General features: G+C 42.9%; 6 protein-coding genes across 6 annotated transcripts; 2 read left to right on the forward strand and 4 right to left on the reverse strand.

Moving 5' to 3' along the window:
* Positions 1–1107: 1107 nt before the first annotated feature.
* Positions 1108–2088, reverse strand: LOC136751711 (olfactory receptor 6N2-like). The gene has a single exon (XM_066707504.1). The coding sequence runs from the start codon at positions 2086–2088 to the stop codon at positions 1108–1110; it is 981 nt and encodes a 326-aa protein (XP_066563601.1).
* A 4774-nt stretch (positions 2089–6862) lies between these two features.
* Positions 6863–13797, reverse strand: LOC136751712 (olfactory receptor 2AT4-like). Its single transcript, XM_066707505.1, has 2 exons — positions 12881–13797; positions 6863–7052 (listed from the first exon to the last, which is right to left on the reverse strand). The coding sequence occupies exons 1-2, from the start codon at positions 13795–13797 to the stop codon at positions 6863–6865; spliced, it is 1107 nt and encodes a 368-aa protein (XP_066563602.1).
* Positions 13798–19449: 5652 nt separating this feature from the next.
* Positions 19450–23983, forward strand: LOC136751713 (olfactory receptor 2AT4-like). Its single transcript, XM_066707506.1, is given in 3 exon segments — positions 19450–20253; positions 20255–20373; positions 23914–23983. Coding segments are annotated over 3 exon segments (993 nt in total).
* A 5514-nt stretch (positions 23984–29497) lies between these two features.
* LOC136751714 (olfactory receptor 2A14-like) lies at positions 29498–40783 on the reverse strand. The gene is made up of 2 exons (XM_066707507.1): positions 40256–40783; positions 29498–29782 (listed from the first exon to the last, which is right to left on the reverse strand). Exons 1-2 carry the CDS (start codon positions 40781–40783, stop codon positions 29498–29500), a joined length of 813 nt encoding a protein of 270 aa, XP_066563604.1.
* Positions 40784–59043: 18260 nt separating this feature from the next.
* Positions 59044–59571, reverse strand: LOC136751715 (olfactory receptor 2A14-like). The gene has a single exon (XM_066707508.1). The coding sequence runs from the start codon at positions 59569–59571 to the stop codon at positions 59044–59046; it is 528 nt and encodes a 175-aa protein (XP_066563605.1).
* Positions 59572–68217: 8646 nt separating this feature from the next.
* Positions 68218–69180, forward strand: LOC136751716 (olfactory receptor 6N1-like). The gene has a single exon (XM_066707509.1). The coding sequence runs from the start codon at positions 68218–68220 to the stop codon at positions 69178–69180; it is 963 nt and encodes a 320-aa protein (XP_066563606.1).
* The last annotated feature ends 2909 nt before the right edge of the window (positions 69181–72089 follow it).

Here is a 72089-nt window from a genome sequence, read left to right on the forward strand (position 1 = left end):
TTTTATGTTTATTTGTATTATTAATTTTTATTAGATTGTTACAACAGAATATAGCGTAATTATTTGCATGCCACGGTAGGTTTAGCTGTGGATATTACATATGATAGGCAAGAGCACAAGTGATGTATGGCCCGCTGTGCACGTGTAGAGATTGTTTTCTGGAACTCGGATAACAATTCTTGAGGTATAGCCCAGTCGTAATGCAAGTGCATTGCGGGGTGTGTGTGAAGTGTGAAAGTATGGGTGAGACGTGGAATATCTGTATGTTGTTGCAGACACATTGCCAAAAGGCACAGTACGCCACTGGTGATACTTATGGAGAGGTCCAGTGTGAAATGTTTTGGGATCACACTGGGACTACTGCTGCTGTACGTAAAATGTAATCATTGTTTTTACTGCAATATACATTACATACATTTCTAATACGTTGATTGTAAAATCATACTTTTATTGTATAATGGAGTGTGAATTTCAAAGTTGATTATTTTCATCACTCTTTAAAGTTGTTTATGCAGCAATGAAAACACAGAAAACTAGTACAGGCAGTAAACAGCAAAGTAAAGGTATTGTCACATTTCCCACCAGCCACTGAAGCAGTGTGTGACAGGTGGGCATTGTGAGTGTGTTCTTCAGTCAGCTGTCAGAGGGATGTCAGGTAGAGCCTGACAGTAAGTCTCTCTCCCACGGGCTCAGGCACAGGCAGAGCAGACAGGCACACAACTGCACATCATCTGCACCCCCTGGTTTGATCATAGCGTCCTGGATGACATTGATAAAAGGCTTTTGAGAATATAATGTTACAATTAGTATTTGTATCCTGTCATTACTTTACATTTGTGTGAGTGTGTGTCACTTAATACAATGTGATACTTGTGCTTTGTTTCATATGTGGGGAACCTTTTGCGTAACTTGAAGAATTCAGTGAACTGCTCAACCAACACGGCTGTATCTTTCTCTGAGATTATACAGGCAAACCAGCAGACATCATCTGGTTCTGTCTTAACAAAAGTTCTGTGTTTCAGTTCCCCTCCTGTTTTGTTGAGGGATTTACAGAGGCATTGGTTTGGTCCAAGTTCTGGAATGGACATAGAATCCAGGGGATGAGTTTTATTTGGCAGCCCTGACAGTGTTCTTGGCACCGTGTGAAAAGACAGACTTGAGTCCAAAGGACCTCTGAACTGCTGCCTTCATCTTCTCATTCCTTAAGCTGTAGATGATTGGGTTGACCAGTGGGGTGAGGAAGTAGTTTAACCCACCAATGAAAACGCGCCCAATGGGGGAAATGCTGTCCACTCTCAGCCCTATATACACCACAGCCAAAGAGACATAGTACAACACAACCACCAGCATGTGGGAGGAGCACATGTAGAAGGCCTTCTTCCGGCTCTCCACAGTTTTCATTTTCACCACTGACATTATGATCCTGCAGTAGGTAAACAGCACAAATACAAAGGGCACCCAGACAACCATCATGGCGAGCAGCAGGGCAAAATTCACCTGGGCCGTCACATCAGCACAGGCTAGAGACATTACAGTGGGGTAGTCACAGAAACAATGTAAGACATAGTTGGAGGTACAGAATGGCACTGAACTGGCCAGGGCCACAGATACCAGGGGGGCGAGGAAGCCCAGCACCCAGACTATGGCTGTCATTGTGAAGCACAACTTGGTGTTGATAATGGTGTTATAATGCAGTGGCTTCACTACGGCCACATATCGGTCGTAAGCCATGGCCGCCACAAGGAACATTTCTACAGCCGCAACTGCCATAATGAAGTACATCTGCAGGAAGCAGCCTGCGATAGAGATGGTCCTGTTGTGGCCCCACAGCACTGCCAGCAGCTTGGGTATGATGGCGGTTGTCAGCAGCACATCCACAACAGCCAGGTTCCAGAGGAAAAAGTACATTGGTGTGTGGAGCTGGGGGTCCAGGGACACTAGCACCACGATCAGCAGGTTCACCAGAATGGTAGCCAGGAAGAGGAACAGGAAGATGAGGAAGAGTGTTGTATAGTACTCCTGCAGGCCTGGCATTCCCACGATGATGAAATAGGATGCTGAGGGCAGGGAGATGTTGGGGTCACTCATGGCTCAGTGCTGCACAGGGTCTGTGAAGAGAAGAGGGGCAGCTGGGAGGGCAGGGGGACACTGGCTCAGTTGTGCATTTCTTTTTTAGAGGTAAGCACAAATAAGGAAAATAACCAGATGATGTATTTATTTAATTTCAATCTCTCTTTACAAATGTATAATATAAAGCAACAAGTGGTCATTGAATATATATCATTTTGAAAAGCACATAACTCACACATTCTTCAACCATTTCAAGGTTCCAATGTCCCAATGTAATATATACAGATGTTTGCAAATGTTTCTTGTTTACAAGAATATATTACAATTAAAATTATTACATTTATTTTTGATTTGTATTGCAGACATCTATCAAATGGGTAGTTTGAAAACTGCATATACTTTTTATTATATGCAAATATATTTACTATATATGTATATATGTATATATATATATATATATATATACAATGTATCTTGCATATAGAAAAAATACAATTCATGAATGTGATCAAAGTGATTTACAACACATTTAATGTAAATATATTTAGAAATCATATTGTTGAGAATCTACATTTCTAAAATAATTGGGATCAAACTAAATCTGAGTCATTCTGTAGTATAATCTGGATTTTAATATTTCATGAGGAAAAAAATATCAAACCTTCAGAAGTCAGTTCGTGGATGTGGTCTGTGGCTCTCAGTGTGCAGTGAAGTTCAGTGCCAGGTACCTGGGCTGTGTGTCTGTTCACTTCACTCTTCAGCTCCAGTCACAGCTCTTCTGGATCAGACTCTTCAACTGTCGATTTTTATGGACGGCCTCTCACGCTGACCCCAGAGGCTGCTGTCTGCAGTGCTGCAGTCTTTATTAACCCTCAGAGGGATACAGAGAAGGTGAGCACCAAAGGGATCAGAGTCACAGGACTTACAGCGATAAGAAAACACTTTTTCAGTTCCTGAAGCATCTTGGTGGGAGTCTGATGTTCAAAGATAGCAGCATTAAGTCAACAAGTACAATAACACCAAACAAACAAATCACAGTATATAAAATCATAAGCTTAAAAATACGAACTGTAATAATTTTTTCTGGAGTGCATGTCACAGAAAGGTGCAAACTCAGTTTAATTGCACTTTATTTTGTATATAATGTATTGCTTAGTATGTGCATGGTTATGTTTCCTTTGACTATCTGTGTTGTGGATATGTTTCTTATCGTTGTTTTTACATTATTATGTGTTATTTTGCTTTTTTTGGGTTTATGAATCACTTATTGTTTGATTGTATTTGCACGTGTTCTTTTATTTGATTTGTTCTGAGTTTACCCCGCCCACGAATCACGAATTACGCACTGGAATGGCCGCTTTACAATGCAGTCTGATTACCAACACCTGCCCTGCCACTATGTAAGGGATATAAGCCTGGGAGGAAGGCTGCCACAATAGAGAGCTGACTGCCATGAAAGCACATTTTAACCGGCAGAACCAGGAGTGCAGCAACACCAGCCAGGGAAAGGATAATTGAGCTAAAGGAGAATCATCCTTGGCACAGCACGGAACGCTGTATGAGCCGTGCCAAGAAGAGATCAGCACAGCATGGCTTCCGGACCTGTGAGGGTGGACAAGTGCGGCGGTATAGGACGGGTGAGCTCAGGATAACCAAAAGGCCTGGATGACCATGGGAAAACAACTGTGGTGTATGACAGAAGAATTCTTTCCCCGGTGAAGAAACACCCCTTCACAACAGTTGGCCAGATCAAGAACACTCTCCAGGAGGTAGGCGTATCTGTGTCAAAGTCAACAATCAAGAGAAGAGTTCACCAGAGTAAATACAGAGGGTTTACCACAAGATGTAAACAGGAAACAGGAAGACCAGATTAGAGTTTGCCAAAAAACATCTGAAGAACCCTGTACAGTTCTGGAACAACATCCTATGGATAGATGAGACAAAGATCAACTTGAATGATGGGGAGAGAAGAGTATGGAAAAGGGAAGGAACTGCTCATGATCCGAAGCATACCACCTCATCTGTGATGCATGTTATGGCATGGGCATGTATGGCTGCCAAAGGAACTGGTGATGAGGATCATTTATCGATGATGTGACTGCTGACAAAAGCAGCAGGATGAATTCTGAAGTGTTTAGGGCTTTATTATCTGCTCAGAATTAGCCAAATGCTTCAAAACTCATTGGACAGCGCTTCATAGTGCAGATGGATAATGACCCGAAGCATACTGCGAAAGCAACCCAAGACATTTTAAGGTGAAGGAGTGGAATGTTCTGCAATGGCCAAGTCAATCACCTCACCTGAATCCAAGTGAGCAGTATTTCACTTGCTGAAGGAAAAACTGAAGGCAAAACGCCCCAAGAACAAGCAGGAACTAGAGACAGCTGCAGTACAGGCCTGGCAGAGCATCACCAGGGAAGAAACCCAGCATCTGGTAATGTCTATGGGTTCCATAGAGTATTAAAATTCACAATTTAATTCATGATTATGTTAGTTTGTCCAATTACTTTTGAGCCCCTAAAATTGGGGGGACCACATATGAACATGGGTGTAATTCCTACACTATTCGCCCACTTTGGATGTAACTAACCTCAAATTACAGCTGAAAGTCTCATGATTGTTTCCTTTCAAATCCATTGTGGTGGCATACATAGCCGAAATGATGAAAGTTCTGTCACTGTCCAAATATTTATGGACCTAACTGAATATATATCAACTTTATAAACTATGGGCTAGATCAGAGGTTCCCAAACTGGGGTCTGTAACCCCCAAGGGGTCCTCGAGTGCTAGGGGGTCCACGCCAGAATCTATCCCACCACATCCCCCCCTCCACCCCCCCAAGAAAAAATGTAGTTGATCAACTATGAAAGAACATACAGGTCCATCCTTCTCATTAGGAGTGAGTTGAACTCTTCTTTGAATCTGAACTTGTCAGCTAAGAATAATGTTCTATGTTCTCAATTTGTACTTTTATTAATGTAGTATAATGAGGCAGTTGTGATATTTTTTGTAGGTGTGGGTCCCCAGCCAGAATCTGGTTGGCAAAAGGGTCCTTGGGCAGAACAAATTTGGGGACCCCAGGGCTAGATATTCTTAGGGTTTGTGCACCGTGCATAGGGGTTTGCACAGTGCAAATGGCTATAGCTCAAACATTTGCATTATTTACCATATTGAAAAACCTGTTTTGCTCCATTTACCCTGTAATTCGATGAAAGACACAAAATGGGCGGAAGGGATGAGTTTATGCGTGATTCCAGCTATATGCATAGCTTAATTTAATTTCCAATCTCCTGCGCGGTGCAGGAAGCGGGTCATGCACCCTCCGCGCAACATGGGAGTGGTGGCCACTTGTAACACCAGCTCTACCAACAAAACGTATACATATATACCGTGGGGCGCAGGAAAACATTTCATGCACCCTCAGTGCAATCACAGAAGCACTGGCCTCTTGAGGAGCCAGCTCATGCACCTGCCATGCATCACATGAGCATTTGGCACATGGGGATCAGTACAGCGAATGCAGGACAACGGCAGCTCTTATCGTGCTGGAATGAATTAACTATGTATACAGCGGGGCATGAGAGTCAGCTGTCCCCTGCTCCATGGTGCACAGCCAGAGCAGGCCACAAACCTGCTGAGCATATGCATATATGCATAGCAAGACAGCGAGAACAGCTCACCAGGTGGGAAACAAGTCTGCTTGCACTGTCAGCTGCCAAGACTCTCCGTTCGGGAGGGAGATCAGGTCTGTAAACCAGAATCTGTGGTGCCACCAGGTCGCTAACCGTAGAACTGAAGCTCATTCTCGCCTTATCTTCCCCAGGACCACCGGGAGAAGGGGGAACGTATAGAGGAGACACGGCTATGCGTGAGCTAGCGTGTCGATCCCTAGGCAGTGGGCAGTGAGTGGACTCTGCAGAGGCGAAGAGATCCACTTCCGCTCTGCCATATTGGCTCCACATTTGTTGTTTCACATGCGGGTGGAGGTGCCATTCCAAAACTGAGGAGCCTTCCCGAGAGAGAAGGCGCACCACCGTGTTGGATAGGCCGGGGAGGTGAACTGCTCTGATGGAGCAGAGCCGGAGCTGCGTCCATACAAGCAAGCAGCGTGCTAGACAGTAGAGTATGTGCGATCGGAGACCTCCTTGCCACCACTGTGTTGTCCGTCTGAACCAGAACAAGTCTGTCCTGTAGCACTGACAGGAAATGACACAATCTGAGGAGCACTGCTTGTAACTTCAGGATGTTGATGTGTAGGGCCCGTTTGGCCTATGTCCATCTGCCTTCTCCCCAACCTTGCTTGCATCTGTTGTCATCACCACTCAATGGCAGATTGGCCCCAGGGGCACACCGAGGGTTACATTTTGAGGGCTCTGTCACTAACAGAATGCCTTCCTGCACACCGGAGTGACTGACTTGTCATGCACGATCTCAGCGAGGACGTATCCGTAGAGACCTGAACCACCACTGCAGCGGAGGCCTAGGGGGAGGGTCTATGATGTAGCCACTAGGCCCAGCTGCCTCTGGCAAAGGAATACCCTGATGCAGGCTCTCAACTGGAAGAGGGAGAGACACACTGCATGGCAAGCACAGCAATGGAATCAAGGCAAAGTCCGAGGTACTGTGCCTGCTGATTTGGCATCAGGCGGCTCTTCTCTCAATTGACCTCAAGGCTCAAGAACAACATACTTGAATACTCTGCCCTCGAAGGCGAAATGGAGAATCTTCCTGTGTGCCTGTGCAATGGAGATGTGAAAGTAAGCATCTTTCAGTTCAGATCCACCGTGATGAACTAATTGCCGGGCTTGATGGCCTGGGACATGGTGCGCAGGTTGAGCATCTGGATGCGCAACACCTTGAGGTGGTGGTTCACACGCCTCAGGTGCAAGATGGGGCAGAAACCGACATCTTTCTTGGGCACTGGGATGTATGGGGAATAGAATCCCTTGTGGTGCTCCAGGAGAGAAGCAAAGCGTCTCACACTGCAATGGGTCCCTCACTCGTGTCCACACCACGGCTCGGGCATGCTTGAAACTATAGGGAGTAGCCAACTGATATCATTTGGAGCACCCAGGAGTCGTGGGTGTTGAGTTGCCAATTGGAGAGATGCTGGTGGCCTCAGGGCTGCAGTGCAGGAGGGGGTTGGGGGGTGGAGGTCCGCCAACCGTCCTCCTGGCGCATGACGTGCTGGGCTCCAGGCTGCCAGGGGGGGTTCCTGCATTCCGGAAATACAATGATGGAGGTCGGCAGGGTGGGGCCTCCCCGGCGTCAAGCTCCTGTAGTTTTCAGGGTAAACCCAGGCCATCTGCAGGGATTACTCTCTCTCCTGGAGGGTGCGCGTCAGCATCTCCTCCATGGAGGAGCCAAAAGTGAACCCTGGCGAAATGGGGGCATCCATAAGGCGGGTCCTGTCCATCTCAGGGACCTGCCTCACCTGCGACAACCAGAGCTGGCTGTGTGCTGCTACAATGGCTGCCAAGGAGCTCCCAGTCACCTTGTCCCATGACGCATCACGGTGACCAGCAGGTTAGTCACTGTAGCTATCTTCGCCATAGGGGGCGGGGCTGGTGATTCATTGGCTGCTTCTGCCATCAATATCCCTATCATCCAGCAGGTGTCGCTCCCGCAGCAGCTACAATCCCAGTTACACATGGAACTCCATTCAGACCTGTCCAGCTGGCCACGCCGGAAAAGTTCTATGGTTTGCTGGACCGCTGTGAGGGTTTTGTCCTGCTTTGTATTGACTGCCATTGGCTCGACGCTGTCAGGGTGAAATATCATTATTCCTTACCTCTGGTGCCCGCAGCACTAGAACAACTCCGGGGAGTTCGGTTCTTTAGCAAACTGGACCTGTGCAGTGCCTACAATTTAATAACAATATGAGTGGGTGATGAATGGAAAACAGCCTTTATCACTGATTCAGTTCATTATGAATGCCTTTCGGTATGGTTAACGCACCCTCTGTTTTCCAGGCATTTGTCATAAGAACATAAGAAAGTTTACAAACGAGAGGAGGCCATTCGACCCATCATTCTCATTTGGTGTCCATTAATATCTAAATGATCCAAGGATCCTATCCAGTCTATTTTTAAATGTTCCCAAACTTTCAGCTTCTACCACATCGCTGGGGAGTTTGTTCCAGATTGTGACTACTCTCTGTGTGAAGAAGTGTCTCCTGTTTTCCATTTTGAATGCCTTGAAGCCCAATTGCCATTTGTGTCCCCGGGTGTGTATGTCCCTGCTGATCTGAAAAAGCACCTCTGGTTTGATATGGTCGATGCCTTTCATGATTTTCAAGACTTGGATCAAGTCCCCACATAGTCTCCTCTGTTCCAGGGTGAAAAGGTTCAGTTCCTCAGTCTCTCAGTAGGACTTTCCCTTCAGACCTGGAATAAGTCTGGTTGCTCTCCTCTGAACTGCCTCTAGAGCAGCAATATCCTTCTTGAAGTGTGATGCCCAGAACTGCACACAGTATTCCAGATGAGGTCTAACTAGCGCATTGTACAGTCTTAACATTACTTCCCTTGTTTTAAATTCTACACTTTTGACAATATACCCTAGCATTTTGTTTGCCTTTTTTATTGCTTCCCCACATTGCTTGGATGGAGAAAGTGAGGAGTCCACATAGACTCCTAGGTCTTTCTTTTGTGATACATCATCTAGTTATATTTCTCCCATAGTGTAATTATAGTGGACATTTTTGTTACCTGCGTGTATTACCTTGCACTTGTCCACATTGAATTTCATTTGCCAGGTGTCGGCCCACAACTAAATATTATCTAAGTCCCTCTGAATAGCCTGTGCTGCCAAGATTGTATCTGCTGAGCCACCTATTTTAGTATGATCTGCAAATTTGACAAGTTTGCTAACTATCCCAGAGTCCAGCTCATTAATATAGATTAGAAAAAGCAAAGGCCCTAGTACTGATTCCTGTGGAACTCCACTAACAACCTCACTCCAGTTAGAAGCAACTCCTCTAATCGACACCCTCTGTTTCCTATACATCAACCAATTAATAATAATCCATCTACTTACATTACCCTGAATGCCTACAGCTTCCAATTTGAGGATCAGTCTTTGGTGTGGAACCTTATCAAAAGCTTTTTGAAAATCTAAGTATATCATATCATATGCTTTCACGTGATCTACAGCTGCAGTTGCATGTTCAAAAAATTCTAATAAATTAGTAAGACATGATCTGCCTCGTCTAAACCCATGTTGACTATCTTCAAGAATATGGCTTTTTCGACGAGGTTCTGGGTCCCTTTCTACACCACTTCGTCCTAGCACATTGATGACATCCTTATCTACTCCACTTCTCTCCCTGAATACATCTCCCAGGTATGCCAGGTTGTACAGTGTTCAACGGAACAGGCTTCATGTCAAAGGTGAAAAATGCAAATACATAATTATTTTTATTTATTTTTCTTGGCAGACACCTTTATCCGGGGCGATTTACAACATAAGTGCAATACAAAGTGCAAGAATACAGTACAATTAAGTACAAGGCATCAAACATTACAAATTCAAATTTACATTAAACAAAGCAATTCAAGATATAATACATTTTGCAATTCCAATTTAAACAGTTAATTACAGTAAGTGCAGACATACATCCAGGAAAGTAAAGCTAAGTGCCATCAAGATGTAAGGTCACAGTCAAGGGTTACGGGAAGGGAGCAAGGAGGAAATCGATAACAGCAGAGTCCCCATGGATCCTGAAAAGGTGAGAGCAGCTGCTGAATGGCCCCAACCTCGGACCATCAAAGACTTGCAACTTTTCATGGGTTTTGCAATTTTGTCCCGGCAATTCATTTGCAACTTCAGTTCCATTGCTGCTCCACTCACTTCTCTGTTGAAAGGTTCCTCCCGCATCCTCCGTAGGAATGAAGCCATCACACAACTTATGTGTCTGCCGCAATTACAACATTGTAAACAGAGAACTACTGGCTGTCAAACTAGCTTTCAAAGAATGGAGGCATTGGCTTGAGGGTGCTAAATTTGCTTTCCTGGATTCTGGTGGTCCACCATGATGAAGGTCGTCACCAAGTTTGTCATTGCCTGCTTCACCTGCGTCACATCCATGAATTCAAGACGATATCCCACTGGTCTCATGGAACCCCTACCCATACCACAATGACCCTGATCACACATATCCATTGATTTGATCACATATCTCCCTGAATCCCACGGCAACATTACAATCCTTATAGCTATTGATCACTTCTCCAAAGCATGTCATCTGGTTCCACTGAAGGGTCTGCCCACGGTTTTATTGCATTACATATTTTGAGTATACAGGCTTCCTAAGGACATCGTCTGAGACCGGGGTTCCCAATTCACCTCATGTGTGTGGTCTGTTTATTCAAAGCTCTCAATTTCAAGGCCAGCCTCTCTGACCTCTCGCTTTCTCCTTATGACCTCCCCTTTGGATCTCCTTGTTTTGCCTGTCTGCCCAATCGATCTACCTCTGGACTGTTCTTGACTACGCCATTTGGATCTCCCTTTTGTACTTTGTACTCCCTTTGCCTTTAGATTGAGAACGCACTTGAAACAACACCACTTAGTCTCTGATACATTACACTTCTCCTCCCCAAGATGTTAAAGAAGCAAATATTACTGTAAATTTATTGTAAGATGACAAGAGCACATCACTGCTATGCCAATTCATAGAGAATGGTGGTGAATGTGTTTTGGAGTTAGACTGCATGTAAGCAGATGTAAATGAGTGTTGGAATACATTGACTAATTAAGCAAATGTCTGGTGTTACTCAATGGCATATCATCAGGGCCTTCAAGGGTTCAGTGCAGGACTAGGATGAATCAAATTAAAGAAAATTATGTTGTATGATTACAGATTGTGATTATTTAATATAGCATTTTAACATTATCACTAGCAAAGTCGAATTGTAAATTAATTCTCCCATCATCTTCCTAGTGCATTTTTGATCAGGAACAATAATGAGAGAACATTATCTAATCAAAAATGCTCAAATGAAACTACTTGGCAAAAATATGCTATGGGCTCCTCCCACACAGGCCACAGCAGAAATTTGACATTTAACTGTATAGCGTGCAAAGCTTGGAGTGATTGTATAAGCAGCCAATCATATTTTGGTGTGTTTTGGGCATGCTTTTATTTTCAACTGTTTTATGTCATTCGGGCCTAAAGTGAGTTCCTGTCTGATACCAATACGTTAGACATTGGCGCTATATTTGAACAGGACCTTTCTGATTCATTGAATCAAGGAAGGGTAACTAACTAACTTACCAACTTACATCAGAGAAATGGCGACTGCTGGAGAATTCTCAGACATAAAACAGATCAAGACTTAATTGAGGAAAATAACAGGATGAGCCCGGCCATCACCTACATATGTGTTTCGTATTGAGAGGGAGCTGTTCGTGTTCTTGAGAGCCAAAGGAAAATTATTAGAATCAGGCAATAGATCGCTTTGTTCAAAAGGACCGTCGGCTGGATTTCTTCTTCAGATAATCTGGTGAGTGTAATGGTGATTTTAAATGATAGCCAGTGGACTGCATTATATTATTTTAATTTGAACATATTATTGTCTTACACATGAGTTTGGGGTGTCTGAGCAATGAGAGAATTGGTGCTGCACTTACATTTTATATTTATTTATATTGTTAATCTTAATTAGATTATTATAACAGAAATATTTTAATGCCTCAGTAGGTTTATCCATGGATATTATATATGATAGGCAAGAGCACAAGTGATGGCCTGCTGTGCACGTGTAGAGATTGTTTTCTGGAACTCGGATAACGATTCTTGAGGTATAGCCCAGTCGTAATGCATGTGCATTGCGGGGTGTGTGTGTGAAGTGTGAAAGTATGGGTGAGACGTGGAGTATCTGTATGTTGTTGCAGGCACATTGCCAAAAGGCATAATACACCGCTGGTGATACATTACATACATTTCTAAAACTTTGATTGTAAATTATACTTTTATTGTACAATGGAGTGTGAATTTCAATGTTAATTATTTTCATCACTCTTTAAAGTTGTTTATGCAGCAATGAAAACAAAGAAAACTAGTACAGGCAGTAAACAGCAAAGTAAAGGTATTGTCACATTTCCCAGCGGCCGCTGAAGCAGTGTGTGACAGGTGGGCATTGTGAGTTTGTTCTTCAGTCAGCTGACAGTGGGATCCAGGTAGGCCCTTGAGCCTGACAGCAAGCCTCTCTCCCAGGGGCTCAGGCACAGGCAGAGCAGACAGGCACACACCTCTGCACCCCCTGGTGTGATCATAGCGTCCTGGATAACATTGATAAATGGCTTTTGACAACGTCATGTGTTACAATAAGTATTTGTGTCCTGTCATTAATTCACAATATTGTGTGTGTGTGAGTGTGTGTCACTTAATAAAATGTGATGCTTGTGATTTTTCATATTTGGGGACAGTTGGACACAGGGGGACCTATTGCGTAACTTGAAGAATTCAGTGAACTAGTCAACCTACACGGCTGTATCTGATTCTGAGTTTATACAGGCAAACAAGCACACGTCATCTGGTTCTGTCTTCACAAAAATTTGGTGTTTCAGTTCCCCTCCTGTTTTGTTGAGGGATTTACAGAGGCATTGGCTTGGTCCCTGTTCTGGAATTGACAGACAATCCAGAGAATTTGTTTTATTCAACATCCCTGACACTGTTCTTGGCACTGTGTGGAAAGGCAAACTTGAGTCTAAAGTTCCTCTTAGTGAGGCAGCAGCTGAAACCTGGGATGGGAAACACCTCAGCTCTGCTTATCTGGCAGTGCCACCATTGTGTGGAAAGACTCTAATGTACCTCTGAGCTGCTGCCTTGATCTTCTCATTCCTTAAGCTGTAGATGATTGGGTTGACCAGGGGGGTGAGGAAGTAGTTCAGCCCACCAATGAAAATGCGCCCAATGGGGGAAATGCTGTCCACTCTCAGCCCTATATACACCATGGCCGTTGAGACATAGTACAGCACCACCAGCACTACGTGGGAGGAGCACATGTAGAAGGCCTTCTTCTGGCTCTCCACAGTTGTCATTTTCACTACCGATATTATGATCCTGCAGTAGGTAAACAGCACAAATATGAAGGGCCCCCAGACAACCAACATGGCGAGAAACAGGGTGAAATTTACCTGGGCTGTCACATCAGCACAGGCTAGAGTCATTACAGTGGGGTAATCACAGAAACAATGTAAGACATAGTTGGAGGTACAGAATGGCACTGAACTGGCCAGGGCCACAGACACCAGGGGGGCAAGGAAGCCCAGCGCCCAGACTATGGCCATCATTGTGAAGCACACCCTGGTGTTGATGATGGTGTTATAATGCAGCGGCTTCACTACGGCCACGTATCGGTCGTAAGCCATGGCCGCCACAAGGAATATTTCTACAGCTGCAACTGACATAATGAAGTACATCTGCAGGAAGCAGTCTGCGATAGAGATGGTCCTGTTGTGGCCCCACAGCACTGCCAGCAGCTTGGGTATCATGGCGGTTGTCAGCAGCACATCCAGAACAGCCAGGTTCCACAGAAATAAATACATAGGTGTGTGGAGCCGGGGGTCCAGGGACACCAGCAGCACGATCAGCAGGTTCCCCAGAATGGTGGCCAGGAAGAGGAACAGGAAGATGAGGAAGAGTGTGGTATAGTACTCCTGCAGGCCTGGCATTCCCACGATGATGAAATAGGATGCTGAGGGCAGAGAGGTGTTGGGGTCGCTCATGGCTCAGTGCCACACAGGGTCTGTGAAGAGAAGAGGGGCGGCTGGGAGGGAAGGGGGACACTGGCTCAGTTATGCATTTATTTTTTAAAAGAGGTAATCACAAATAAAGAAAAGAACCAGACAATGTATTTATTTAATTTCAATCTCTCTTTACAAATGTATAATATAATGCAACAAGTGGTCATAGAATATATATCATTTTGAACTCACACATTCTTCACCATTTCAAGGTTCCAATGTCCCAATATGATATATACAGATGTTTGCAAATGTTTCTTGTTTACAGGAATATATACATATATTTAAATTAAAATGATTACATTTATTTTTGATTGGTATTGCTGACGCCTAGCAGATGGGTAGTTTGAAAACTGCATATACTTTTTATTATATGCAAATATATTTACTATATATATATATATTCAATGTATCTTGCATATAGAAAAAATACAGTTCATGAATGTGATCATAGTGATTTACAACACATAATATAAATATATTTTGAAATCATATTGTTGAGAATCTACATTTGTAAAAGAAATTATATCAAACTAAATATGAGTAATTCTGTAATAGAATCTGGATTTAAACAATATATCATGAGGAGAAAAAGATCAAACCTTCAAGAGTCAGTGCGTGGCTGTGGTCTGTGTCTCTCAGTGTGGAGTGACGTTCAGTGCCAGGTACCTGGGCTGGTCTGTTCACTTCACTCTTCAGCTCCAGTCACAGCTCTTCTGAACCAGACTCTTCGCCTGTCGTTTTTTATGGGCGGCCTCTCGCGCTGATTCCAGAGGCTGTGCAGTGCTGCAGTCTTTATTAACCCTCAGAGAGACACAGAGAAAGTGAGCATCAAAGGGAGCAGAGTCACATGACTTACAGTAAGAAGAAAACACTTTTATAAGTTCCCGAAGCATCTTGGCGGGAATTCAGAGTCTGATGTTCAAAGGTAGCAGCATTAAGTTAGCAAGCACACCAAAGAAACAAAAAACAAATCACAATATAAAAATCATAAGTAATCATCAAAATACTGACTGTAATTATTTTTCTGGAGTGCATGTCACATACGGTGCAATCTAAGTTTAATTGCACTTTATTTTGAATATTATTTATCGCTCTTTATGAGCATGGTTATGTTTCCTTTGACTATCTGTGTTGTGGATATCTATCTTATGGTTATTTTTACATTATTATGTGTTATTTTGCTTGTTTTGGGTTTATTAATCACTGATTGTTTGATTGCATTTGCACGTTTTGCACTTTTACTTGATTTGTCCTGAGATAAATCACACACTGGAATCATCTTTTTTGAGCCAAGCCATGCAGAGATCAGCACAGCATGGCTTCTGGACCTGTGAGGGGGGACAAGTGTGGCGGTATAGGACGGGAGAAGGGTCCTATGGCAGTGTCTTAGCAGCAATCCAAGGGAAGTGTGAGTGATTGGTGTGTACTGTGTGTACTGTGGGAGAAGACGCAGGAGATGAGACATTCAAAGTTTTGAACGTCTTTATTGGATACGGAGACAGTGATATATATGTGTGGACTTGCATTATTCCACTTCTAAGGCTGGTGTGCTGATTCCCCAAAGGCTACCTTAAAAGCAACAAGAAAAGAACATTAATTAATAGTACATATTATCCACAGACTATTTACAGTGCTAATTTACCTGTCTGATTGTACTGTCTTCCTTGACATGGTCCAGCAACCTGAAGGGGGAAACAAACCAGAACTTGTTTATCTTAGCAGCTATTTAACAAGAGCTTTTTATGTGAATGGACTTACCTGCTAATGGAGATCACTCTCAGAGGCAGGGCAAGAAGTCTGTCTCAAAGTTGAACTAAAAGATTTTTGATCATCCGGGCTCTAAAACTATCCCAAAACTATAGACAATCTAAAAGCTAATGGTTTCCCATCCTAAATCTGAAGTGGAAAAAGCTTTCCAATATGGTTATCCCATCCCATTCCCACAGTCTCGAACAAAAATAAGTAATGAATTGCATTGTCCCGAATATAAAGTCATCCTTATCTTCTAGTCTTCTTGGTGGGCTGTGGTCTTCTTTCTGGACAGCCACTTTGGAAGAGGGGCGCTGGGACTGTTTGCCGATTCCAGCCAGGACACAGGTACAGAACCTTTCTCTGCTTCCACAGTCTCTCTTCATCCTAATCTCCCTGTCTCGGCCATCTCACTTCTCTTCCCAGGAATGCCTGCAGTGCATCTGGACCCACGGAGCTGACCAATGGAGAAGGAGAAGGCTGGAAAACAGGCCGACCACTAGGTGGGTTTATGCACAAGTTATGCAGTTGTATATTGATTTATTTCTGTTTTCCTTATAGAAAGAGAGACAGTTTGCTGGACTGAGGAGAAGACACAGGAGAAGGCAGCAACAGACCTCAGTATTAAATGGATTGTCATAATAAAGACACTTGCTTCTACATTTAACTTATTGCCTCAGATTATTATTTCATATTCTCGTCACATATCTGTATTGATTAATACTATTTACAACAAGCCATACTTAACTTTTGGGGGCTCCAATCCACTTCCCCAACTCCAAGCCATTCCAGGAATCCTTATAATCCACAAGCCATTTCAGTCCTTCAAAGAGCTTGTCTGTTCAGTCTCAGTGCCGATTAGATGAAAGCCCTTCACTTGCTGTAGTCCGGTCCCTGCTGCGGTTTTCTCCCTGTGCCAAAACTTTCCCTCTCCTGACTCTTCATGTCTGTGTGTCTGGTATCATTGTGTTTTGTTTATTCTTTCATCTGGGGCTAGAAACAAAGCTCTTGGAGCTAAAAATTAGTTTTGTTCAATACTACAACAGCAAATCATCAATAAAGGAGGAAGTAACGGGTAAAGGCTAAAAATTTAAGTATCTTAGAAAACAAACAAGATGGGGCAAATGTTTTAAATGAGTACTTCTCCGAGGTTTTTCCAAAATAAAAAACAGATAACATGCCACAGGTTAACAATCAGTCGAGTCAAACCCTAAAAGAGAAATGAGGAAGAGGTGCTAAAGGGACTAGCAGAATTAAAATCAAACAAATCACCCTGGCCAGATGGTATATGTCTTACAAATTTATTTGAGTTTTTGAACAAGCAAGTGAAGCTGTAATCACATGAAAGCATATGCAAGCTTCCGCTCCAATGATTGATCCTAAAATTGGACGCTGTAGGTATTCAGGGTTATGTAAGTAGATAGATTATGAACTGGTTGATGGATTGGAAACTGTAATGCCAAGGGTGCCTTAGAGTAGTTGAAGTAGGTGTGGATGATAATTCAATTATCAGGTGCATTAGTGGAGAACTAGGGTGAAAGCTAGAGCAAGAGTGACATCTAGTGGTCAGGGTGTAGACATGACAGAAACAGAGGGTGTCGATAAGAGGAGTTGCTTCTAACTGGAGTGAGGTTGTTAGTGGAGTTCCACAGGGATCAGTATTAGGGCCTGTGTTTTGTCTAATCTATATTAATGATCTGGACTCTGGGATAGTTAGCAAACTTGTCAAATTTGCAGATGATACTAAAATAGGTGGCTGAGCAGATACAATCTCAGCAACACAGGTTATTGAAAGGAACTTAGATAATATCCAGTTGTGGGCTGACACCAGGCAGATGAAATTCAATGTGGACAACTGCAAGGTATTACATGCAGGTAACAAAAATGTCCACTATAATTACACTATGGGAGGAATAGATCTAGATGAAGTAACGCATGAGAAAGACCTAGGAGTCTACGTGGACTCATCACTTTCCCCATCCAAACAATGTGGGGAAGCAAACAAAATGCTAGGGTATATTGTCAAAAGTGTAGAATTTAAAACAAGGGAGGTAATGTTAAGATTGTACAATGCAATAGTTAGACCCCATCTGGAACAGTACAGTTCTGGGCACCACACTTCAAGAAAGATATCACTGCTCTTGAAGCAGTTCAGAGGCAAGCAACCAGACTTATTCCAGGCTTGAAGGGAATGTCCTGCTCTGAGAGACTGAGGGAACTGAACCTTTTCCCAGCAGAACAGAAAAGACTATGTGGGCACTTGATTCAAGTCTTCAAAATCATGAAAGGCATCGACCACATCAAACAGAGGAGCTTTTCCAGATCAGCAGGGACACACACACCCAGGGACACAAATGGAAACTGGGCTTCAAGGCATTCAAAACAGGAAATAGGAAACACTTTTTCACACAGAGAGTTGTCAAAATCTGGAACTAACTCCACAGCAATGTGGTTGAAGCTGACAATTTGGGAACATTCAAAAACAGACTGGATAGGAACCTTGGATCACTTAGTTATTAATGGACACCAAATGAGCACAATAGGTCAATTGGCCTCCTCTCGTTTTTAAATTTTCTTATGTGCTTATGTTTTTATGTTCTTTGACTGCCTGCGGGGTGACAGGTTTTCACAGCTGTTGGCACTGATTGCCAGAAGTCTATAAAACAGCCTTCCTCCCACAGAAAGGGGCAGAGTAGCTGAGAGGAATAGTAAGGAGGGCATGAGGAGAGCTTTTACAGTTCAGACAAGAGGAAGAAAGAATATTGGATTGAAAACATGGTTTCCGAACACTGCTTGACCAACCATCCGTCCTGGGCTGGAAAACCGACACTGCTACAGCTTATGACCCATGCTTTTCCCACAACAACCAAGAGATCACCTCATCCCCTCCAAATGAATGCCTGAACTTAATACTTGGGAATCCGAGAAGTAGTCTGAGGCTATTTAGGGAAGAGCTGAAATGTTTAGTTAGCCCCCCGATCTGGGATAGAATTTAATTTGTGATGATAGCCTTTGTAAAGGCTCCCCCCACTTTTTCCTGACTCTTTCAGCACTGATACCTGGACATACAGGTCCGACATGTCACAAAATGTTTAGCATAAATCTAAATGTTCAATCTGAATTTAAATGTTCAATCTAAATGTTTAATCTGGAGTTTTCAAAATATATATTAAGCTAACATGTAAAGGAGCCCCGCCCTGCTGGTGTATGTCAACCTTCTCAAGCAGTGGGGGCGTGATATTGGGCATGTTGGTTCTCATGCATGACCGGGTAATCAAGTTTGTGTGTATTGAAGTCCACAGACTGAGAATCAAGGTATGATAATTATTCCAATGCAAAGCTGTGGCTGTAGCTGTATATTGATAACCATATCTGCTCAAGAAAGAGACATTCAGCTCTTAACATATCATGTTCTCCATAATGTATTTTCAGAATAACTCAGTCAGAGTGACATGATACTTTCTGTATGCTTGGATATTTGTGGTTGTATACAAACCATCCCTTGTGATTAATACAGATGGATACTTTAGACAAAAACTTTATGAGAAAGGATGTTTCTTAATCATCAAGAACTGACACCTACATTTATTCAAATTCAAAGAAACAACTAGCCCTGTGATAAGTTGGATATCACAAAGAAAACAATATATATATATTTAGATGTGTTAATTTAGAGTTTATTTTAAAAGATTGCAATGCAGGGAAACCCCTGAAAACAATGTCTGTGTGGTGGGAAAGTGAGGCAGTATTTATGCCTCATTATTTACACATTCTCTGATTAGTTTCTTTATTTGTGCTTGCATAAATGTATAACTGAGCCAGTGTCCCCCTGCCCTCCCAGCTGACCCTCTTCTCTTCACAGACCCTGTGTGGCACTGAGCTATGAGTGACCCAAACTCCTCTCTGCCCTCAGCCTTCCACTTCATCATCAAGGGAATGCCAGGTCTGCAGGACTACTACAGCACACTCTTCTTCATCTTCCTCCTCCTCTTCCTGGCTACCATCCTGGGGAACCTGCTGATTGTGGTGCTGGTGTCCCTGGACCCCCGGCTCCACACACCCATGTACTTCTTCCTGTGGAACCTGGCTCTCCTTGATGTGCTGCTGACCACTACTGTCATACCCAAGATGCTGGCAGTGCTGCTGGGCCACAACAGGACCATCTCCTTTGCTGGCTGCTTCCTGCAAATGTACTTATTCATTTCATTCGGCGCTACAGAAACTTTCCTCGTGGCAGCCATGGCTTATGACCGTTATGTGGCTGTGGTGAAGCCGCTGCATTATAACTCCATTATCAGCACCAAGGTGTGCTTCACGATGACAGCAACAGTCTGGGCAGTGGGCTTCCTTGTTCCCATGGTGTCTGTGGCCCTGGCCAGTTCAGTGCCATACTGTACCTCCAACCATGTCCTGCACGTTGTCTGTGACTACACCACTGTAGTGTCTTTATCATGCACTGATGTGACGGCCCAGGTGAATTTTGCCCTGTTGCTGGCCATGGTGGTTGTCTGCATGCCCTTTCTATTTGTGCTGTGGTCCTACTGCAGGATCATAATATCAGTGGTGAAAATGAAAACTGTGGAGAGCCGGAAGAAGGCCTTCTCCATGTGCTCCACCCATGTAGTGGTGGTGGTGCTGTACTATGTCTCCACAGCCATGGAGTACATTTCCCTACGTGTGGACAGCATCCCCCCATGATGGGCACATCTTCATCGGTGGGCTGAATTACTTCATCACCCCCCTGGTCAACCCTATCATCTACAGCTTAAGGAATGAGAAGATCAAGGCAGCAGCTCAGAGGTACTTCAGAGTCTTTCCACACAATGGTGGCACTGCCAGGTAAGCAGAGCTGAGGTGTTTCCCATCCCAGGTTTCAGCTGCTCCCTCACTAAGTGATGAACTGGGCAAGGTGAACAGTTGGCTCTGGGCCACAGAATGGGTCAATTGGCATATTTGTACTGATGAGCTGGAAGAGACCTGGAGAAAAGGTGGAACTAAGCAAAAAGAAAGGAAAAGGAAGCAAATTAATATAATAACAAATGTAAACTCAGATAACATTGTTTACTGTAATCACACTCTAGATCAGTGGTTCCCAAACCTGTCCTGAAGGTCCCCCTACCCTGCTGGTTTTTGTACCAGCCGAGCTCTCAATTACTTAATTGAACCCTTAATTGAACTAATAATGTCCTAAATCAGAGACTTTTAATTATTTTAAACAGTAGGGGTTTTAAGTTAAGTATAGAATTATATTTAAAAAAATGTATTGAAGAAATAACTATTTTCTTACACAATTTAAAAAGCAAATCTAAGAAGATTGTTACTTCAATTAAGGTTCAATTAAGTAATTGAGAGCTTGGTTGGAACAAAAACCAGCAGGGTAGGGGGTCCCCCAGGACAGGTTTGGGAACCACAGCTGTAGGTGAAAGGAAATCAAAGTAAAAGTTACTATTGATATTTTTTTTCTTTCAGAAAGATGAGAAAAAGGTTTGCTCATGTTGATTCTGTTAGTAAAGCAATCTGCCAAAAAACACAGCAAAAATGTTTTGTCATTATTTTTATCTTAATTGATAGTTATTGTATGGTCACAAAACAGACAGACACACACACCAACTGTTCAGCAAACCTGATGAGAACAAACAGAATGTACTGGGCCCAGATTTGAAGCGACAGCACAGGGGTTGAAGGGGAGATTTCAGTGGGCTGGGCCACTGCATCGTGCCATATATCCAGATTTTAGCTAGATAACATGTCAAATATGCATGGTGTCAGGATGGTACAATGCAGTGGTTTTTTAATGTGATTCTGTGCATATGTATTGTTTTACCCCCTCACACGGATATGTTTACTGGTCTCATATCGGTCAACCCCACTGCAACACTACACAAATTTTGAGAAATCTCTTCCTCCAATCATTAAAGACTTCACCAGGATTTCTGACAGTTTACCATTTCCCAATAGGTTTAGCACAGACATGTTTGTTTTAAATATGATAATTCATATATGCCACTAAATCTCAGAAAAGTCACCAAGCACAGACACACGCTCCTGGCTTCCAATCCATACCTTGGTACTAACAATAGTCAGAACCCAAACCAAGGCAATATCAACATTAGCTTCACCTAATCCGCCACTCTTCTTGTCTATGTCATCTGTCACTATTGGAAGATAAATTCTCTGGGTATTGTAACCCTTGGCCCAAGCCTAGCTACATTACAATTAAACTAAGCGCAAAGTGTAGAATAGGATTACATAATTGGCCTAGGGACAGAGTTCAATTACCTCTAAAAGCTAGGCTTCTGTTACTGTGAAGATTGTTCTAAGGGCAAACTTAACATAGTGAGTATTGAATAAGGCATGGCTTCAAATTGTGGTGTTGGTTAGGGTAGGTGTTCTGGCCATGAGCAGGACATTAGTCCTAACAATATTCTAACAGATTCTCTACTACACTTCTGTTAGCCTGAAAGGGGCATTACACTAAAATGACTGTGAATTAGACTGGGTGTGCCAAGTACTTAACCTAACAGTATACAGAACACCAGCCCTATGAAACTAGTATCCATAACAAGTCATTGGTTTCCAGGGAACAATATGTGGATTTGGGGCAAAAGCTTCAAAATGCGCAGAACTCCATGCATGATAAATCACCTCAGATTACACAGTTATACAGATTTAAAGAAAACATACAAACATATATGAGATTGTTGAAAATGTACTATGTATGTTGTGCCCATTGGCTCTAATTCAGATAATATAAGTGAGAACCCTATGGAATAGGCTTGTGTTTTAGTGTGCGTGTTTATAGGGATTAGCACAAGGGTTCTAAAACTCTTACAATCGACAACCCCATTTTCAAACATGTAAAACTGTTGCGACCTAAACACTATATGTATTACCTTTTGCTGGCCAACTGCGGTGGGAGATGAAGTGCTGGCAAAGTGTGGTCCGGGGGGGGGATAAAATGCAGTCAAAGTGTTGTCTGGGGGGGGTGGGGGGATTAAGTGCTGGCAAACCATGGCTACCCATTGAAAACATTTTTCTATCAAAGCCGTGTTAAAGCCCCTATGTGAGTCACTCAAACAATCCCCTTCCTGTTTCCGGTTTGTATGTAATGTGACAAACACACAGGAAAATCCTCTTTGCTGGGAGACAGAGCTCCCAAGATACCTTGCAACCTTTGAGCAGTACTTGCTTTTTCAGATAACCGTGGTTATCTTTGAAGTCGGAAGCACTACCCAAGGAGGAGGGGTTTCTGCGCACTGCCGTAAGAACCTGATCGAAATGTCACTCTATCAAAGCTGCCATTGGCCCCTGCGCTCGTCACTCGGAACAGGTCCCTTCCACTTCCTGTTCTATAAAACGTAACATCAGCGCAGGTTTGTCCTCTTTTGCCGGGAGCCAGGTCAAATAACTGGGGTTGCATACACAACCTATCGTTATCTTTCAAGTTGGAAGCACTGCCCAAGGCGGAGGGGTTACTGTATAACAAAACCATCACAAAGCAGGAGGCAGCGAGCTGATATGGGAGCCTGCCTCGAGGTGTACCGCTAGGGGCCTCGGCAACACAACTCCAGACAGTAACCTCAGGGGCCCCGTAGGGCCGCACCTGAGCTGCCCAGGAGTGAAGACCGTAGTCATGCTCTAACCGGGAACTGTCTAGAATCAGCATATACAAGGTGGGGCTACAGAGGTCAACTCTTACACCCCCCACTCACAATAGCAAGGCCAGCTAGCAGCGAGGCTGAATCTACTTGCACAATATCTGGCGTGGACAATCAAGCACCTTGTGTGGCCTCCGCGCATTATCATGGCAGTGGACCCCTGATCTCCAGGACCACCGGGAGAAGGGGGAACAGTCACTCAGAACAAGTCCCTTCCCGCATCTTGTTCCATAAAATGTGATGTCAGCACAGGATCATCCTCTTTTGCCACTTCGCCTGGAGTGAACGTGAGCTCTCTGTGTCTTGTCCGTACATTAGACCCTTATTATTGTTTACAATAATTATTATTAGTTGGTTGGTTGGCTTCACGGCTGTGCTGTCACCACCGTTTACTTCCATGTCTATTTGTATTGACACTGTTCCGTCCGGTGTGCTCCGGGGCTCCGGTTTCAGTTTCGGCTACAAATAGTACACTTTAAAAATAATAGTCGTGTTTATATAGTGCCTTATATATTCCGACTGCTTGCTGTGTTGGTTATTTGTCCACAGGGCTTTTTCCTCCACAACAGGAGCGCTAGCAGCGGCAGTAAAATCCGAGGCCTGGCTGCCTCGGAGTGTCATAAGAGATCTCGCCCGCGTGAGGTGCTGCTCCACTGGCTTGCACCCGCACTACAGCCCGTGGCTGTGGCTGTAGGAGATTTTGCTCTCTCAGTTCTCTGAGAACAAGCTTTGCTATCCCTCCCTGTCCATGTGTGTAGGCCTCAGTTTTAGATCCCGCTACGGCTGGTGGTCTACTACCCTCCCCGGAAACCCCTGCACACACGGTGTGGTTGAGCCTACGGGTCTACGTGGCGCTTGTATCCAGCACCTGGTGCTTGGTAAACACAGTGTTCAGTCCGGCAACAGCAAGGTTGCGTGTGGTTGGTGTTGCAGTGCCCCCGTGTACATAAAAGTTGCCGGGTGGAGACACACTTACAGTGGCGGGCCCGCTAGGCGCTCCACTTGTTGCAGAGGTGTTTCAGTTGTTGTGTGCCCCCGGTGCAAACACTGACCGGTGCCTCTGCTGCACGTTCCACGTGCACGCCCGTGTGCGCTCTGCGATGAGCTCCTCTTGCCCCCGTCACTGTGCCGCTTGCACCGAGCGCACCTTGCCCACCTGGAGTGGGGAGGTCTTATGCTCCATGTGTCTGGGCACCGACAGCGGGCACAATTTGGCTGCGACTTCTGGGTCCACTACAGCGTGCCCGGAGGTCCACCGTTTTACCGGGCACCGCCGCACTCGCCACTCGCCACGCCCAAAGATCTCCCACTCCGGTGAGTGACGGAGGGGCCTCGGGGGGCGCTGGATGTCCCCGAGCCCCTCCGTCTCCTCCTCCAGGGCGGCAGTGATGGAGACAGCCGCGTGCCCTGTGCTTACGTCTCCTCCTGCTTCCTCACCGGCTGCCGCTACTGCACCTGCGCCCCTCCTGCCTGACAAGGAAGGGTGGTGGAATGACGCTCCTTCCCCCTCTTCAGCATCGTCCCTCGACCCCTCGCGCCGTCGGCGATGGGGGTCGGGGTCTGCGGACAGGGACCGCGTTGAGGCCATCCTTGCTTTAAACAGCAGGATGGGCCAAATCTGCCCTCAGGACGAGGGCTCCCACGGGACAGGACAGGGAGTTCTGAGCAGTCATTAAGAGGGCTGTGGAGTCTCTCCAGCTCCCCTGGCCCTCTGACCCTGCCCCTCTGACCCTGCCCCGCCACGCTCCAGATTCAAGAGGGGTCAGCGCGCACAGCGGCCCACATGGGCCCTCCCGCTGCTGCCTGACCTCCTCGAGGAACTGAGGTCCACCTGGAACCATCCGGCAACAGCTTGTCACGGTGATGCGCCAGGGGGCAAGGGCGACAGGGCGATCCCTGGCAGCCATTGTGGTGGCGTGCCACCAGCTTTGGCTGTCCCAGGCGCGGTGGGTCCCTGAGGCAGACAGGACTCATGGACACCCCTAATTCACATGGCTTCACTTTTGGCCCCTCTGTGGAGGCGATGCTGATACACACCCTCCAGGATGGGGAGCAGTCCCTGCAGCTGGCCCGGGTGTACCCCATTGCACCTCAAGCCGTCTGCGGCAGTTCGCTGGCGGGGAGGCCCCCAGACCCCGGCTCCCAAGTAACAGCTAAGGCCACAGGCCGGACCACAGCCCAGGTCACAGCCCCGCCCACCTGCCGATCACCGCCCTGGTGCTGCTGCTGCAGTGGTGGTTCAGGTCTCTCTTCAGCAAACTAGGACAGCGAGATCTGCTATGTGGCAGCCGTGGACTGTAGTGAGAATGCAAGCCAGCGGAGGAGCACCTCACAGGAGCGAGATCTCTACGTCATGCCATTGAACCGCAGGCCGTGGGTACAGTCAGGCATCAGATTTAGAGTTGCTTTTTCCTTCTCTTTCTGTGGTAGAAAAATGATAGGTTGCGTATGCAACCCCGGTTATCTGAAAAAGGAAGCACTGTCCAAGGGGGAGGGGTTTCTGCGCACTTCCACGGGAACCTGATCGAAACGTCACTGTATCAAAGCTGCCATTGGCCCCTGCACTCGTCACTCATAACAGGTCCCTTCCCACATCCTGTTCTATAAAACATGACGTCAGCGCAGGTTTGTCCTCTTTTGCCGGGAGACAGGACTCCCGCGCGACCTTGCAACCCTTGGGCAGTGCTTCCTTTTTCAGATAACCGGGGTTGCATACGCAACCTATCTTTATCTTTCAAGTCGGAAGCACTGCCCAAGGGGGAGGGGTTACTGTATAACAAAACTGTCGCATGGGAGGAGGCAGTGAGCTGATAAGGGATCCTGCCCCGAGGTACACCGCTAGGGGACCTCGGCAACACAACTCCAGACAGTAACCTCATGGGCCCCGTAGGGCTACACCTGAGCCATCCAGGAATGAGGACCGTAGTCACGCTCTACCAGGAACTGTCTGCAATCAGCATATACAAAGCGGGGCTACAGAGGTTAACTCTTACGCCCTCCGCTTACAAGAGCAAGGCCGGCTGCTCTACTAGTGCAGTTAGGAGCGAGGCCATAATCTACTTGCACAATGTCTGGCGCGGGCAATCAAGCACTTGTGCGGCCTCCGCGCAATATCATGGCAGTGGACCCCTGATCCAATAGGAGCGGGGCCACAGACCCAATGAGAAAAATACAATATAATACATAGCTGGCTATTCAACAGTGTAGCAGAGCTGAACAATATACAATACATACATATCGTGTGACAGCAAGACCTTCATGCTGTCAGCGCGCAGCACAAGAGCATCCAACTCAACTAAACAGTACAGAGTGGAAGAGCACCATTGTGCTGACAATTTAGATTTCGACAAACGAACTATATACACCACGGGGCGCAGGAACGAACTCATGCGCCGCCCTTGGAACACAGGAGCATTTGACGCCTGCTGGTTAGACCGGCTAATGCAGGGCAACATTAGCTCTACTGTATTAACAAAAGAACTATATACACAGCGGAACACGAGAGCCTGCTCACGTACTTACCGCTGAGGGCAGCCGCAGCAGACTCTTGCTCTATGGCACACAGCCAGAGCGGGCCACAGACCAGCTGACCAATGAACTATGTACACAGCGAGGCAGCTAAACTCAAGCGCCAGTGAACTCCATTCTATATTTTTAGAATACATAATACATATATACACGTATATACATCACAGGGTGCAGGAGCTGGCTCATGCGCCATACATGGAACACAGGAGCAGTTGACATCTGTCGAATAGCGCAGCTAACGCAGTGCAAATACAGCTCTACCGTGTGAATAAATGAACTATGTACACAGCATGGCACTGGAAAACTCAAGTGCCCTCCGCTGGAGGATAACAGCAGCGGTCCCCTGCTCTATGGCATAATACAGCCAGAGCGGGCCACAGACCTGCTGACCAATACACAGAGCGGGGTACAGGCCAAACGCATGCACCACCGCAACACAATTATAATGAACGAACTATATACAGGGTGGCCTCGTAAGGCAACATGCCTGTAGGCTGCACAACAAGCCCCGGGAACACATCGACAGGGCTGTCTGTACATCCAGGAGCAGCTTGCATGGGTGCTCGACTAGAAGGCATAGTCCGGTGGAAGGGAAAGACACGGTTCACTAGCTCCCTCAGGATGCACTTACAGGGGCAGACTGGGAGAGGAAAGGCAGGAGCCAGAGCCTGCAAGCTACTAGGGCTCGACTGCAGCCAACACCAGGTTCCCAATGGAAGGGACTGGTCCCATCACATCCAACCTGTAGAACCGGGCAAATGTAAGCGGCGAGGCCCAAGCTACAGCCGCACAAATGTCAGCCAAGGGGGCACCTTGAAAAAGGGCTCATGATGTGGCAAAGCCTCGAGTCGAGTGGGCCACCAGGTGATCAGGCACCGGGGTCCCGGTAGACTTGTAGGCCATGGTAATCGTGTCCACAATCCAATGCGAGAGGCGCTGCTTTGAAAGCGCCTGGTCCTGTGTCTGTGCTCCATAAGACACAAACAGTTGGTCTGAGTGCCGAATGTCCTTAGTGTGTTACAAATATCACCTGAGGGCCCGCACAGGGCAGAGCAGGTGAAGCGAAGGGAGGAGGGTGAAAAGCCATCAACTCAATAGGCCTGTTGACATGAAATGGAGACAGCACTTTTGGGAGGAACGCAGGATTAGGCCGTAGCGTGACCCTGGAGCCATCTCCCGCAAAACGGACACACGATGGGTGTACGGACAAGGTGTGTAATTCGCTCACGCGTTTTGCAGAGGTGATTGCCAGCATAAACGCAGTCTTAAGTGACACCAACTTCAGCTCAGCTGAGTTCAGTGGCTCAAATGGGGCTTGAGAAGGTGCGTCCAGCACTACATCAAGGCGCCATGCAGGCAGTGAAAGGGTTCGAGGAGGCTGTATCCGTCAAGCTCCCTTTAGAAACTGCACAGCCAGAAAATGAGACCCAGGAGGCTGGCCATCAATCTGAACATGACATGTCGCCAGATACACTTTGAGCGTGGACGGGGACTTGCCCTGGTCCAACAGCTCTTGTAGAAATTGCAATTTGACCCCGATGGGGCAATTAATTGGGTTTGACCGCAGTCTTGGCACCAGGTGGTAAACGCCCGCCAGCGGTAGGAATACTGCAAACTCATAGAGGGAGCTCTCGCCGACTGAATAGTGGCAACTACCGCGTCCGACAGACCCCAGGCAATCAATCGCTCCCGCTCAGGGGCCAGGTCCAGAGCTAGAGGAGACCCAGATTGGGGTGCCAAAGCATGCCCTGCACCTGGGACAACAAGTCCTCTCTCACTGGGAGCTGCCAAGGCTCTCCGTGGAGGAGGGCGAACAGGTCCGCGAACCAGAATCTGCGAGGCCACCGTGGGGTTATCAGCAGAACTGTCGCTCGTTCTCTCCTTCTCCAGGACCACTGCGAGAAGGGGGAACGGTGGGAATGCATAAAGGATACAGCAAGGCCACGTGTGGGCTAGTGCGTCGATCCCTAGGGTTCCTGAGCGGTCTCGGACGGAGAACCATAGTGGGCAGTGTGTGGACTCTGCCGAGACAAAGAGATCCACGTCCACCCTGCCGAACCGGCTCCACAGTTGTTGTACCACAAGCGGGTGGAGGCGCCATTCCGAGACCGGGGGGCCTCCCCGAGAGAGGAGATCCACCGCCGTGTTGGACAGGCCTGGGCGGTGAACTGCTCTGACGGAACGGAACCGTGGTTGTGTCCACATAAACAGACAGCGTGCTAGACAGTTACAGTCTGCGTGAGGCGAGTCCTGTCCGTCTCAGGGACCCGCCGTGCCTGGGACAGCCAAAGCTGGCGGCGCGCCTCCACAATGGCTGCCAAGGATCGCCCTGTTGCCCTTGCCCCCTGGCCGTAACCAGCTGATCCGCTACCGCCACTATCTCCAAGATAGAGGGCGGGGTGGGTGATGTGCTATGTTGCTCCGAGGGCTCCGCCAGCTGGGCCATGTACAAGGCCAGCAGGCTTTCCACATTTCGGAGGCGATCCGCTTGGGCTCCAGCCTCATACGCCCTTCAGAGCAGCGTCTCTGTGACGCGACACTGCCTGTTAGGGCAGGCCAGGTCGCGTGTTTCCGCAGACAGCGGAGGTAAGGAGACGAGCGCGGCTATGGTGGAATTAACCCAGGGAAAATCCACAAAGCCCGCTTCTGCCGCGCCCTGGGTCCTGGCATAAGCTTCCCCTCTCCTGGCTAGGGCGGGGGCTGTTGCCGGATGGTCCCAGGTAGCCCTCAGCTCATCAAGGAGGTCAGGCAGCAGCGGGAGGGCCCGTGTGACCCCTCTCAAACCTGGAGCGTGGCGGGGCAGGATCAGAGGGCAAGGGGAGCTGAAGATACTCCACAGCCCTCTGGATGACTGCCCAGAACTCCCTGTCCTGTCCCGTGGGAGCAGGAGGGGCATTCACACTCAGCGGAGGAGGAGAGGTGGGAGTGACCAGCTCCTCCTCCATGAGCTCCGCCTCGAGCTCTGAGTCCTCTTGAGGACCCAGAGACAGGGGGTCCTCCTCCCAGATGGCCCGTCTGCTGTCCTCCTCCTGGGATGGGGCAGACAGACTCCCCTCAGTCTCCACCGGCGCAGTTTAAGCCGGCGGGAGAGTGTCATGGTGTGGAGGGGGCGGCACCTGTTGCGCTGCCTGCGCGGCCTACACAGCCAAGAGAGTGCAGATTTGGTTCACCTCATGTGGGCGAGATCTCTTATGACACACCGAGGCTCAGGCCGGGCCTCGGATTTTACTGCCACTGCTAGCGCTCCTGCTGTGGAGGAAAAAGCCCTGTGGACAAAACCAACACAGCAAGCAGTCGGAATATATAAGACACTATATAAACACGACTATTATTTTTAAAGTGTGCTATTTGTAGCTGAAACTGAAACCGAAGCGCACCGGAGCCCCGGAGCGCAGACGGAACAGAGTCAGATTAGCTATCAAAGATAATAACTAATAACACAAATAGACACAGACAATAATAACAACGGTGGTGACAGCACAGCCGTGAAGCCAACCAACCGGGCAATAATAATTGTTAATAAACAATCAGAGTCTAATGCACAAGACAAGACACGGAGAGCTCACGTTCTCAGGTCAAGGCGAAGAGGCAAAAGAGGACGAACCTGGGAAGGGACCTGTTCTGAGTGACGAGTGCAGGGGCCAATGGCAGCTTTGATAGAGTGACATTTCGATCAGGTTCCCACGGAAGTGCGCAGAAACCCCTCCCCCTTGGGAAGTGCTTCCGACTTGAAAGACAACCTGAAAACAGGACAAGAACCACAGTGTATAGTCTACAGACTAAGATAATTTAAGTTAAATTAAATTAGCAGAGACTATCAATGAATAATAAAATAAAAACTGGAGCTAGTAGCTGAGGCACAGCGGGACAGCTCGGTTTAAAACTATTGTAATAATACAATAATATATGTATGCGTGACAGAAGTTGCAGTATATAATAAATATACTTATATGCAACCTAACCAGAGTTGGGAGTTTTGTGCTTTTATTAGGAATAAAAGACAGAGAGAAAAGGCTCTCGCTTATACACCAAGGTGATGCAAGGGCGAAAACGGCAAAGAGGAAGTTCCTGTGTGTGCGTCACATTATATACAAACAAGGAACAGAAAGGGGACTATTTGAGTGACTTGGATTCCCTTTGTGCAGTGCTTCCAACTTGAAAGATAAGCCACACCAGCTATACAAGCGCTCTACAGTTGCCTCATTTTGTACTGGCACATTAGAAACTGGGCCGGCTCACTCAATGCTTATTATAATGGGACCGTTACCATTACCGCGCCAGATTACATTTAATATCACTGTCATCCGGAGCTTTCCAGTGATGTACTGCATGAATAAGTCAGACTTCCCTGAGGAAAACAGGACTGGCTGCAGCCCTTAGCCCCGCCCCTTCCCTCACACACACTAACAGTGACAGCCATGAGACAATTCTATTTAGTTAAAAAACATGGAAAAACAACACAATAAAAGGTGGGGCTGAAAAGTTAAAACTTTAGCAGCAGAAGAAGGAGAAACGACAGTAAAGTCAATGCAGCGGCTGCAGGTGAAGCAGTGGGCCATGGGGAGCCAGGGCAGGGAGGGAGACATGACATTTGTATTGTGCTAATAGGAATGTTAATAGTTTATGGTCTAAATGTTTAAACACTAACAAATGTAACATTTATTTTGTCTGAAATGTTTTTTTTCTAAAATATAAAACAATAAAATAAGATGGGTAAAATTATTTATTTGTACTGTTTCGTGTGAGATTTGTATTAGATGTTTCAATAAAAACAATTAAAAAAAATGATACAAGGGTGTTGTACTTCCTTTTGCTTGTGTATGATAAATTGGAGAGGTTAGTGATTCTTAATTTAGCAATATTTAAAATCGACAGCAACAGAATAACATCAATCAATCATCAATCAATAGCGCCCCATATATGCAGAAGCTGTATTCCATCAATTACTGCTTCTCTGTTGACATACCCAATGTCATATTGTTAGAATATTGCTTAGCTGTATGTACATGTTACATCTTCATCAAAATTTATTAAAAAATAGCACTTTTCAAGCAGCAAAGTTTTACTTATTTTTAATATTTTAAATTTGCTAGCTAACTAGGCTAACTAACTGTACCAGTGAGATAATGCCAGACAGGCAGTTTGTTGATTAATGCACATGCCAGCCATCTCAGTAATTTCAAGCCCTATTCCTGAACATTTGTTGAATAGGAATTACACCAAATAGATTTAATATTTTCATCATATTTTAACTATGTACTTCAATTTGTGTCCTCTAAAATGAGTACACCTGAGCAATTTATAACTAGTTTTTTACCAGAGAGGTGAGAGTATGTAGCATTATAGTTATTGTGTATGGCCCTTCCATGATGAATCATTTAATTTGGATATGTGTATTTAAATGAAAATCTGCATTTTTACATTACATTCAACTGGTTAATGTTCATTTGAAGCCCTGCTATTTACATGAGTCAGTCCTTGACACAGCACAGACTTTTATTAGTTTCATAATGATTATTAATCCTGACAATAAGCTATTGCTTCCACTGTGTTGCTATCTTTATAGTCTGTAGCTAAAAAAACTATGAGCAACTGAATTTTAGTGCTATGCTACTTGTTCAATCATAACAATTCAGTGAGTGTTGTGTAGAACTCTTATAACAGTTTACAGAGTGTGTGTGTTCTGTAGCACTCTTAAAAAAGTACTATATTAGTGTACAACAATAGCTGTGATGCAGCTCAGTGGTAGTATTAGGGGCTGGTGTTTGCACTAGTGCGTCGACGGGGCAGTTTGTGTTGTGCCAGTCTGGGTCAAAATCCAGGGATGATTTTTAGTCCCTGTCCATCCCTGATTTCAGGCCGAACCAGTATGCGAGCCAAATTGACATTGGTTTTTCAACAAGGCAGTTTGCTCACCTCATACAGGTCTTCTCTGAGTCCTCAGTCTCTCAGGCCCTTGGGGAGTACAGTGCAATTACTCTGTGTGTTATTGTTTTGCATTGTTTTTGTTGTCTGTAAAGCCCTCATGGAGTGCAGCAGCACGGTATTAATGACTAACCATAGGGAAAATACACGTTTGCCCCAGGTGCTCATTAAAAAACTCAACTGTAACATTTAAGAACACAGCGGTAGCAGACAATTAAATATCGGTGTGTCTGATTAGCAGTATCTCTCGTTGAGCCTGCCATATTGTGACACACTGGGAGTTTCTCTGGGTACCTTTGTGTGACTGACTGCGCTGGATGGTAGTTGATGTGGGCAAACTTGGATCATTAATTATGTTTGTTTTTCACAGCCCTGCTTAAAGGAATAACAAACTATGTCATACTTTATTCTTTAATTACAAATTGTCCCCACACAGATCTCTCTCTCTCCCCCTCTCTCTCTATTCCATGCTTTGATCCTGTTATATCTTTGTATGATCCAAGCAGAAATAAAGAGTTCAGAGATAATATATTTAATGATAACTTGAATAATTTTATTACAGACCTTCAGGTTCCATAACCCAGCTCTGACTGATGCTTAATGGTGCGATAACTTTAATGCATTAATTCACCAATGAATCAGCAGTGGCTACATATTTAAAAAAAAAAAAAAAAATTATCATAAGTAAACCAAAAACTTGATTACACTAAATATTGATGAAATTAATATTAATTGAGCAAAAGATAATGTTTATGGAGAAAAATATTTTTTAAACTACTTTCAGATGGTAAAACATGCACCAGGTCAATTTGACCTGGTAACATTATTGCTGTTCCTTACAGTTGAACATAACAGGAGGGTTAAAGCAACAGCTATTTATTTTTCTTAAACCTTGTGGCAAATACATCACAAATACCAGTGAGCCAGTGAGCTGTGCCCCGTGATGCAGTCCTTGAATGGGATACCAACATTTATACTTTCTTGCAGGAATTGTGTTCCCTTTATAAGTGAGAAGATTGTGTGATTAACTGTATAGCTGTCACATTCAGCTAATTTGTACACATGTATTTAATATAAGATTGTGAGACCAACACTAAATGTCTTACTCCTTCTTAATTAAGTTGTTGTGATTATTATTACTGGCTGTTCATTAATCCTGCTTCTGTGTTTAAATGCTGCATTGGATCTTAATGGGGTCGGGGTGGGTACCTCATTCCTAATTCCTGCTCCCATCGCTCTCTCTTTGATGTGCTGCAACAAAGTGAGAGCTTGGTGCCACACACAATGCTGGGTCACGCTTAGAGGAGAACAACAGAGCCCTCTGCCCTGACTGGCTTAGACTGAGTCAGACCAGTCATGCCTCCTGGGATCTAGAGGGGAACACTACCCCTGCAATGCAAAAACAATCAAAAGAACATTGAAAGAAAAGAGTTGCAATTAGAAGCACAATCATTAACAATATGTATTTTAGTCATACACACACACACACACACACACATATACTCATGTAATATATAACTATTATTATTACTATAATTATCATTATGAGATAATAAGAAGAGGTTGTAAATTAAAATCTAATATTCTGAGTCAATTACTGAGCTCCTTTCAAATGTTTTTTTATTGTTTTGTAACAGCTTTCCACATCTCACAAATATGCAAATTAGTGATTTGCATACAATTACTTTGTTTCCAAATTCTTAATGTTTCCCTTTCAAAATTGATGCTGCATATTTTTGCTCTGTTTACTGACTTGTTTCTTTGTTAATTCATCTTCCAATGCACCACTCGACAGATGGCATCCAGGTGCTACGCAAGGCAGCAAATACAAAATACATAAACATATGAAAATAGATCAGAACAATAAAACATAATATAAAGCCTTCAATACAGTGTATCTGCTGGAACTGGGTTTGGTGAAAAATGTGATGTTATTGTCTGAGATAATCTACTTACAGTATGAATACATAACTGAATGCATTTGAAAATATTATAGCCAAATGTGAGTCGGACAATATGATACATCAGGAATCAGGGGAGGAAAATAGGCTAAAAAGAAAAAAAGAAAAAAAGAAAAGACAAAAACCAGAATAAGAAGAAAGTCATCCTATGCAATAGGTTTACAGAAAGAGGGGTAAATATATTTGGAAACTTATGTTCTAATTTACTAATGTCCACACCAACAATGCATTAATATAACTGGGATGTATGGATCATTTTAACCAGTAGTGAGTAATCTAAATCAATCAGTGTGACACCAGACCAGCTGTCAAATAACTGCCTGGGCCACAAGTCCCCTTTTGCCACAATTATAAGGCACAAATGCTACATTTTAATTTAAAAAGAGCATTATAATGCAGAAAATACATATCAAAAATGTATTAAGAGATTAATACATTGATACAAAATAATAATAAATAAATACAACTCATAAATATACAACTTACTTTATTTTACTTTATTAGGTAGTCATGGGCCCCAATTGGATGCACTGTGGGCCGAATGTGCCCTGCCGGCCACAGGTTACCCACCACTGATTTAAACAAACGTTTGCTCTTCCAGTGAAAATGTTTCCAGCTAAACATCACTGACTCAGTTTTGACAATAACAGCCACCACCCACCTGACATTTCATCTACCAGTACTTTGTTCATTCAAAGATAACAAATATTTTACTGCATGTTCAATACTAAATTTAAATTCGATGCATATGGGACAAATATATATTTTTAATTTATGATAGAAATATGTGATCCTTATTTATTTCTTTTTAAATGCCAATATTGCCCCCTTTTGTATATTTCAAATACATGGGATATGTTACAACAATATTTTAGTCTGTAATCCATGTATTTATTTTATAGGCTGAAAGTATATTGTAGAAATTAACCTCACTATATATTTTCAGCATATCAATTTAGCAAATGGATTACAAATTAAGCACTTACTCAAGCACAACTTTCCTTTCTCAAGGATATAGAAGATGAAAACAAATCTGTAGATCTTATTAAGAACTGTCCCATTGTGTTTCTTAACTGGCAGTTTTCATTTTGATAAAGCAATTGTTCACACTAGATTGGGTACTTCAATACATATGCATTGATTGTCTTTGCTGACCAACTACACACAACAGCTGAATGTGTGTCCTTTATTTCCAATATTTTGTTGATGTGGCAATACAGCCCAAAAGGCTATGTAAGCGTTCGGGAGTGTGTAAGAGTGCATTGTGTATTTTCTTTGTTTTTCCACACAGAACAGACCTGGGTTCTCATTAACCCTCTCTGTGTAATGAAACAGTCCTGAGAGGGCTTTAATAATTGGCTCTGCTGTGAAAACAGAGCACTGAGACATCCTCATTATAATAGACATCTATTTGCAAGAGGTGCCTGTGGACGGCTGAGTCACAGAGCAATTAAAGAGTTGCTAACAAACTAACAAATTGTACTTCAGTATCAGGATGTGTTATCATGGGATTCAGGGGATCACACTCCTCTCAGTTGATCTCATTTAGAAGCAGAGACAATTAAATGGATCAGCTGCCCATTGACAAAGTTCATTTTCATATTTGAGAAGAATCTGGAAGGGAATGTGTAGTGAGGGTCCAGTGTGTGCTCTTTCCACTGTTGCAGGCCCGGGCATCATGTTGCTAATCGCCAGTCAGATACAGCTCTCAGGAGGTCCCTGGAACAGCAGCCTCCTTCAGCAGCACATCTCAGCTGCTGTGAAAACCCCTACTCAGACACTGCCATGCTCCCTCTGTTTTTGTCTCTCTTGCTGGCTCTGATATCCTTATTTGAGACAATATGCTCGAGTCAAAGATTAAATGACCCTCTCCCACACGGGGTTGACATGGTCTCAGTTTATTGCACTCGGGACGACCTGCTGTTTTCTGGACAGTATGTAAGTTAAGGCCAAAGGAACAAGTTAACTCAGACACTTGTACATAGGGCTAATGCAAATTAGCCCTATGTACAGCTTATGGGCTGTTTTTGCAGGAAAATCCCAGAAAGGGTGGTTTACATGCATGAGAACAATACTCGAGACACTTACATCACTGAATCCATGACTGTCATGTAACAGCTTGGTCAAATTAAACAGTGTACAGTGTGCCTTGCGTCTAGTTGTTTAATTACTGTGTTTTACTGATCTTACCCGAATGGTTTTGCACGGCACTGATGGAGCAGTGTATATAAGTGTTTTGTAAAGATATACAGAACTGAACAGAAAAAAAAACAACTGTCCATATTGTCATTAATTATCTTAGCAACATTTACACACGAAATGTGGGATTACATGTGAAAACGGGCATGTTTTTCCTGTGTTTTCATCATTTTGAGTAATGCCCTTCTCTGTGGCCATTTTTTGGGCAGCAACCCTGATTCTCCTGAGTTTTTGTACACGCTCATCATCACTTCACGAGTTAAAAGCCCTGTGTATAAACTCCCCCATTGTCTCCTCCTCTCTTGACTGTAGCACTGCCCTAGCTGCTAGACTCCCTTCACACTCCATCAACAGGTGGCGCTGTTGTGGCATGCTTCCCACAGCCCTCTACACCTGCCTGATGCTTTACCTCGAGGAAACTCAGAGCTAACAAAGAAGGAATAAAAGCAAGGGAGCCTTTTGAGGATCCCAGCACTACACCCACATGCCACCGTGTCCTGGTGAGATTTCCACACAGAAAACATCTACACTAGACTCTCACTTGGAAAGCTCCAGCTGTCAGTTTAAATTCTAACTTATTGAATGGAAAGCCTTAAGAATGAATGTGAATCAAATTAAACAAAAAATAATTTTAAACATGTTATCACAATGTCTTTATTACTGATCTTAACTTCTGTACAATAGTTAGGATCAAAGTGAGCACTCTGGGTGATGGAATTGACTTTGGTATCAATAACTGGATTTGTAATTTGCACAAACCTTTTTCAGTGGAGTTTGATGTCATCTCTAATAATAAGAGCAATTTACTTTTTCTTGCATAACCACTAACAGTCATCGACCTACTGTATTTTAAATGTACCTGCAATAAATCAATCAATCAATTCAATCAATTTTTATTTGTATAGCGCCCTTCGCAGGGTAGCCACAGAGCGCTTTACAGACTGGTAAACATACAACAAACATACAGCAAAATAAAATACATAAATACAATAAAATAACATATAGACCTGTAAACATTTTACATGATCTAGAATAAAGTGAGTGAACATTTAAGTAAATAAACCATTTAGGCACGGAGGAGAGAAAAACAAAAAAACTCCTATGGATGGCATGTAGGAGAAAATAAATCTCTGGGGGTCCACGGCTTAGGGCCCAGGCCTAATGGTTGCCTCCCCTCCAGGCAGTATAGTTGTTACAGCAACAAGGAGATCAGAAAGTTCTTTATCGGTGCTGCTGGCTGTGCTCTTCCCTCTGGAGGAGGCCTCTCGCTGGCCATCGGGGGTGGCGGGGTTGGACCATCAACAGACTTTGGGTTGCGATGGCTCGTCAGACCTTGGGTCTGGATGCCCCGTTGACCCTCCGTGGTGGGGTGCCTCTGGGGTGGGTTGTGCCTCATCAGACTTCCATGGTGGGGTCTGTGGAATCTGTTTGACAGATATGATTTAAACCATGACAGCACATTGTGAGATAAGCCAATACGGTTTTCTAAGCGGTGTATCAAGATTTTGTGGTCGATTGTGTCAAAAGCTGCACTTAAGTCTAATAAAATAATAACACTGGCGTGCCCTACGTCGGAGGACTGAAACACGTCATTCAATACTTTTAACAGGGCCGTTTCTGTACTATAGCCGGAACGGAAGCCTGATTGGAATTTTTCATAAAGATGATTATCGGTTAAAAAAGCTTGCAACTGGTTTGCAACTACTTTCTCTAGAACCTTAGAAAGGAAGGGAAGGTTTGAGATAGGTCGATAGTGTTTAAGTTGGTTTGGGTCGGCACTGGGTTTCTTAAGAAGTGGTTTAATTACAGCTATTTTAAACGATTCAGGATAAAGAGACATTAATAATATTGTGTATTCTGTGAATAATTAATGGCAGAGATTGTTTTAGTAGTTTAGTGGGTATAGGGTCTAGTGCGCAGGTTGTTGTTTTCATTTTAGTAATTAAGGAGACCAATTCCTGGTGATTTACTATGTTAAACGAGTCCAAGGTAGGCAGGGGCTGTGAAGGACTGCATGTGTCGGCTATAGTATCTGTGTATGTTTCCTATTCTGTTTTCTAATGCCGTTAACTTTGCTATTGAAATGATCCATGAAGTCACTACAGTGAAATTCGGGGGGATAACCTCTGAAGGCTTTACCTGCTGGTTAGTAAGTGTTGCTATTGTATTAAAAGGAAAACACAGGTTATTCTTATGAGTCTCTATTAAATTGGAGTAGTAGGCAGACCTAGCAGAGGACAGGGCCTGCTTGTATCTTATTGTGTCATTCCATGCCATGTGGAAGACCCCTAGTTTTGTTTCTCTCCATTTACACTCACATCTACGGCATTCTGTTTTAAGTGAGCGAATGTGTTCGTCAAACCATGGTGAGTGTTTTGTTGGTTTAATTTGTCGTGTCCTTAATGGGGCTACTGTATCTAAAGCAGTGCTTAGTGTATTGTTGAAATTATTTAATAATTCATCTACAGATCCTGTTTTGATAAAACTAGCATTTGGCAACAGAGTAGTGAATTTATGAATAGCAGTGGGATTTAGGCAGCGAGTTTCTATGTTCCTCTCCTGTGTCTGTTAAATCTGTTACCCCTTCACTTACTCTCTCTATTAAAAACAAAACACCCACCCACACACAATTAATTTTAAGTGTGGGTGGGTGTCTGTACGTGTGTGTGTGTATTTGAATTATCTTATGAAGGTGGAGAAAGACCAAGACCTGGACACAAACAAAACTTCCAGTTAGAAAATTATTAGGGAAAAAATAAAAATACCTGCAGTCCCTGGGATTTAATAATGTGTTTGTTTTGTTTTATTACATGTATTTTTGCTGTGAATCATACCTCTCTTTTGGTTTTCCAAAACAAAGAAAATGCTCCTTAAATCCTGACCTGCTTTCTCAACATCAGTTTCGCATTACACAAGGATTTCCTTTCATGAGAAAATAAAGACTACATCAGAACAATCAATTAGTTATTTATTTTCATAAAAAAACAAAAACAAATCCAAAGATTGACATTAAGAAAAAGGGGTTAAAGTTAAAATCCAATTCAATAATACATTCAGAACAAAACTACAGTACAAATAACATTCCAGGTATACCATTCAAGGTCAAAGAGATGCATTAGAAAGAAGAGATCCATCAGAACAAAATATCATGGTGTGAATATTTGAACTCTAAGGAGTAGTTACATTCCTTTATAATAAGACAACGGTGTACATGTTACTGTTTCAGATTCTCCATGTCATTATATGGTTGAATATGACAATATTTACCCATCATTTGAATAATATTCAGTGAACAGTTTAGATGAATCTGGTCTTTAAACTGTGCCTATTTATCAATGATGTATGTTCAGAGTAAAAAGGTGTGGAAGTGATAGTGAGTGAGAGAGCTGAACTCTCTCACATGCTCTTTGGAAAGACTCTGCTCTTCTTCAGGGTTTTCAGCAAGCTGTCCCTGATCTCTTTAGTCCTCAGGCAGTAGATAATCGGATTCATGAGGGGAGGGAAGACGTTCTGAAACACAGCTGCCATGATGCGCTGATCTGCTGAGGTCCCAGGAATCCTGTAGGAGATGTAGACTCCTACGGCCGTCAGGAAGAACACAGAGATGACGAGCAGGTGTGAGCTGCAGGTAGAGAAGGCCTTGGCTCTGCCCTCTGCACCGGAGATCTGAAGCGCTGACCTCATGATCTTCACATAGGACAGCAAGATGAGGGTGAGAGGGATGAGGAGCACAGACAGAGCAATGGTTAAGCCCAGAACACTGTTGATGACAATGTTTGCACAGGCCAGCCTGAGCACTGAAACATGATCACAGAAGCAGTGGAGGATTTGATCAGGTCCACAGAATGGCAAACGCACAGCAAGAATCACCGGAATTAACACTGATAAAAACCCTCCAGCCCAACACCACACAATGTGCCTCTTGACAAGACTGTTGCTTGTCATATTAGAGTAGTGAAGTGGGTGGCAGATGGCAAGATATCTGTCATATGCCATAACTGTCAAGGTAAAGGATTCTGCTGATATCAGACTCAGGAGAAAAAACATCTGTGTGAAACAGGCACCGAAGGAAATTAATCTTGAATCAAACATGAAAACAGTTAACATTTTAGGGACAGTGACTGAGATCATGGAAATATCCAGAATAGCCAGGTTACAAATCAGGATATACATGGGTGTGTGAAGGGACTCGTTTACAGCAAATATGACCACAATCAAGAGGTTTCCTGATACAGTGAGGAGATAGACAGCCAGGAAGACCACAGACAGGATGGTCTTGCTCTCTTGGTCCTGCAGTCCAGGGAAGCCAAGGATGGTGAATTCTTTGACTGTAGATCCTGTGTGGTTTGAGTCCGACATGACTGAGAACAAAAGGAACCGATTTAATAAAAGTCTGGAAGACATACACACACATCTCTTATGTGAATATCTGCGGATGCTGAACTGCCCTATAGAAATAAAAAGAACCATAGAAAATAGGGTTTTGGTATATTCAAAGCTAATGTGAAAACATATGCCCAGGGTATCATGTATCAGCAGGGTCATCATATCCTTTTGCTATTTAGCCAGATAAGAGGTATTGTATTCTTATGTTGTAAGATGCCTTTCATCAATTTAAGAAAAGTTGGTGCATTTTATTTTAAATAATACCTGTTTATGCTATTTGCTATCATATACAGTCAAAACTATATACAAGTAATTATTTATCTTGAATTATTGTTTACTCAGTTATCTAGATTTATCAAAATTTCAATAATAAAAATAATGAAAAGTTCAGCAGGATAGCTCTGTGCTGTGCACTCTGCCTCTCCCTGTCCCAGCGCCCTGTGCAGCCAGCGCCTCTCCTCCCAAGTGAGGGCAACTGGCCGTCCTGCTGGAGTCACCTCTTACCTTGTCCCTGAGCTGGGCAGGTCCACATGAGAGCAGTGTCAGCGCTGAGAGCTACAGTATTTATGGTTGCTCCTGGTCCTGGAGGGCAGGCTAATGGCCCCATTAAGGAGCTGGTTGCAGTTGTTAGGAGCATCGTGGGCAGCCCCAGAGCAGAGGGCAGAGGGGACAGTGAACTCCAGGGGTTGCAGGTATTTTGATACTTATAAAATAAAAATAATACTTAAAGAAAATGAATTACCTTGACAACAGTCTCATACACATGAAACTAATTGGGGAAACACTAAAATTCCTCTTAGTCTCTTAGTCCTTAGTTCTTACTCTTAGTCTGGGGGTGGTGCCAGGGGACCAGATGGCTAACACGCATATGCAATACACCAGGTAGGAAGACAGTTTCCCTGTAGAACTCTATAAACTTGTGCTTCAAAGCCACACCACCACACAAATCTCAGTCACCAGTGCACCCTGAGAATGGACAAAGGAGGAAGCTAGGCCACGAGTGCACTGCATCACCAGGTACACAGGCACTGGGATACACGCATACTCTTAGGCCATAGCAAAGGCATCAACTAGTGATGTGCAGTTCGCGAACGATTAGTTCTTTTTGAACAAATCATTTTGGTGAACGATGTGAATCGGATCAGTGTCCGCATTGAATCGGCTCTTTTGATACACCCTGTGAACAGCAGCGGCGCTCAGGAGCCGGAGACCCGCCTGTCGACTCTCATTCAATGACTCACTGACTCAGTCCGTCGGATTCGTTCGTCCTGGCGAGTCGTTGAGAGCTATGAAGCTGAAGACCGTGTGCGCCATGTTGGTTCCAAATTCCCTCTTGCTTAGTGCATAAGAAATAAATATGTATGAGCCAAAATGGCATCAATTACATCATCCAGACCGAGTATAGACTACTGTCAGAAAATTAGATTAGACGTTTATGCAATATTTACTGTACATAATGTGTGTGTGTATTACAGTGTATTCATTGGGTACGTCTGCAGAACAAAACTAAAATATATAATAAATCACTATGAGGTCTGTTTTTGTAATGTTTTATACAGGTAAAACATTTTGCACAAATTATTATTAATACTTGCAAGTCATCTTGAGGTAAATCAACAAAATTATGATAATAATAATAATTCTTTGCAGATGCCGTTGTCCAATCAATATATTAAATTGAATTAGATTAATCGTGCTGGCTAAATAATGTTAATGCTTCAAACTGTGGTTATCTCCGGGATTTTAAATATATATTTGTCACAAATGTACTGAACTTAATCCAGTCAAATATAGACTTTTCCTCGCTTTTGTGGTGTGTAGTGAATGACTCGTTCTTTCTGATTCACGTCTATCTAACCAATCCTGATTCGGGCTGCATTGGTGCGAGTCACTGAATCAGTGAACGAAATGAACGAAATGAATTGATTCACCAAACTGCACTGAATCAAATGAATCGAGTCACCAAAAAGAATCGAACTGCCCATCACTAGCATCAACAATCCAGTGAGACAGCCTCTGTCTGGACAGGAGCTGCCCCAGTGTCCATGCAACATTGAACACAAACAGCTCGTACCAGTAAAGTCTCACACCAGTGGAGGCTGATTAACACATAGTTGAGCATGGCCAGACACTATATGACAGAATATACTGACATGTGACTATATGCCGCTATAGAGAAGTAGAACCACAGCACCAACCGGCCCACACAGGGGGCACAGGAGGGTATTAGGGGAAAATAAAGCACATCACAATGGATGATTTTTTCCAGGGTGGGATATTGAGATTGAGGCATAACTGTAGTACAGCCCAAATGCTGCCAACACATTGTATAGAATATGAAATTACTGTGTGTGTGTGTCTATATATAAAGTATATATATATATATATATATATATATATATATATATATATATATATATATATATATATATATATATACTAATGGGTGACAAATTAAAGGAAAAAAACACATAAAGTGTCTCAGTAAGGTGTTGGGCACCACAAGACACCAGAACAGCTTCAATGCTGTAGGCACAGATTCTACGAGTCTCTGAACTCTACTGGAGGGATGAACACCATTCTTCCAAAAGATATTCCCTCATTTGGGGTTTTGATGATGTTGGTGGAGAGTGCTATCTAACACATGAGTCCAAAATCTCCCATTGGTGTTCAGTTGGGTTGAGATCTGGTGACTGCGAAGGCCATAGCATATGATTCTCATCATTTCATACTCATCAAACCTTCTGTGACCCTCATTCCCTGTGGATGGGGGCATTGTCATGCTGGAAGAGACCACTCCCATCAGGATAGAAATGTTTCACTATAGGATAAAGGTGATAACTCAGAAAACTTTGTCATGATTTGCAGTGACCCTTTCCTCTAAGGGGACAAGTGAACCCAAACCATGCCAGGAGAATGCCCCCCACAGCATAACAGAGCCTCAGGACCCCCTTACTAAAGGGTCAAGCAGTCAGGCCTGTACCATTCTCTTGGTGTACGCCACACTTGTCAAGAATATGACGAAGGTTGACTTATCTGACCATATCACTTTTTCCACATCTTTGAAAATGTTTTTTGCACCACTAAAGTCTCAGATGTGTATTTGTCTTTGTAATGAGGGGTTTATGCACTGCAACCCTACTATAATACCCCTCTCTGTGTAGATCTAGACGGACTGTTCTTGCTGACACAGTCTGATCATGTCCTGCATTTACATTATCAATCATCTGGGAAAGAGTTGCTCTTCTGTTTTTCCTATCATATCGCAGTAATGCACGAGCAGCACACTCATCAAATGTGCACTTTCAACCACAATTTCCAACCCTATTTACTGATGTATTTCCCATATATCTAAATTGAGGTCAGCTAGGCCTGCTCAGCATTTTTATACATGCCACAGAGGATGATTGGATGTGAATTGCTTAATTGTATCATGCAGTGCACCTTTTTAGATGCATCTGCATTTGTTATGTTATGTTATGTTCCTCCACTCATTTATTCAGGTTTTTCTATTAATTTGTCTCTCTCTCTCTCTCTCTCTCTCTCTCTCTCTCTCTCTCTCTCTCTCTCTCTATCTATATATATATATATATAGTGCCAGTGCCACTAACATTTGGTTGGAGTGTAATTCCTTCAACTGATGTCAATTTTATTTTGATTTAGCTTCAGTCTTCAAACAAAGAATATATATATATATATATATATATATATATATATATATATATATATATATATATATATATACAGTGAGGGAAAAAAGTATTTGATCCCCTGCTGATTTTGTACGTTTGCCCACTGACAAAGAAATGATCAGTCTATAATTTTAATGGTAGGTGTATTTTAACAGTGAGAGACAGAATAACAGCAAAAAAATCCAGAAAAACGCATTTCTAAAAAGTTATACATTGATTTGCATGTTAATGAGGGAAAAAAGTATTTGATCCCCTATCTATCAGCAAGATTTCTGGCTCCCAGGTGTCTTTTATACAGGTAATGAGCTGAGATTAGGAGCACTCTCTTAAAGGGAGTGCTCCTAATCTCAGCTCGTTACCTGTATAAAAGACACCTGTCCACAGAAGCAATCAAACAATCAGATTCCAAACTCTCCACCATGGCCAAGACCAAAGAGCTGTCCAAGGATGTCAGGGACAAGATTGTAGACCTACACAAGGCTGGAATGGGCTACAAGACCATCGCCAAGCAGCTTGGTGAGAAGGTGACAACAGTTGGTGCGATTATTCGCAAATGGAAGAAACACAAAATAACTGTCAGTCTCCCTCGGTCTGGGTTTCCATGCAAGATCTCACCTCGTGGAGTTTCAATGATCATGAGAATGGTGAGGAATCAGCCCAGAACTACATGGGAGGATCTTGTTAATGATCTCAAGGCAGCTGGGACCATAGTCACCAAGAAAATAATTGTTAACACACTACGCCGTGAAGGACTGAAATCCTGCAGCGCCCGCAAGACCCCCCTGTTCAAGAAAGCACATGTACAGGCCAGTCTGAAGTTTGCCAATGAACATCTGAATGATTCAGAGGAGAACTGGGTGAAAGTGTTGTGGTCAGATGAGACCAAAATCGAGCTCTTTGGCATCAACTCAACTCGCCGTGTTTGGAGGAGGAGGAATGACCCCAAGAACACCATCCCCACCGTCAAACATGGAGGTGGAAACATTATGCTTTGGGGGTGTTTTTCTGCTAAGGGGACAGGACAACTGCACCGCATGAAAGGGACGATGGACGGGGCCATGTACCGTCAAATCTTGGGTGAGAACCTCCTTCCCTCAGCCAAGGGCATTGAAAATGGGTCGTGGATGGGTATTCCAGCATGACAATGACCCAAAACACACAGCCAAGGCAACAAAGGAGTGGCTCAAGAAGAAGCACATTAAGGTCCTGGAGTGGCCTAGCCAGTCTCCAGACCTTAATCCCATAGAAAATCTGTGGAGGGAGCTGAAGGTTCGAGTTGCCAAACGTCAGCCTCGAAACCTTAATGACTTGAAGAGGATCTGCAAAGAGGAGTGGGACAAAATCCCTCCTGAGACGTGTGCAAACCTGGTGGCCAACTACAAGAAACGTGTGACCTCTGTGATTGCCAACAAGGGTTTTGCCACCAAGTACTAAGTCAAAGGGGTCAAATACTTATTTCCCTCATTAACATGCAAATCAATGTATAACTTTTTTGAAATGCATTTTTCTGGATTTTGTTTGTTGTTATTCGGTCTCTCACTGTTAAAATACACCTACCATTAAAATTATAGACTGATCATTTCTTTGTCAGTGGGCAAACATACAAAATCAGCAGGGGATCAAATACTTTTTTCCCCCACTGTATATATATATATATATACTCACCTAAAGGATTATTAGGAACACATGTTCAATTTCTCATTAATGCAACTATCTAATCAACCAATCACATGGCAGTTGCTTCAATGCATTTAGGGGTGTGGTCCTGGTCAAGACAATCTCCTGAACTCCAAACTGAATGTCTGAATGGGAAAGAAAGGTGATTTAAGCAATTTTGAGCGTGGCATGGTTGTTGGTGCCAGACGGGCCGGTCTGAGTATTTCACAATCTGCTCAGTTACTGGGATTTTCACGCACAACCATTTCTAGGGTTTACAAAGAATGGTGTGAAAAGGGAAAAACATCCAGTATGCGGCAGTCCTGTGGGCGAAAATGCCTTGTTGATGCTAGAGGTCAGAGGAGAATGGGCCGACTGATTCAAGCTGATAGAAGAGCAACTTTGACTGAAATAACCACTCGTTACAACCGAGGTATGCAGCAAAGCATTTGTGAAACCACAACACGTACAACCTTGAGGCGGATGGGCTACAACAGCAGAAGACCCCACCGGGTACCACTCATCTCCACTACAAATAGGAAAAAGAGGCTACAATTTGCACAAGTTCATCAAAATTGGACAGTTGAAGACTGGAAAAATGTTGCCTGGTCTGATGAGTCTCGATTTCTGTTGAGACATTCAGATGGTAGAGTCAGAATTTGGCGTAAACAGAATGAGAACATGGATCCATCATGCCTTGTTACCACTGTGCAGGCTGCTGGTGGTGGTGTAATGGTGTGGGGGATGTTTTCTTGGCACACTTTAGGCCCCTTAGTGCCAATTGGGCATCTTTTAAATGCCACGGCCTACCTGAGCATTGTTTCTGACCATGTCCATCCCTTTATGACCACCATGTACCCATCCTCTGATGGCTACTTCCAGCAGGATAATGCACCATGTCACAAAGGTCGAATCATTTCAAATTGGTTTCTTGAACATGACAAGGAGTTCACTGTACTAAACTGGCCCCCACAGTCTCCAGATCTCAACCCAATAGAGCATCTTTGGGATGTGGTGGAACGGGAGCTTCGTGCCCTGGATGTGCATCCCACAAATCTCCATCAACTGCAAGATGCTATCCTATCAATATGGGCCAACATTTCTAAAGAATGCTTTCAGCACCTTGTTGAATCAATGCCACGTAGAATTAAGGCAGTTCTGAAGGCGAAAGGGGGTCAAACACAGTATTAGTGTGGTGTTCCTAATAATCCTTTAGGTGAGTGTATATACAGTGCATCCGGAAAGTATTCACAGCGCTTCACTTTTTCCATATTTTGTTATGTTACAGCCTTATTCCAAAATTGATTAAATTCATTATTTCCCTCAAAATTCTACAAACAATACCCCAGAATGGCAAAGTGAAAGAAGTTTGTTTGAAATCTTTGCAAATGTATTAAAAATAAAAAACAAAAAAGCACATGTACATAAGTATTCATAGCCTTTGCCATGACACTCAAAATTGAGCTCAGGTGCATCCTGTTTCCACTGATCATCCTTGAGATGTTTCTACAACTTGATTGGAGTCCACCTGTGGTAAATTCAGTTGATTGGACAAGATTTGGTAAGGCACACACCTGTCTATATAAGGTCCCACAGCTAACACTGCATGTCAGAGCACAAACCAAGCCATGAAGTCCAAGGAATTGTCTGTAGACCGTCGAGACAGGATTGTATCGAGGCACAGATCTGGGGAAGGGTACAGAAAAAATTCTGCTGCGTTGAAGGTCCCAATGAGCACAGTGGGCTCCATCATCCGTAAATGGAAGAAGTTTGGAACCACCAGGACTCTTCCTAGAGCTGGCCGCCTGGCCAAACTCAGCGATCGGGGGAGTAGGGCCGTAGACAGGCAGTTGACCAAGAACCCGATGGTAACTCTGACAGAGCTCCAGCGTGTCTCTGTGGAGAGAGGAGAACCTTCCAGAAGAACCACCATCTCTGCAGCACTCCACCAATCAGGCCTGTATGGTAGAGTGGCCAGACGGAGGCCACTCCTCAGTAAAAGGCATATGACAGCCCGTCTGGAGTTTGCCAAAAGGCACCTGAAGGACTCTCAGACCATGAGAAACAAAGATTGAACTGTTTGGCCTGAATGGCAAGCATCATGTCTGGAGGAAACCAGGCACCGCTCATCACCTGGCCAATACCATCCCTACAGTGAAGCATGGTGGTGGCAGCATCATGCTGTGGGGATATTTTTCAGCGGCAGGAACTGGGAGACTAGTCAGGATAGCGGGAAACAATGAATGCAGCAATGTACAGAGACATCCTTGATGAAAACCTGCTCCAGAGCACTCTGGACCTCAGACTGGGGCGAAGGTTTATCTTCCAACAGGACAATGACCCTAAGCACACGGCCAAGATAACAAAGGAGTGGCTACAGGACAACTCTGTGAATGTCCTTGAGTGGCCCAGCCAGAGCCCAGACTTGAACCCGATTGAACATCTCTGGAGAGATCTGAAAATGGCTGTGCACCGACACTCCCCATCCAACCTGATGGAGCTTGAGAGGTCCTGCAAAGAAGAATGGGAGAAACTGCCCAAAAATAGGTGTGCCAAGCTTGTAGCATCATACTCGAAAAGACTTGAGGCTGTAATTGGTGCCAAAGGTGCTTCAACAAAGTATTGAGCAAAGGCTGTGAATACTTATGTACATGTGCTTTTTTCGTTTTTTATTTTTAATACATTTGCAAAGATTTCAAACCAACTTCTTTCACGTTGTCATTATGGGGTATTGTTTGTAGAATTTTGAGGAAAATAAAGAATTGAATCCATTTTGGAATAAGGCTGTAACATAAATGTGGAAAAAGTGAAGCCCTGTGAATACCTTCCTGATGCACTGTAGGGAATGTGTGTCTGTGTGTATAAAACCCACTTTATTGTGATTGTTGTGCAAAAACCAAAACAGCAATTGAAATACTAAAATCAACAATATTACCTTTAATTGGATTTGCCTATACAATAAACTCACTACCTGAATGCAAGAAGTATCTTAATTTTAATATAGAGTGGTGCAACATACTTTCAGTCATACAGACACTTTTGTGTTACATTGTAGTTTCTTTTTGTAAAGCCATTTATATGATATTTGCTCATTTATAAAGGTTTGCCAATAATAACTTCTCAGTGTGAGTAGAATGTAAATTAGCCATTTTCTAAAAATAAATGATTACCAAAATATATATACATGTCCTTGACAAGGAAGGGTACTGGTCAAAACGTCAGAAACACACACAACAATGTATGAATTTCCATGTATCTGCTAACAGCCTGCAGTATAACCATATACATTTCAGTTGAACTGTTATACAGATTGGCTGAATACCAAGCTATACAAAAATGATCTTATGGAGGGACGTGCAGAGACAGTGTGGGGGACAGTGGCTCAAGAAAAATGAACTACTGCAGTGACTATATATACACACAGCTATGGAAAAAATTAAGAGACTACTTAACATTGATTTCTGAACTTGGAGTGGTCTCTTAATTTTTTCCAGAGCTGTATATGCACTAATATTAGGCTTCATAACTACCTAACATCATCATCATATTATTTTTTTGCTGATTGTACTGCATGGCATAATTTTAAATAATGTTACCAGCGCCCCCTAATCCCCCCCTCTGCAAATAAGTTATATATATATATATATATATATATATATATATATATATATATTAGGTTCCAATAAAACGTACACTGTTCACACAAGAATATACAGTCAGATAGTGTTTTTTCTTTGTATAAATTGTATCTGTTGATTCTATCTGTGATTTAAATGTTGTGCATTTTGTATCTGTCCATTCAACGTTGAGTTAAGTCCCAGCAACCAGGACTTGAGAACCAACCAGTAATGAGGCTCCACATAGGCTGATCACAAGATAATGTACATTCAGATCATGTGTTTTCCCCTCGTTATCATGGCACCTGTCAGTGGGTGGGATATATTAGGCAGCAAGTGGAGCAGGAAAAATGGACGACTTTGACAATGGCCAAATTGTGATGGCTAGACGACTGGGTCAGAGCATCTCCAAAACTGCAGCTCTTGTGGGGTGTTCCCGGTCTGCAGTGGTCAGTACCTAACAAAAGTTGTCCAAGGAAGGAAAAGCGGTGAACTGGCGACAGGGTCATGGGCAGGGTTGGGAGGGTTACTTTTAAAAAGTATTCCGTTACAGAATACTGATTACATGGTTTTTAAAATAATCTGTAACCTAATTCAATACATTTCTCCAAGTCAGTAACGTAATCAGAATATTTTTTAGATTACTTTTGGAATACTTTTCTTTTCTTTATTTAAAAACAAAAGCAGGTGAGTTCAAGAAGTGAAGCAAAAAATACTACACATTCTAATATGGTTGACGGATTGAAATTATTTATTTGTATCCACAGTTCAAACAATTAATATGGTAATTAAGATTTGCCTCAGTTTAATTATCCTGTATATTCATACTTTGCATTTTGTAGTAGTGTATGCTTTTGCAGGATGAACTCTGCATGGGGGCATCAGAAATGGAGCAGAAGTAGGTCTCTAATTAGTGGTGGGGGGGGCGTTCAGTGTTCGAATTGGTGTCTGAGGTCGTGGATGGTGCCGGCTAAGTACGGTCCGGGGGGTGCTGGCGAAGTGTGGTGCACAGGGGGCGTTGTGGGGTGGGGGGGAGTAAATTTACAGACAATCTGCGGCAACGCACAGTTTTGTAACAAGAATGCACATTACCATAAGACATTTCTACATGGACAGTTAACAACCGGACAATTAATAACAGGATCAAAATATAATGTGAGGGGGCACAATATTCCACAATATAACGCCATGTATTGTTATCCATGTTATTGTTATCATCGGTTTCAATTCACCAGCACTGAAAACACAGTTTGAAATCAATGTAATTAGGGCGTTATTTTTAAGTATCAACAAGTGAGGAATGGTATGCATCTTGTTTCTGCAATTAACACATAATTGACGTCTTACCTTCTTTTAAGTGAAATCTATTGGTTTGTAAAAGTTTACAGGTTTGACATGTGAGGATCCTGAACACACACCCTGTAAAGAGCACCGCACGACACGGCACTGGTCAGGACGAGTTTATTCAGTTTGTGCGATTTGTTTGGTTTTAGGCTTAAACACGTTGTATGATGTTAATTTGGTACTATATTAAGTCTTTCATTGTTAAGGTCACCGAAACAGCTGCACAGGGACTATTTGTAATGTACGTGGATGTATATTAAATTAAGATAGGATAACTTATTACTGCAAATACAAACTATCGATGACATTTTTGGTTATTGGTTTTTGGTTATTATACTATTTCTGTGCTGACATTTTGCTTATTATGCTTTCATAAAAATATGTAATTATTAAATCATATTTATTAGAATTGTGATTAAAATTTGTATTTTCTACTCGCATGTCAAGCATAATTGTATTACAGTTGCACACATTTAAAAAATTAAATCTTACCTCCAGTTTTTTTTTTAATTATTATTATTTTAAGTTTAGTTCTCGGAAGCAGACATTGTTCCGTGATCGGCACATCTTATTTTGCACTCCATTTTCTTTCCTTGGAAGTGAACACTTGCCTGTTTTTGCATGAGTTAAACCCCTGCTCACACACAGTGTTGTCATAGCAGCCGCGGTAGAGCTGTGTGTTACTGGCTGATAGCACTGACTGCAGCTCCATTGTGCTGCTTGTTACAGAATGGCGCCGAATCAGCCACTCTTTGGCCAGAGACCGTAAATAAAAACTGTGTTGCAAAAATACTACACACAGGCCCCTTCAGATTCCCTTACTCTTGTACACTGTAACTTAATGTAAATGATGTATAAGTAATCAGTAATCTCTTACTCTTTTTAAAAAGTATCAGTAATCAGAATACTCCATAACACCGCTACTTGTATTCCGTTACTCCCCAACCCAGGTCATGGGCGGCCAAGGCCCATTGATGCATGTGGGGAGTGAAGGCTGGCCCGTGTGGTCTGATCCAACAGACGAGCTACTGTAGCTCAAATTGCTGAAAAAGTGAACGCTGGTTCTGATAGAAAGGTGTCAGAACACACAGTGCATCGCAGTTTGTTGCGTATGGGGCTGCGTAGCCGCAGACCAGTCAGGGTGCCCATGCTGACCCCTGTCCACTGCCGAAAGCACCTACAATGGGCACGTGAGCATCAGAACTGGAACACGGAGCAATGGAAGAAGGTTGTCTGGTCTGATGGATCACGAGTTCAAGGTGTTAACTTGGCCTCCAAATTCCCCAGATCTCAATCCAATCGAGCATCTGTGGGATGTGCTGGACAAACAAGTCCGATCCATGGAGGCCCCACCTCGCTACTTACAAGACTTAAAGGATCTGCTGCTAACGTCTTGGTGCACAGCACACCTTCAGAGGTCTGGTGGAGTCCATGCCTCGACAGGTCAAGGCTGTTTTGGCGGCAAAAGGGGGACCTACACAATATTAGGCAGGTGGTCATAATGTTATGGCTGATAGGTGTATGTATATATATACACTCACCTAAAGGATTATTAGGAACACCACACTAATACTGTGTTTGACCCCCTTTCACCTTCATAACTGCCTTAATTCTACGTGGCATTGATTCAACAAGGTGCTGAAAGCATTCTTTAGAAATGTTGGCCCATATTGATAGGATAGCATCTTGAAGTTGATGGAGATTTGTGGGATGCACATCCAGGGCATGAAGCTCCCGTTCCACCACATGCCAAAGATGCTCTACTGGGTTGAGATCTGGTGACTGTGGGGGCCAGTTTAGTACAGTGAACTCATTGTCATGTTCAAGAAACCAATTTGAAATGATTCGACCTTTGTGACATGGTGCATTATCCTGCTGGAAGTAGCCATCAGAGGATGGGTACATGGTGGTCATAAAGGGATGGACATGGTCAGAAACAATGCTCAGGTAGGCCGTGGCATTTAAACGATGCCCAATTGGCACTAAGGGGCCTAAAGTGTGCCAAGAAAACATCCCCCACACTATTACACCACCACCACCAGCCTGCACAGTGGTAACAAGGCATGATGGATCCATGTTCTCATTCTGTTTACGCCAAATTCTTACTCTACCATCTGAATGTCTCAACAGAAATCGAGACTCATCAGACCAGGCAACATTTTTCCAGTCTTCAACTGTCCAATTTTGGTGAGCTTTTGCAAATTGTAGCCTCTTTTTCCTATTTGTAGTGGAGATGAGTGGTACCCGGTGGGGTCTTCTGCTGTTGTAGCCCATCCGCCTCAAGGTTGTACGTGTTGTGCCTTCACAAATGCTTTGCTGCATACCTCGGTTGTAACGAGTGGTTATGTCAGTCAAAGTTGCTCTTCTATCAGCTTGAATCAGTCTGCCCATTCTCCTCTGACCTCTAGCATCAACAAGGCATTTTCGCCCACAGGACTGCCGCATACTGGATGTTTTTCCCTTTTCACACCATTCTTTGTAAACCCTAGAAATGGTTGTGCGTGAAAATCCCAGTAACTGAGCAGATTGTGAAATACTCAGACCGGCCCGTCTGACACCAACAACCATGCCACGCTCAAAATTGCTTAAATCACCTTTCTTTCCCATTCAGACATTCAGTTTGGAGTTCAGGAGATTGTCTTGACCAGGACCACACCCCTAAATGCATTGAAGCAACTGCCATGTGATTGGTTGGTTAAATAATTGCATTAATGAGAAATTGAACAGGTGTTCCTAATAATCCTTTAGGTTAGTATATATATATATATATATATATATATATATATATATATATATATATATATATATATATATATATATATATATATATATATATATATATATTCTTTGTTTGAAGACTGAAGCTAAAAGACTACAGCCCCTATGATGCCTTACGATGGAGGGCTGGCATGTGGGACCTTGGGAGCTGTAGTTGCTTGCGTGCTTTAGTGAAACCTCAATTTCAACTCCATGGACTACAGCCCCCATAATCCCTTACTGTCTGTCCCTGTAGGTTTTGCTGAGCATTTCCGCTGCTTTGCTCATTGGGAGCTATAGCTCTTGAAGCAAATACAGTGAGGGAAAAAAGTATTTGATCCCCTGCTGATTTTGTACGTTTGCCCACTGACAAAGAAATGATCAGTCTATCATTTTAATGGTAGGTGTATATTAACAGTGAGAGACAGAATAACAGCAAAAAAATCCAGAAAAATGCATTTCATAAAAGTTATACATTGATTTGCATGTTAATGAGGGAAATAAGTATTTGATCCACTATCAATCAGCAAGATTTCTGGCTCCCAGGTGTCTTTTATACAGGTAACGAGCTGAGATTAGGAGCACTCTCTTAAAGGGAGTGCTCCTAATCTCAGCTCGTAACCTGTATAAAAGACACCTGTCCACAGAAGCAATCAATCAATCAGATTCCAAACTCTCCAACATGGCCAAGACCAAAGAGCTGTCAAAGGATGTCAGGGACAAGATTGTAGACCTACACAAGGCTGGGATGGGCTACAAGACCATCACCAAGCAGCTTGCTGAGAAGGTGACAACAGTTGGTGCGATTATTCACAAATGGAAGAAACACAAAATAACTGTCAGTCTCCCTCGGTCTGGGGCTCCATGCAAGATCTCACCTCATGGAGTTTCAATGATCATTAGAACAGTGAGGAATCAGCCCAGAACTACACGGGAGGATCTTGTTAATGATCTCAAGGCAGCTGGGACCATAGTCACCAAGAAAACAATTGGTAACACACTACGCCGTGAAGGACTGAAATCCTGCAGCGCCCGCAAGGTCCCCCTGCTCAAGAAAGCACATGTACAGGCCCGTCTGAAGTTTGCTAACATCTGAATGATTGAGAGGAGAACTGGGTGAAAGTGTTGTGGTCAGATGAGACCAAAATCAAGCTCTTTGGCATCATCTCAAGTCGCTGTGTTTGGAGGAGGAGGAATGACCCCAAGAACACCATCCCCACCGTCAAACATGGAGGTGGAAACATTATGCTTTGGGGGTGTTTTTCTGCTAAGGGGACAGGACAACTGCACCGCATCAAAGGGGCGATGGACGGGGCCATGTACCGTCAAATCTTGGTTGAGAACCTCCTTCCCTCAGCCAGGACATTGAAAATGGGTCATGGATGGGTATTCCAGCATGACAATGACCCATAACACACAGCCAAGGCAACAAAGGAGTGGCTCAAGAAGAAGCACATTAAGGTCCTGGAGTGGCCTAGCCAGTCTCCAGACCTTAATCACATAGAAAATCTGTGGAGGGAGCTGAAGGTTTGAGTTGCCAAACGTCAGCCTTGAAACCTTAATGACTTGGAGAGGATCTGCAAAGAGGAGTGGGATCTCCCTCCTGAGATGTGTGCAAACCTGGCGGCCAACTACAAGAAACGTCTGACCTCTTTGATTGCCAGCAAGGGTTTTGCCACCAAGTACTAAGTCGAAGGGGACAAATACTTATTTCCCTCATTAACATGCAAATCAATTTATAACTTTTTTGAAATGCATTTTTCTGGATTTTTTTGTTGTTATTCTGTCTCTCACTGTTAAAATACACCTACCATTAAAATTATAGACTGATCATTTCTTTGTCAGTGGGCAAACATATAAAATCAGCAGGGGATCAAATACTTTTTTCCCTCACTGTACACATAGGAAAACACACACAGACAGTACAAAGATTAGGGTTCAAATCCCGGGTGGGGCAGTGCTGTTTTACCCTTGAGCAGGTACTTCACTTAGATTGCTCCAGTAAAATGCCCAGCTGTATGAATGGGTACAAATGTAAGTTGCCCTGGATAAGAGCATCTGCTAAATGACAAATAATGTAATGTAATAATAATAATAATAATAATAATAGTACTGCATGGCATAATATTGCATTTTAATATGCTAGATTTTAGAAAAAATAGCATTATAATTTGTATTATTCATATTATTGGTGGTGTTGTGTTCAGTAGGTTCTCTGTTTTAGGAACAGCAGCAAGGCATTAGGTAATGTTTTTCCAGCAGAAAACAGTGCAGTGCCTAAATATTATTAGCCTGTTGACGTTACAGTTAGGCTCCAATAAAACACTGTTTACACAAGAATACATTCAGATAGTTTTTTCCTTTGTAAACAGTGTGTTAAATAAGCTGATTTTAAATTGTGTGCATTTCTTATCTACACATACAAAACTTAGTTAAGTCCCAAATACCAGGACTTTGAACCAACAAGTGCAAATACAGCAAATACCTTTTTCCTTTGTGTGCATTGTGTTTCTATACAACCCATATTTTAAATGTTAAAGAGTTAAGTCCCACCTAGACTTGAGAACCAACCATTGCAGTAAGCTAGATTCCAAAAAACATAGGCTGTTCATTATGTACATTAAGATAGTGTTTTTCCTTTGTGTAGACTGTGTTATACAAGCCGTGTTTAAAATTGTGTACTTTCTATAGACAACGTAGTTAAGTCCCAAAAACCAGGACACGAGAACCAACCAGCACAAATATGGTAATTAGGTAATTAAGTAAAATGTAAACACAAACATGTAGTTTAGATAATGTGTTTCCCCCTCGTGTACAGTGTCTTTCTATACAACTTGTGATAAAAATTTTGTGCATATTGAATCTACCCATACAAATCGTACTTAAGTCCCAAAACACAGGACTCAATTACCAAACAGCACAGTAATGAAGCTCCACGTGTTCACAAGAGCATGTACATTCAGATCATGCGTTCTTCCCTCCTGTACAGTGCATATAACCCGTGTTGAAAATTATGTGTATTTTGGATGTACCATACAAAACAGACCAAGTCTGAAAAACCAGGACTCAAGAACCAACCAGCACTCAGCCACAAGCATCTCCATGAGCACAGAAAAGACCCCAAAGTGAGATTTCCACACAGAGAAAGCATCTACACTAGACTCTCACGAGGAATGCTCCTGCTATCAGTTTAAATTCTAACTTATTGAATTGAAAGCCTTAAGAATGAATGTGAATCAATTAAAAAAAAAAATCTAAACATCTTATCACAATGTCTTTAATACTGATCTTAACTTCTGTACAATACTTAGGATCAAAGTGAGCACTCTGGGTGATGGAATTGACTTTGGTATCAATAATTGGATTTGTAATTTGCACAAACCTTTTACAGTGGCACTCGATGTCATCACTAATAATGATCACTAATAATAAGAGCTAATAATTTTTCTTGCATAACCACTAACAGTCCTCGACCTACTGTATTTTAAATTTACCTGCAATAAATCTGTTACCCCTTCACTCACTCTCTCTGTTAAAAACAAAACACCCACCCACACACAATTAATTTTGTGTGTGGGTGGGTGTGTGTGCGTGTGTGTGTATTTGAATTATCTTATGGAGGTGGAGAAAGACCAAGGCCTGGACACAAACAAAACTTCCAGTTAGAAAATGATTAGGGAAAAAATAAAAATACCTGCAGTCCCTGGCATAATAATAATGGAATAATGTATTTTTATTTTGTTTTATTAAATGTATTTTTTTGCTGTGAATCATACCTCTCTTTTGGAATACAAAATGCATACTGAAGCTTTATTAAAAGAAACAAAACACAGAAAATGCTCCTTAAATCCTGACCTGCCTTCTCAAAATCAGTTTCGCATTACACAAGGTTTTCCTTTCCTGACAACATAAAGACTACATCAGAACAATCAACAATCAACAATCAATTAGTTATAAAAAAAAGACTGACATTAAGAAAAAAAGGGTTAAATTTAAAATCCAATTCAATAATAAATTCAGAACAAAACTACAGTACAAATAACATTCCAGGTATACCATTCAAGGTCAAAGAGATGCATTAGAAAGAAGAGATCCATCAGAACAAAATAACATGGTGTGAATATTTGAACTCTAAGGTGTAGTTACATTCCTTTTAATATGACATCGGTGTACATGTTACTGTTTCAGATTCTCCATGTCATTATATGGTTGAATATGACAATATTTACCCATCATTTGAATAATATTCAGTGAACAGTTTAGATGAATCTGGTCTTTAAACTGTGCCTATTTATCAATGATGTATGTTCAGAGTGCGAGCACTGATTCAGCCAGAGCACCAGAAATAAATACAGCTGACTGGACTAAGTATAAAGGGGCCGGAGGTGTGTAGGCTTTTGACTCCTATCACACGTCAAAGCAGATCCTTCTCTACATATCAGGACATGATACGTGAGGACGTGTGTTGTTGTGGAGCACAATCCCAGACAAACCAGTAGTTAAGTGTGAGACTCATGTGCAAATTGATTCTGATAATGTGTTACAGTGTTATAATCTTACATTAAAAGTGTGGAAGTGATTTATTTCTAGCTGCATATTATACAATATCTATCACATTTTCAGGGATAGGATTTCACCTAAAAGTAGGTAATTCAATAAAAAACAATGTGGGATATTGTGGCTCTACAAGGCCTCATAGTTCTGCATGATCCTGTATTGTCTTCTCTTCACTCAAGAAATAAGAGCTGAACTCTCACATGCTCTTTGGAAAGACTCTGCTCTTCTTCAGGGTTTTCAGCAAGCTGTCCCTGATCTCTTTAGTCCTCAGGCAGTAGATAATCGGATTCATGAGGGGAGGGAAGACGTTCTGAAACACAGCTGCCATGATGCGCAGATCTGCTGAGGTCCCAGGAATCCTGTAGGAGATGTAGACTCCTGCGGCTGTGAGGAAGAACACAGAAATGACCAGCAGATGTGAGCTGCAGGTGGAGAAGGTCTTGGCTCTGCCCTCTGCGCCGGAGATCTGCAGCACTGACCTCATGATCTTTGCATAGGACAGCAGGATGAGGGTGAGAGGGATGAGGAGAACAGACAGAGCGATGGTTAATCCCAGAACACTGTTGATGACAATGTTTGCACAGGCCAGTCTGAGCACTGAAGAATGATCACAGAAGCAGTGGAGGACTTTATCAGGTCCACAGAACGGCAAGCGCACAGCAAGAATCTGAGGAACAAGCATTGATAAAAACCCTCCAGCCCAACACCACACAATGTGCCTCATGACAAGACTGTTGCTTGTCATATTAGAGTAGTGAAGTGGGTGGCAGATGGCAAGATATCTGTCATATGCCATAACAGTCAAGAGAAAGACTTCTGCTGATGTCAGACTCAGGAGAAAAAACATCTGTGTGAAACAGGCACCGAAAGAAATTAATCCTGAACCAAACATGAAAACAGTTAACATTTTAGGGACAGTGATTGAGATCATGGAAATGTCCAGAATAGCCAGGTTACAAATCAGGATATACATGGGTGTGTGAAGGGACTCGTTTACAGCAAATATGATCACAATCAAGAGGTTTCCTGATACAGTGAGAATATAGACAGCCAGGAAGACCACAGACAGGACGGTCTTGCTCTCTTGGTCCTGCAGTCCAGGGAAGCCAAGGATGGTGAATTCTTTGACTGTAGATCCTGTGTGGTTTGAGTCCGACATGACTGAGAACAAATGGAACAGATTTAATAATAGTCTGGAAGACATACACACAAGACACAATATCTGCGGATGCTTTTATTTTAAAAACATACTTATATTAAAGTCCCTGATAGGTAACACTCGACAGCAGCGATTCTCAAAGTTGGGGTCGCCTGATATGTAGATGGAGTCATGAGAAATTGAAATTGACTGAGAAAAAAGGAACAGATTTAATAATAGTCTGGAAGACATACACACACATCTCTTATGTGAATATCTGGTGATGCTGAACTGCCCTATAGAAATAAAGATAACCATAGAAAATAAGATTTTGGTATATTCAACGCTAATGTGCAGGGTCATCATATCTTTTTGCTATTTAGCCAGATAAGAGGTATTGTATTCTTCACTACTTTCATCAATTTAAGAATTTTATTTAAAATAATACCTGTTTATGCTATTTGTATATATTTGTATATATATCAACTGGCCGTCCTGCTGGAGTCACCTTTTACCTTGTCCCTGAACTGGGCAGGTCCACATGAGAGCAGTGTCAGCGCTGAGAGCTCCAGTATTTATGGCTGCTCCTGGTCCTGGAAGGCAGGCTAATGGCCCCATTAAGGAGCTGGTTGCAATTGTTAGGAGCATCGTGGGCAGCCCCAGAGCAGAGGGCAGAGGGGACAGTGAACTCCAGGGGTTGCAGGTGTTTTGATACTATATCACTTACAATAAAAGTAATACTTAAAAATAAATGAATTACCTTGACAGCAGTCTCACAGCAGTCTCCTATGAGAGGACTCTTAGTCTGGGGGGGGTGCCAAGAGACCAGATGGCTAACACGCATATGCAATACACTAGGTAGGAAGCCAGTTTCCCAGTAGAACTGTATAAACTTGAGCGGCAAGGCCCAGCTCACTGCCATACAAATGTCAGTCAGCAAAGCACCCAGAGAAAGGACAAAGGCCAAAGCTAGACACAAAAAGCTGGTACCAGTAAGCCTCGCACCAGTGGAGGCTGATTAGCACATAGTTGAGCATGAGGGTTCCAGTCGTTGAACCCAATGTGCAGTGGGAGGAAGATGGGGCATCCCTGTGCTTATTCAACAGTGAGGGAGAGGGATGCTGTCCATCATTCTGCCCAGGTGGTCACTGAGGGAACAGAGCCTGAAGTGTGCACAGATGGGGCAGGACTCAGGGTCCTCCAGGGCTCTGGGTTCGGCTGATACACGTCACCAGGGGCTCTCAGGGGGTGGTTTCATGCACCTCTGCAACGAAGTGCATCAAGTTGTCTCTCAGAGTTGCGCTGAGTTATGCTGAGTACACACTTAGATACCAAGGCGTATTGGCCCGGTATTGTGGTACACTGCTGTACTCTCTACTGAAACAGGCCTTGGCCTGACAGCAATGAGTGTTGTGCAACGCCAAGACTGCATGAGATAATATCTCAGGGTCTTGGGTGCGCAAAGGTAAGAAGGTTTTCAAAACTCAACTTCAAACAGCCCTGGGAGGAGGAGAGGGAAAGATCCCAGGCTATCCAGGGACCCAAGCGGCCTAGTGTTTAATACAGGGATGTATAACACTGGTCCTGGGCAACCCCAATCCACTTAATTTTATATGTCACCCTAAATCACTAATTTCTAAATACTGGGGACACATGAGTTATTAATCAATTAATCAAGCTAGTCAACCAAGGGAATTCTTCCCACAGGAGACTGCAGGTATTCAGATAATTCTTTGTATAGTTTCTAAAGGACTGAATTTACTGCCTGCTTCATTGATCAGAAATCATGAAATACTTCTAGGTGTTTATAAATTGGTCATACAAGGGTGACCTCTACAATCTGCTGGATAGGGGTTCTCCTAGACAAGGGTTGAACACCCCTGGTTTAATATATTGATCTGTGCAAAAACTAAGTCTAGTGTTGAGTATCAACAGAGTCTTAACTGCCATGTGTTGAGTAGTTTAACTGTATCAGTGTTATTAACACACTGTCAGTCCTTTTCACATATTCAGACTTTATAAGTTGATTATTTATTGTTAACAGCTTGGTTAATAAACAGGTATAAATGGCTACCTTAAACTAAATTCCTACTAAAACAAAGTTTCGGCATTGAAAAAATAAATCAATGGCTGTGAAGTATGCTATACGATTTAAATACTAGGAGGTTGGAAATAGGCATATATCAATTTTTGACTGCAAGATTTCAATGCCTATATTTTGTCACAATTTGCCAAAATTGTTATCCATATGTTTATTTTATAGGTTGAAAATGTATGTGAGGTTAATTTATACAATATATTTTCAACCTATAAAATAAATATATAGATTACAGACTACAACATATTTAAATGTATATTCCAAAAGCTTCCAACATTTCAACCATATAATACAAATATAAATGTGTTCTGTATAGGTCAGTAGTTACTGTAACAACAATGCTAGTAAGACTCTGGCATGACCACTCCCTGCCCCAGGCCAGTGATCTTCACATCCAGATATCAAGGGACCTTTGTACCTGATCTCTGTATAAGTTAATTCAATTAATTAGGCATTTAGCTGAAACAATTTAATCCATCGACTAATACAGTTCATGACTGACATATTGTGGGCTGTAGTCCAAATAAACTCTTCATTGGTAACTAGGGAAGAGATTATAAAGTCAATTTGCACTGAGCACAAATCTTTATTTACATCTTTTTCATACTTTTTATCTTTTTAAATATTTTGATTACCTCTATTAAATACATGCATAAAGAAATCACTCTAAAGACTCCATATGCAGGTATAAATGGTGACATCAGCTAACAGTATTTGAAAAGAAGAATCTTTTTTGCCGTCCATGGGGAAGTGGTTGCAAACGTTGTAATGAATGAGTGTTGGTACTCTGTATTCACAGCAGAGATCATTATCAATAGTCTCTTTGGGACATTCAGAGCACAGATGGGAATTATGGTAAGGCAAGGCCTTTCAGTATAGACATTGTACCAAGGGGGCTCAAGCAAAATAGTCCCAGAGGAAGCATCAAACTTATGTGGTTAGTATTCGAGTAACATCTGTCATTAACTGCATGAAGCTGGCCAGACGGTGATGACAGGAGGCACAGCACTCTAGAGACATTTAAAGCAATCAAGAATTGCAGTAGGGGGCAAGGCTGTTGCAGTTCAAGATTTAACCTGAGAATCTATGTGGTCTTTTTGTGTGACATGTATTTGAACTTATGTGGGGCTGACATGAGTTTTACCTAATCGTTTCACAGACCTGATTGATAATATCCTTAATTTCCTTAACTACCCTTCTGACCTGTCCAGGTGTGCTCCCAAACTTACTCTTACAAGGAAAGAAAATGTAAATTGTCTTCAAATAACCACTTAACTAAGAGGAAAAAACTCAGATGTGCATTTACAAAATGACATAAGCTCCCTCAGATTGTCAGTATGTTTATCACATCCAATTAAAACATAATTTGCATTGCCACGCTCGGTCAGTGAGCAGCAGTGACCCATTCCCCCTGTGAGTTTATTGTGCTGAGTGGGTCAGGAGCTCAGTGTGACCCAAGTCCTCGCTGGCCTGATCCAGAGGGAATTCTGTAGGTGGGAGGTGTGGGGTGGCTGGGCACCAGGAGAGCTTGTCATGAGTATGAGGCCTCTGTGACCCAAGAGCCTCTAAGCCCAAGAGCACATGCCTACAGCTGGGCCTGGTGGATCTGCTGTTTTGCATTCTGGATTTTTGAAGAGGTGTTTGTATCCACAGTAGGACGCAGCAGTAGCATTGGAGCATGAGGGGTTTTGCAGTGCAAGTGGCACAGCTGCAGCAGCCTGTCTGTCTGGCTCCAGCAGGGGGTTGTGTGGTTCTGATTCAAGTCCCTATGAGGCAGAATGTAGGTTTTCTTCTTGGGATTGCACTGTTCTCTTTTATAGCCAGGCATATTTTAATTGTTTGTATTTACAATGTTATTGCTGGATCTGCAGTCAAGTGGTTGATTCAGTAATTGCCTTTCCTGTGCCCCTGTCCCACCGTCCCCTGTCTCCAGTCCTGCTGCTTCAGGGCTCCCAGTGCCTTCTGCTCTGGGGCTGCCCGCGATGCTCCTAACAGCTCTATAACCAGCTCCATAATGGGGCCATTAGCCTGCCCCCAAGGACCAGGAGTAGCCATAAATACTGGAGCTCTCAGTGCTCCCACTGCTCTCCATGTGGACCTGCCCAGCTCAGGAACAAGGTAAGAGGTGACTCCAGCAGGGTGGCCAGTCACCCTCACTGGGAGGAGAGGCGCCTCCTGCACAGGGCGCTGGGACTGGGAGAGGCAGAGTGCGCAGCACAGAGCTACACTGCTGACCTTCTGTGAATATAAAACTTTACTAATGAACATTTTATTATTATTTTTTTTTTATTATTGAAATTTGTGTTTGGCTAGATAACTGGAGGGAACAAATAAATACATACGTAAATAAAAACATTAAAAGTATTATGAACACCACAGGCTAGAGTCTTCCGACAGCATTTATTGTAAACAATCCTTGTTACTGCAAAAGACAAAACAAACTACATTGTGCAGATTGTACTGGAATATGAAAGTTACTCTTTAACTGGTGAACACACTGTAACAGACATGACTGTGCCTATGCCAATTCAAACAAACCAGCGCAGGTGAGTGGCTTGATCGAAGGCTTGTAAATGTTGGAATACACTGCAATCAAAGTGATTGCTGCAGATTGATTATTGCAAACAATCTCCTCTGTGGATTAACTACCTCTGTTTCTGAAAAGTCTTCACTGTTTTTCACACAGCTGTGGGCACATACACAATGTTATTAATGGAAACTATGATTACCAGCAAGGAGTAAGACCATAATGCACAGACTTGATAATAGTTGCCATGGGGAAGACAAATTTGGTGAGTCTGTAGTCTTTTTGCTATCCAGGATTCACCTGCAATAACTCGGGAGAGCTTACATGCTGAAGTTTGACACCCGCCATTATTTGGTAAGTTTTCAAATTTACACTTTTAAAAGTTGCTTAAATTATGGAATCAAGCTGAAAGAGTGGTGTGTGTCTTACTTAAACAGGACTGACACTCCTTGATTTATGACCTGGATATTCTTAGACTGTTATTGGTCACCAGATCAATGGTTGATAATATTTCAATGTGTTCCATGTATGCATTGAAGTGATCTTTAATAGTGTTAAAGATTGTAATAGATTTTTAAAAATGTAATTTGTGAATTGAGATGATAGCCAACAATTGCTATGCTGAAAATATATTTGTAATTGATTTTTTTTGCTGTCCCTGACCCAAACCTGACTCATGAGTACAATAAGTCCAGGCTTGTATCTGTACGACACTAATAGACACAGTAATTCTCAATACCGTAAATGCTGTTTACCTACCAAAAAGTGGCAAATTTAGTGGTGGCACACAGAGAGAGAAGAATAATGAATGGAAAAATATGGATTAGATGGAAACATCTACAATGGTATGGCAACATAGCCTATACTTTGCCAAACCCAAGTTGCCCCTTATACAGTGAGGGAAAAAAGTATTTGATCCCCTGCTGATTTTGTACGTTTGCCCACTGACAAAGAAATTATCAGTCTATAATTTTAATGGTAGGTGTATTTTAACAGTGAGAGACAGAATAACAGAAAAAAAATCCAGAAAAAAGCATTTCAAAAAAGTTATAAATTGCAAGATTTCTGGCTCCCAGGTGTCTTTTATACAGGTAACGAGCTGAGATTAGGAGCACTCTCTTAAAGGGAGTGCTCCTAATCTCAGCTCGTTACCTGTATAAAAGACACCTGTCCACAGAAGAAATCAATCAATCAGATTCCAAACTCTCCACCATGGCCAAGACCAAAGAGCTGTCCAAGGTTGTCAGGGACAAGATTGTAGACCTACACAAGGCTGGAATGGGCTACAAGACCATCGCCAAGCAGCTTGGTGAGAAGGTGAGAACAGTTGGTGCGATTATTCGCAAATGGAAGAAACGCAAAATAACTGTCAGTCTCCTTCGGTCTGGGGCTCCATGCAAGATCTCACCTCGTGGAGTTTCAATGATCATGAGAACGGTGAGGAATCAGCCCAGAACTACACGGGAGGATCTTGTTAATGATCTCAAGGCAGCTGGGACCATAGTCACCAAGAAAACAATTGGTAACACATTACGCCGTGAAGGACTGAAATCCTGCAGTGCCCGCAAGGCCCCCCTGCTCAAGAAAGCACATGTACAGGCCCGTCTGAAATTTGCCAATGAACATCTGAATGATTCAGAGGAGAACTGGGTGAAAGTGTTGTGGTCAGATGTGACCAAAATCGAGCTCTTTGGCATCAACACAACTCACCATGTTTGGAGGAGGAGGAATGACCCCAAGAACACCATCCCCACCGTCAATCATGGAGGTGGAAACATTATGCTTTGGGGGTGTTTTTCTGCTAAAGGGACAGGACAACTGCACCGCATCAAAGGGACGATGGACGGGGCCATGTACCGTCAAATCTTTGGTGAGAACCTCCTTCCCTCAGCCAGGGCATTGAAAATGGGTCGTGGATGGGTATTCCAGCATGACAATGACCCAAGACACACAGCCAAGGCAACAAAAGAGTGGCTCAAGAAGAAGCACATTAAGGTCCTGGAGTGGCCTAGCCAGTCTCCAGACCTTAATACCATAGAAAATCTGTGGAGGGAGCTGAAGGTTTGAGTTGCCAAACGTCAGCCTCGAAACCTTAATGACTTGGAGAGGATCTGCAAAGAGGAGTGGGACAAAATCCCTCCTGAGATGTGTGCAAACCTGGTGGCCAACTACAAGAAACGTCTGACCTCTGTGATTGCCAACAAGGGTTTTGCCACCAAGTACTAAGTCGAAGGGGACAAATACTTATTTCCCTCATTAACATGCAAATCAATTTATAACTTTTTTGAAATGCGTTTTTCAGGATTTCTTTGCTGTTATTCTGTCTCTCACTGTTAAAATACACCTACCATTAAAATGATAGACTGATAATTTCTTTGTCAGTGTGCAAACGTACAAAATCAGCAGGGGATCAAATACTTTTTTCCCTCACTGTATGCTTGAAAACCTGGTAGTAGCTTTAGCCTCAATTTAAAAAAAGTTTGAACATAATAATGTAAAACTATGTTTTCTTTTTTTTTTTTAACGATACTTCATCATGAGTTTTCTGACTTATAATTATAAATCATTATTTCAGTATGTTGATTTCAACATAAATGTGGGCTGGAGGATCTGAACCTCGATCTTTCTTCCGAGTCCAATGCACAGTTTTTCAACTCTAATTTTGAATCATCAACATGTACAGTACTACAGTACATGCTAACACATGTTAGAATACATTCAGGTATCTTCGTAGGTTTAGTGTTTTTCCAATCTGGTAAAAATGCAGTAGGCTTAACAAACTATTCAGGTAGAGATTCAAATAATTATATATTAAAATTACAATTAACAAAAATCTAAATATGTCATCCTTAAAACGAGTAATGCCTGAAAAATGTATTACTAATCAGTAAAATGCTCCAGAAGATGATCATAGCCTTAGTTGGGCATTGATCAGTGCAAATAATTTGCTTTTGTGAAGCAATCTCTCCACTCCCTCTGACTCGCTGCACATTGTTTTAAACATGTCAATCGCTGCTGGTAATATCAAAGTCTCAGCAATGACGTGTCATGTCATTGCCATTGCCACATGATAGCTCACCTGAAAATATGCACTCAGTGCCTTCTCGTTAACTGTTATAGCCTTCCTAAAGTGCATTGATCATTGTATAAAACGGCAAGCTAAATTTCTTGTGGTTAACGTGCCTAGCCTATTATAGTTATTTCAGTGGCTTTACTTGCTTGCTTGCTCTGTATAGTTGACATACCGTAGGAGCAAGCACATGTCAACTGCACCCTACATGCATTAGATACTAAATGTTTTGATCAAATTAAAAAATGTAATCAAATATTTAAACCAATGGAGTGATGAAAAAAAATCACACAATTTGAGATAATTTTCAATAGTAATTGTTTTTGCAGTCAATTTCAAAAACAATTTCAGGCATTCTCTCATGACTGCATATCTGCATATCAGGCGACCCCAAATTTGAGAATCGCTGCTGTTGAGTGTTACCTATCGGGGACTTTAATATAAGTATGTTTTTAAAATACTAAGCATCATCAGATATTGTGTCTTGTGTGTATGTCTTCCAGACTGTTATTAAATCTGTTCCTTTTGTTCTCAGCCATGTTGGACTCAAACCACACAGGATCTACAGTCAAAGAATTCACCATCCTTGGCTTCCCTGGACTGCAGGACCAAGAGAGCAAGACCATCCTGTCTGTGGTCTTCCTGGCTGTTTATCTTCTCACTGTATCAGGGAACCTCTTGATTGTGATCATATTTGCTGTGAATGAGTCCCTTCACACACCCATGTATATCCTGATTTGTAATCTGGCTATTCTGGACATTTCCCTGATCTCAATCACTATCCCTAAAATGTTAGCTGTTTTCATGTTTGGTTCAGGATTAATTTCCTTCGGTGCCTGTTTCACACAGATGTTTTTTCTCTTGAGTCTGGGAGTAGCTGAGGGCTTTCTCTTGACTGTTATGGCATATGACAGATATCTTGCCATCTGCCATCCACTCCATTACTCCACTATGATGACCAATGGTCTTGTCATGAGGCACATTGTGTGCTGTTGGGCTGCAGGGTTTTTATCAGTGTTCATCCCAGTGATTCTTGCTGTGCGCTTGCCGTTCTGTGGACCTGATAAAGTCCTCCACTGCTTCTGTGATCATTCTTCAGTGCTCAGGCTGGCCTGTGCAAACATTGTCATCAACAGCATTCTGGGCTTAGCCATCGTCCTATCTGTGGTCCTCATCCCTCTCACCCTCATCCTGCTGTCCTATGTGAAGATTGTGAAGTCAGTGCTGCAGATCTCCGGCGCAGAGGGCAGAGCCAAGGCCTTCTCCACCTGCAGCTCACACCTGCTGGTCATCTCTGTGTTCTTCCTCACGGCAGCAGGGGTCTACATCTCCTACAGGGTCCCTGGGACCTCAGAAGATCTGCGCATCATGACAGCTGTGTTTCAGAATGTCTTCCCTCCCCTCATGAATCCGATCATCTACTGCCTGAGGACTAAAGAGATCAGGGACAGCTTGGTGAAAACCCTGAAGAAGAGCAGAGTCTTTGCAAACAGCATGTGAGAGAGTTAATCTCATTAATTATTATTATTTATTGAGTGAAGAGTAGACAATACAGGTTCATGCAGAACTATGTACTGCCACAATGTTTTGTCTTGAATTATCTACTTTTAAGGTGAAATCCTACCCATAAAAATGTGATAGATATTTTATACTATGCAGCTAGAAATAAGTCGTCTTTCTTTACCACAGTATTTTAAAGTTTACTTAATTTAGTAATTTACTGTATGTACTCTTTGCTTCTTGTGAAAAATTAATTATTTGTGACAACTGTAAGCTGTGCTGGGTAATGGGTTCAAATAATAAACATAATAATAATAACAATAACAATAACATTATTGTGGTGGCAACAAATCATTGCCTCAAATTTGTATTGGCGAAGCAGTGGTGTTTTGTGCCGTTTTGCCTATACAATTTATTTTAAAGAAAATCTATGAAACAGCATATCTATAGGCAAATGCCTGTGTAAATGTTAGAATATTTTCTTCCACAGTAGACCCAATGGTGTTGGCCCGATGTCCAAAATGACCACGGCCTGACGTCAGTCCAGCGTCGGTTGGTCCATCCATGTTTTGACCTGCAAATGTCAATCCCCAAAAGTATCCTTTGCTCTTATCCTGTATCCAGTGTTGCTTGTTCTTTCGCTGTCCTTGTCCTGTAACCCTCAGTGTTTTCAGAGCCTGGTCTTGAACTTGTAGAAATATATTGCAGAAGAGCAGAACTACAGTCACACTTTGTCAGTGCTTCGTTTTCTCTCTCCATGGTGAGGTATGAATTTGGGAAGCTTGGGAAGTATTTCTAAAATTTGTATTATCCAATACACACCATTATTTAAAAAGATGACATTCTATACATGCTGAACAGAATGCCTAATTAAATAATTAATTTAATATTAAATAAGTAAATGTGCAGTAAACACTTGGAGAATTACAGATCCCCAGATCAAAACACAACAAAAAGACATGTAAGATTGTATATTAAAATCACTCAGCAGAGGCATTATTAATCAATAACAAGCACCAATTTTATTCACAAATAGTAGATGAAACATTTAAAAGAATACACGACAAACAGCTGATCTTGCTTCTCAGTGACCGAGCTCCTGAATCCTCTGGACTCGTCTGGCTCAATTCTAGATAAACAGATAAACAAGAAATAACTGTAAACTAGGCATTCAATAAGCCGTATTCATTCTTATAACTCATGTTAATTGTCAGTATTGACCACTTTTAAAATAGTTATGTGAATATTGCCTTCTGTCCTGTAGCCATTAAGTTACATTTGTGGTTAATTCAGTGTCCTCTTACAAATACAAACACATAAACAACTAGTTTCTGTGGCACCTTCACATACAATGCCTGTACTTAATAAAACCATCTCACTGAAGAAAAATATAATGCGAAGAAAATGTGAACACTTCTGTTTTTCACTTCTTACAAATTATTTACAAATTGTAATACATTCGCTACATAATGAATTACCCAACTGACTATATATTGTAATTTACATTCATTTTAAGCCAGAAAATTAAAAGCCTATCATTGATATTTTAAAAATGTTATTTTGAAAACAACCACAGTTAATGTCATACATGGTACTTCAGACTTTTAAATATTCAAATTTTCAGTACATTTAAACAACATTATATTTAAACATTTTAATAATAGTCTGAAAGTGAACTTGCTTTCGGTCTGACGTCATCTGAGGAGATGCCTCAGGGTCACACTACACGATTTCTACAGTCCGACCCGATTTTGATAACAGCGCACACCCCCGAGCGCTTAAGTACAGGGACACACACTTCACGACTGATCTGACATCCTGTGTCGTGGGGATCTCCGACACTGCCTTTAAACTCGCCCCAGCTCGCGGAAACACACGTGATCCATCCAGAGAAAAGGTAAACAAACAGGGACAGGGACATTTACAAGTCATGTTCAGTCGTGGGAGTTCATGTGGCCGACAACCTGTCCTGGTCCCTGCACATCTCCTCTTTGGTGAAAAAGGCTCACCAACGGCTACACTTCCTGCGGCGGCTGAAGAGGGCTCACCTAAATTCATCTATCCTCACCACATTCTACAGGGGCACCATAGAGAGTGTGTTGACCAGCAGCATCTCTCTCTGGTATGAGAACAGTAACACCTCAAACAGAAAGGCCCTGAGGAGGGTGGTGAGGTCAGCAGAGAGGATTATTGGGGTCACATTGTCATCTATGGAGGACCTGGCTCAAAAATGCATACTGGCCAAAGTGACCAGCATCCTGAAAGACCCCACTCACCCATGTCATAAACTTTTCTCCCTCTTGCCTTCGGGCAAGAGATACAGAAGCCTGCATAGCAGCACTGTCAGGTTCAGTAAAAGCTTTTTCCCGGCTGCTATTAGATTGTTAAACATAACACTTCAATGACTGTACCTGTCACCTATTTTATCTGCTGCTATGCAAATGTGCAATCATATTTATTGAGGTTGGTGCAATATTAATCCAATTGTCTCTCATAATCTCTCTCCCTGTCCCTCACAACTCTCCCCCCTCTTGTTGTACAATAATATATTGGTGAAATATCCACTATTTATTTAGTTGTTTGTTGTTATTAATATCTGTGTTTTTTTATCTTTGTTTTTATATGGAGCCAGGCTCGTAATTTCATTCTGCTCTGCATCGTTGATGTCTTTGCTGAATGACAATAAAGAATATTGTATTCAATTCTATTCTATTCTATAGCGCACCACCAATGGGATCAGTGGATTTCTGCAGATCTGTGCAAAACTGCGGAAATCTGCGCAACAAGAACACCACCACAAGCCACTGTTGCTGTTTGTGTTCGTCTGTGTGGATAAATGTGTGTGAAGACATGGAGGCGAGGGCAATAGTCTACTCTGTGTAAGAGCTGCAGGTGAGCAACACACAGGC

This window comes from Amia ocellicauda, chromosome 6 (assembly GCF_036373705.1).
Source record: "Amia ocellicauda isolate fAmiCal2 chromosome 6, fAmiCal2.hap1, whole genome shotgun sequence".
NCBI classification, from domain to species: Eukaryota; Metazoa; Chordata; class Actinopteri; order Amiiformes; family Amiidae; genus Amia; species Amia ocellicauda.

What these genes read in the sequence shown, in the direction of transcription:
- LOC136751716 (XM_066707509.1), top strand. Translation starts at nt 68,218, where the DNA reads ATGTTGGACTCAAACCACACAGGATCTACAGTCAAAGAATTCACCATC.
- LOC136751715 (XM_066707508.1), bottom strand. Translation starts at nt 59,571, where the DNA reads ATGAGGCACATTGTGTGGTGTTGGGCTGGAGGGTTTTTATCAATGCTT.
- LOC136751714 (XM_066707507.1), bottom strand. Translation starts at nt 40,783, where the DNA reads ATGACAAGCAACAGTCTTGTCAAGAGGCACATTGTGTGGTGTTGGGCT. An exon ending in AAACCCTGAAGAAGAGCAGA is followed by an intron (nt 29,783 to 40,255) that starts GTCTTTCCAAAG and finishes GCCCCATCCCAG; the next exon opens with GAGGAGGACAGCAGACGGGC.
- LOC136751711 (XM_066707504.1), bottom strand. Translation starts at nt 2,088, where the DNA reads ATGAGTGACCCCAACATCTCCCTGCCCTCAGCATCCTATTTCATCATC.
- LOC136751712 (XM_066707505.1), bottom strand. Translation starts at nt 13,797, where the DNA reads ATGAGCGACCCCAACACCTCTCTGCCCTCAGCATCCTATTTCATCATC. An exon ending in ATCAAGGCAGCAGCTCAGAG is followed by an intron (nt 7,053 to 12,880) that starts GTACATTAGAGT and finishes GACCCATTGCAG; the next exon opens with TGTGAGACGCTTTGCTTCTC.